Consider the following 61548-nt stretch of genomic DNA (forward strand, 5'->3'; position numbering starts at 1 on the left):
AAAATATCTAAGCGCATTTTACCTATTTCAAGCTTTAAAAGTGATCCAAAGTGACCGGAAAGTAAGTTGAAGATTGAATCCCATGATCCCCAAACAGCTGCACGGCCTGTAGCATCATTAGCAGGAAATGTTCAACTATTGATTGAGAGAGACCAAAGTTCGTCCTACATGAGTATCTTTCACTGAAACTTCACGTGCACTGACAGATAACATGTGAAAATAGTAGTTCTCGGACCTGGACCGAACCTCAGTGTAACTGAGCTCCTGGAAACGTGTGGTTTATGTTGTTTCGGTCTGCCTAATTTTGCCTATACTGTGGTCAAGTTCAGAAATAGATGCAGGGACACCCGTTTCTTACGAAAGGTACTAACTGGTTCAGTTTGTTTCACTGTAAGTCTTTTCCAGTATCCTTTAGTGGTCAGTGTCATTTTCAATGCATCTCTTCCTACAGTAGTTGATTTAAGATATTCTTGTTTCTTGCCTTGTGATACGACATTTTAAATAACCTTACCTATGTGCGACACTACCGAATTAAAGATATCAGTCACCCCACTTAGTTACGAAGGAAACCGTTGGTTGTACAACGTCGAGTCAGTAAAACATCCGACTAAAACAAACGAGACACTGATAGAATAGTATTCAGTAGTGAGAATAAACCGAATGTACGGCGAGAAAAATCAAAATATCATCAGTGCCAACGACAATCATCATCGTCATCATCATCATCATCATCATCATCATCATCGACAGCATGACATCAGTGTTCAACACTGATGCTTTACTGCCGTACAACCATGACTTATTTGAAAGCCTTATTGTAAAGAAAAGAGTAAAGGTGAACGGGGGAGGGACTTAGTGCTAGCTTAACACAATCATTCCCAGGTGCCTACACCTCCACACATTCACCCAGACAATCCGGATAGAAACTGACAACATGATCGCCACTGACATCGGTCGGCAGCCATATCTTGTAGTGTCTCCAACCAGGCACAGTGAGGATCACGCGGTCCCAACGACAAACAACATGATTTCTCCTCACCATTTACCAGTAGAATATCTGTTAAGCATTAGCCCACTAGACCTCTTCTTTGAATAGCTTTTGTTACACGTGAACCGTCCACATAAAGTCAAAACAAATGGTGTGTGGTCAAAGCAATAAGAAATTTTTTAGTAACTAGGCGACAGCATTCCAATGAGACAATTTGCACTAATATGATAGCGAAAGTGAGCAACTGTCTCATATAGGTGGGCATCGATGAACCTGAAATCAGCTTCAACTAAGGGGTTATGTAGGATCCACTGGTAAGCTTGAAGCCATCGGCGATTTCTACACACTAGGAGTCAGAAATTTCCAGATAGATATGACAGAGTTTACGGCACATTCGACTTCGAAAATTCTTCAGTGAGCGCCTTATTTATGGAATTTGGTACTCAGCTAGAGCAGTCGGGAATTCCTATTCAACTGCTTCTGGACAAAAACTCTGCTTTTGGAAGTTATCTTTCAAGACTTCTGCTTCATATGGATTTGCTCAATTCAGTTTGTTTGCACACTGCTGTGTGCTAGCTTAGCCAATGCATGATCGCGTGTATGGCTGAAAAAAGTGAAGTTATTCATAAGCCCTAATCCAAGGAACTTAAGAGACCGGAAATTTTGTTTAACCCTTCTTATATTTGAGATGGGATCTAGTTTACACAAAGTACTCTCATTTGCATACACCTTCGGTTTTGACGCATGATTCAAGTGAGTCCCACCGAATTTCTCGTACATAGTGGTCTTTTCAAATGAATAAGCCGCACAAGGCCGCCTCATTTTTCAAATGATGCGATATTCTAGATGTCGCATTAGATTTGCTAGATGTAACACACGACTAATAAGGTTGTTGAGAACCTCTTGACAACCCACGACCGGCTACTGTATTTAGATGTCTCTAATATAGCACCAAATGGAACATCAGTTGGCCAGTTGCAGCACATTTAGTTTAAAAAGACTATTATAAAGGAGAAATTCCACTGGATTTGGTTGAATTTCCCGTCAGAATGAAACTAGCGTGCCAATGAGAGTATCTGGGTTCATTTAGATCACCAAGAAGGGCGAAACCGGTAGTGAGCTGTCGAAGGGTTTTCAGAAACCTTATTAGCAGTGTGTTACTGCAAGATTTATTTCAGTTACGAAGTTTAGTTCATTGCAGCTGGAAAAAAGTGAGAACGCTGAATAGGCTATTAGGTGGGTAAAAAGTGGTCATAAAGTTTAATTAATCAGTGTAAACAACCAGTTAAATATCAATAAAGAGGAACAAACGACCTTCATTTACTTCAAGTGCTTTCGAGTGGCTCACAACACTGGATCAATACTCGTCTCCCTCCACCCATTAATGGTCGAGTTGATGCAAAAAACACGAATGGTTCTAGAGTTTTATTCGAAGACAAATGTCCTATATATAACACCAAAATTTCGGAGATTTTCACATAATTAACAAGGGAGGATCATAAATCTCCACGAGCTTTGCATAGTTCAGCCGAATAGCAAGCAGCTTTTGTCTAGAAATGTGTGCTATAATGGCACGCTAGCTGAAGGTGATTTTGCAAACCTTTGCCAATAAAGCCGTCTAATTCGATGAGCTTACCAAGAAGTAGGTCATATTTCAGCTAGAAACAAATGATGGAGCATGAGCTGCACTTGGTACTCATCCAGGGGTCGAACCGAAGACAGTCTAAGCCAAGAGTATGATTTGGTTCCACTGTTTGGGTTCAGCTTTTAATTAGACCGCCTGGTTGTGAAAACACCCCTAAAAAGCTAAATATAGTTGGCAAACCGTGTACGCAGCGGAAGATAACAAGCTCGTCTGGGTCATTCCGACCGAGCTGATTAGTCTAATGGTAAACTTAGGTGTTCCTTTGTCGTTGCTTTTCTGAAGAACTCAGCTAGCTTGTCGTGTTCAACCGTAGTAAGTTTGTCAAGAAGGTTTGACTTTACTGGTCAAGAAGTTTACACATAGAGGGACAGCTATAGGTACCTTTCCTACCGTCATTCTGGACGATGTGGTATTGTTTCCTGTAATACGTTTCAGTGATTTAATGGAATATGTGAATATCTTGTTGAAACACTCAACTAACTGCAGACTAGCTTCCAGACGGACATCACCCTGGGAGAAGTTGGCCATTCTTCAAGGGGAAGCAAACTAAAGCATGGTTGAGAGAGGGAGTTCCTTTTGAATTTTCTGATTAGCGGTCTTCAGGCACAGGGGTGTCCAGTAGGGGGGTTTGCCATACACCATTGTCTCGGGTGCTAAATCTTCGACCGCAAGCTTATATTAGATTTTATGTCCGCTGTTCACAGAATTCAACTCCATAAAAAATCAACAGAAGCCTTCCACTTACCTTCATAGTTTTCACTTTGGGTAACCATCAACTACCTAGAAAATAATGATGGTTGAGTCTGGGTGACTAGTGGACAAATCGTTATCTTGCACCAAACTGTTCACAGTTTTACATGATTTGGCAACTCAAGCCAAATAAGAGACGTGAAACGTAACAAGCACGAACTAGCTTAAAAATCTAGTGGACTATAAAGAACAAACGTTGCTCTGACGAAAACAGTTTACTTCCTTGTTTAGTACAGGAGTAATTTCAGATGACACAGTTATGACCAAGATCCTCCTATTTTGCTTGCGTTCAGTAGTCGATTTATTTTTTGCTCAGTGCTCAATCTTTTAAACATAGTGGACTTGTACAGTGTCCAGAAACTCAAGCTTACCTGGTTTGCGAACTTTTGTTTGTAATTAATCCACACCTACTCATTGGGTAACTGAAAACACTTCAACAGCCCACGACCGGTTTCGCCCTTCCTGGGACCCTTCAGTTAGGCGCAATCCCCAGTTTCCGCCAACCTTATGTTCTACTTGAACCCAAATTGCACGGAATTAGCGAATACACTTATTTGCATACCAATTTCGTTTTGATGGGAGACTCACCTGGAACCCAGCGGAACCTCTCGGTTAAGATGTCGATATCCCGAATTTCTTGCCAACTAAAACATGAGGCGACCTTGTGCAGCACATTCAGTTGCTTAAGAACATCATAAACGCTGTGTTCCGCTGTGCTCCAGGTGGCTCTCTTGTTAAAACCAAATTGGTTTGCAGATGAGTGTATTTCACTAATCCATGCCTGTTAGCTTTGCATGAGGAGTCTGATAGCAGGTTTAAGTTCCCTCAGCACCACTCCAGCACTAAAAGTGCTGTCTCATGCAGTGCTGTGGTATTGTTCTTGCACTCATCGATGATGTGATTTCACAGAGGAATTCGTGCCAGTTCATTAGACTAAAAAGCTTTCTCAACCCTCAAGGAGCACGGAATGTCATCTTAACCAAATCCATAGGGGATGTAGCGAAATTTCAGGGTAGCTTGGTTTCGTGTATTTTTCGTTCATTGGCTCACAGCTAAACGTATGAGCCTTTAAACGCTAAAAGAGTTCTTTCTATCCCCAACCGTCTTCTCCTTTTCTTGTTTTCTGGCCCCATTTGCACAAATTAACCACTTTCCGGCACAGTAGACGAAAGGTTCATGAGACCTCATCGGGTGGTAGCCGAAGTGAGTGACTCGTTGACTATTCTATCCAGATGAGGGTGAAACCACCAGATTTTTTTCTTGAATAATCAGGATAGGGGCAACTGCTTTCAAAGGATAAACGAGAAAGCGAAGGGCGCATAAAAATCATCTTTATGCAACAAATTCCATCATACATTCTCACGAGCCATGCATTTGCAGAACCACTACGTTTTTCTCAAATGGAATCCCATATGCTTACTCCTGGTCTCGCTCTCAATCAAATAAGTTTATCAGTGCGCTTTGTGAGGTGAAATATACTGTTGGAAGCAGCAAGGACGGAGAATCGGAACAATCGACTGATCAGGATTTTTGTATAACTTCAAGCACGAACTGTCACCAGCTCTGAGCAATAGAATATTTCAGTGCGTGCAGTAGGTGACACAAATGGTACTCGGTATAAATACTCACCTTTTCATTAGGCACCAATGATTCAAGGGGAACTACACCAAACTCTGTTGCATAAATTCCATAGTCCTGATATTTAGAGCCAAAAGGCACGTGCGAGTGAGCTGTGTTTATCGTCGGACCGTTTGAATAGTTAGAAAGAAGAAATTTACTGCGTTATTAAACAAACCGACTAATAGCTATTTACCTGGGGATTATCATCTGAGTTTTTTCGTCCACAAATTTGTACTTTTATGTTTGTATATTTGCAGGACCACAACGGCAATCGTGATGATGGGAGTCACGGTTTTTTCATGCACCGGGGAAGTAGCATCTCATTATCTCAATATAATTTAGAATTGAAAAATTCGTCGAGTTAAATTTTACACGTATCCGTTCCGCGGTAGTCCCCCTTTAACAGGACTGTAACTCCTTCAAGAAATTCCTCTTCCTGCATCTCAGATAGTCTATCGAACGCAATATGCACTACATGCGAATGTCCAGCTTAAGGAATGCCTGTGGCTACCAGAGGATCGTTAGTTAGATTTGAATCAGTTAAGCTGGGTCCGGTTTCACAGCTACGTCACACGTTTCACAACTACGTCCATATCACATTTTACCATCAGGAGCAATACAATAACATAGGAATCCAAGAAAAACGTGATTTTGTAACACTTTCTTGCACCACAGCAGTTCTGTGGCTATCCCAAAATATGCACTCGCTTTCCAGACCGCCATGTAGTTGAAATGCGGTAAGGACAGATGTTAATGATAGTAAGTGATTTCACTTCGATTTCGACTTCAGGGTAGTTAGCAATCTTCAGTTTTTTTGAAAACTTGGCAGTCCGAAGGAAGTGGCCTAGTTACATTTGGTTATGCTATGACAGTAAGGTTTTTGCGCGCGGAAGTTTGAGCAACTTCTACTGAATTCGTTGTACGCGCGTTACAAGCTGCTTCGTTTTAGTGAAATTTACTTTTTATGACATAAACAAAGACATGGAGTTTCCAGTACCACCTATTCCTGTTAAAGCTTGGTGTATTTTATTTAACCTTACACGGATAAAGAAACAGCGTAGGTCAAACCGCTAAACACAGCATGTGAACTCCGACAAATCAGGAGCGGGATTTGTCATTCGAACATAAGAAATCAAAGCCCCTCCGGTCTTTGGAACAACAGTGCGTTTCGATCAGGTTTTTATAGGAAATAAGGAGAGGTCTACTATGGTGCACCGGAAATTTATTGCATCGAGGTCAACACCTACAATCAGTAACGTAGCCAAACCAAACTCCGCTCTATGAGTTAGAATAGGTCAACCGAGAATTCCATCAAATAATTGATGAGTGGTAGGACTCACAAGGATCTTTCGACACTCAGGTGCATACCTATCTCTGACAGTTGGTATGAGAGCCCTAATAACGCTACTCACAATGTACTATCCCGTCGGTGAGGGAAAATGTCAATCACAGATCCGTTTGAAAGATCCATTTCGGCGTTTGACGTGAGGGTGACTGTGTGTGTGTGTGTGTGTGTGTGTGTCGCACTAGTGACTCGTAGAATCCGTTGCTGTGTGTGGTGTGTGTGTGTGTCTGTGTGTGTGTGTGTGTGTAACACACTGTCACGGATAATTATGTTGCAAGAATGCAGCTGTAGGGTGGGTCTAAGAACAGCCTGATTCTGATAAGACCAAGAGAAACATCTGCCGGCTATGGATTGATTTCTTGTCCAAAAATCATCCAAATGCAGTCTTGTTGGCACACCCGATGGTGCCGGTTAGCGGTCCTCAGACGCCTATTACAGCAATTTGTCAATTCTACATATCCCCACCATTTTTCATCCTTGAACCTTCAGACTTGAAGCAAGAGTGTCTAAGCCTAGATGGTTGGAAGACACGGGGCAATCAATTACCTATGTTTTCCATATGCGTCATGGCTACAAAGTTGTGTACAGTGCTGAACCAAACTATCTAGTATTGTGGAGGTGACCAGAGAAAACGTGGATGTGTACTAGAATTCTAGGAAAATTTGACATAATTTAGTAAGACTTGCGCAAAAGTACCAGCTTTCAGTAACGAATAATAAAGGTGGTCGAGTATTAAAGTTGGTGACCCTTGAAACTGATTCATTCCGGCACTACAGCGCAACTTATTTCAAAAGCTCCCTGCATACTAAGTAAAATACTGGCCATCCAGTTGGTGAACGTCTGCCTGGTATGACTTCATTCCCTACACTGAGAGAGGGAGGCGGAATCAAGACAAAGGGGAAAATCTTATTACCATTTCGCCTAATAGGCAAGTCCGAATCAGCAGAAGAGTCATCTTTGTTATCAGTATGCTCCAGTTGTGATTCAGCAAACAACTCAAAGAATCACGGGAATTATAAACCTTGGTGCAACATCAGTGCGCTAACTTCAACTACAAACCCCAATCGATATTGCTCCTCCGTCATTTTTACAGACCAGTAACCTTTAGCTTAAAGAATGTAGCTTCCGTAGAGCATTTCTTATTTTCAAAGGAGTCGTGGGACTGAAGAAGTCCCTATGGAGCGATGTCGTTGTCCGTCTTCGGGTGCCCTTCCCCGTTACAAATCAAACAACCTATGCTGCAGATCTTCTTAGGAAGCCCTTCAGTCGTGTGACCTAAATTCTCTTATGATTGTTTCAAGGGGTAACTCCCTACTTCTTCATACACAGAATGAAAAATTGTGCTGAATAACTACTAGTGCACCACCTAGTGACAAGCAGTGACTGCCAATTTTCAGGCATTTCGGTAGTGCGTGACTATCCTAGAGTTGATCTGTTGTTTCTATCCCTGCTACCCACGTATACCCGATGACCAGTGACGAGAAACCGATGTAGTCAACTGCTTGTCTTCGTGTGTCATTTCATGGATTTGTCTGGGCCACGAGAAGCGGTTTGTTTGTCTAAACCACCCCTGCTCACACAACCCGGGATTCTGGGACCCGGGGCCCATCTCCGGGGCCGCCGTGGAGTGGTGACCGATAGATACCTTATTGCAGGTTCCCTGTGAAAGACAAACAAAATTTCGGGTGGACGAGTTTAACAGCTTTAGTAATTGTTCGATGGAATGTACACCGCGTCAGAGTGAACTGGGATAATGATCGTTTGCACCTACTGCTTAGGCAACTAAAACTCAAATGTTTTTCGCAAGCAAACTGAACTTGAAAAAGAATGATACAGCCAAAAAAGATATCACGAAATCCGTGGTCATTACTGTGTTCAGGAAGTTCAGATTCCTGATGATTATCTCAAAATACCCGAAACATACTGAAACCGCAACTTCACTAAACGCCGATCAGATAGCCTTGGATTGCGGCCAGACACAGCCCTTCACAATGTAGTGTGAGGCCGTTGTACATTTGCACTCGATTGTTACAATAAAGCTGTTGTGTTCCATGTCGGTGAGTCTTTCTCCAGCACCAAGACAATGGAGCGGAGGCAGCAGTTAGATGTAACAGATTGGCCACGCCCGAAACCACGGAAACAGGACGATAACTACTGAAACATTGAAGAAAATGCTGCAGCAACAAAATCAGTTTGAAGCTGCGCATTTGCGTTTGATGGAGACCTTGAAACAACAACTTAGAATTCACTCACCTAATTCAGCCCCAGATGCAAATTCAGTCGACTTGATCGCCAGCGGCATCACAGAGTTCCATCATGACCCTGATGCCCGTTCATTCTTCGATTCGTGGTTCAGACGTAAAGTAGATATCTTCGCAGTCGAACTGCGTCACAGATATGGGACCTGAAGGGTCATCATCATCATCATTATCAGCTGTAATAACCGCGTACTGGTCTTACACTGGTTGTAGCTGCCACAGTTTCGTTCACCGATGATTGGGGGGTAAGTAGCGTTTGATAAAACCGTTCATTAACTCGCAATAATTTAGATGGGCGTTTGTCTTCGTCTAATATCCTCTACCAATGTATGAAACTTGCGAAAAAAGGAATCCGAAGACTATATCACTTATACCGGTAGAATCAACCTTGAATGCGAACAATTCGAGTTATCTATAATGACGGAAGACCAGTTCAAGTGTCTTATTTTCATATGTCAGTCGCATTCAGGCAGTGATATCAGAGCGAGACCATTGAACAAGATTGAAAAAACTCCCGAGATAACGCTGCAGTCCATTACCCATGAATGCTATCGCCTTTTGAATCTTAAACACGACACGGCCATGTTGGATAGACCCTTATCCAATCCTGCTTTCAACACTGCCAAGACGACATCAAGATGACCTACCGTGGTGGCAAATTCGAACGGAGCAAAGCCCGCTTCAACATGCTGGCAATGGGGCAAATAGCATGTTATGCGATTGTGTCCCTACCAAAACACAAATTTTCAGTGTGCAATCGAGGTGGGCACAATGATTGTCAGTGTCGGATACGAAAAGTCGAAGACGCAGTCAAACCCGGAGGTTCCGAAGCAGACAGAACCCGTCAGAATCCCAATTTAATGCAATACTTGCCACCTAGGATAACCAGGTCGATGCTCGTCGCAAGTATTTTACAATTATAGCAAACGGAAACACAATTTGATAAAAGCTCTATATGGTTTCCGATGTTACGACTGGTTCGACGGCGCGCCTGGAGGAGTATTGGATCCCGAATTTCAGGTCAACAATGAACACCGTCAGAAATGCATCACGAGGTGAGTTCCGATTGCATGGTGAATTTCATTGTGAGATGGAAATAGCAGGCCACCGCGATTGTGGCATAGTCTATCTTGCTGCTTATGAGCCTAATCTCCCGGGAACAGATCGTTCGTATCTTTCAGCATTGCCGATCCAGGACTTATACCCATCAACACCAACAGAAAGAAAGACAACATTCGGGTCTGGAAGCCGCGTGCCTGTAACGGATTATCGTCCCGGGCACCGGAAGTGGACTATGGGAGTCGTCCTCAAAAGAATAGGTCAGATGATCTACAGCGTCCGGGCAGGATCACTGATGTGGAAACTGCACGTCAGTCAGCTACGGCTGACTGAGTCATATCTCAAAAGCAGAAGAACAGTTACTAAACCTCAACCTGCTTCCCGAAACCTTCGATCACTCCAGACCAGCACCAATAGCCACTGCTTCACATGTAAAGCCCAAGACGGATCTATTGCTGCAACCGAGACACCGTGCCGCTAGTGCTAGAAAACTGGCAGAACCTTTCAAACTTGATCCACACCGATAACCTTACGTTAAACGGCCAAAAGGGAGAGGTATCAGGAAGGTCAGATTCCTGAAGATTGTCCCAGAATAGCCGGAACCTACTGAGACCTTCAAACTCCACCAAACACCAACCAGACAACGTTGGATCGAGGTAAGACGGTACCCTTCAAAATATAGCGCAAAACAGTTTGGATCAAGGTCAGACAGTGCCCCTAGAAGTACAGCCCGAGGCAGTTATGCTTGCACTCACCCCAGAAGTGATAATGTGAGTCTGTTTCCCGTCATCGTTTCTAGTGTGGAAACCGTCTGGCAGGAAGAAGTACTCGAGCTACAAAACGGCAGATTAGCACAGCTGATACAGCGAAGTCCTCTTCACACTTCTGTCCGCCTTTGTGCACCAAGTTACAACTGTTAGTTTTTGCAATTCTATCAGTGCATCTACCGGAGTCCGGACCGACATATCTTTCGTCTACATCCAACTCCTCCCTAACAAAAGTGTGGAAAGATAGCAGGCACATTGCTCTGTCTAACCGTCCGGTACCAGCCAACACCTAACACCTGTTGACTAAAAAGCGCTGTCCGAGCACGTTAATTCCAATTAGTTATTGAATATAAGAATATGAAGGGGATAGTAATAGAAGTAAGCAGTCATTTTATCGTTTCAGATGCCGTGTGAGAGTGCTAGATTTGAATACAGAACAGTCCTCCATGGAACGGATGAACTAGACAAATATGTGTAACGAAGATTTGAGGAATAGCGGTCGTTCAGGATGATTAGAACCCTCTGGTATCATGCAACCTAAGCATAAGTCACACGGGACTGCACAGAGCACTTGAAGCCGTTTGCCTCTTTGATACCGATGCCTAGGTTGCCTGAGCAATGGACGAACGACAAGTTCAGTTGCACTGCGTAAGAGAACCGCACGCGACAAACTGGGCGTAGCTACCCGCTACTGGTGAAGCTGTGCCTTGCGGTTTGGTGGGGTCGTCCTGTCACGACATGTGCTGTGCGTTGGCGTACAGTTATCAGCTCAATTCGTTCTTTTATTGGTTGGACGAACTCCCCGCTTCACATATTCTACCAATAAGAAACCCACAATAACTGACCTCAGGGCAGCACTGCTACCACGCTGATTGGTCTGCTTCACATTGGCGCCCTATAGCGTTCGCCTGTCTCACTTTGCGTATTGATCGCCTCCGCTCGCACATTCAACCTGGCCAGCGGATAGCAGTGTGCTTCTCCATCCACTCAGCTGCCACTTGGGTACGCCAGCTGCATTCGTCCAGCCTGCCAAAGATTTGGTAAGTATTATTTTTTTTCGACTGGTCAGTTTGCTATACGTTGTCGCCTGCTGTGGTGAAAATTTTAGCCATCAAATCAGCTGATACCACGGCGTAGTCCATTCAACCTCAGCTTTGAGGACTGGTTTTTGTCTTTCGTTCGCCCTTCCCTCAGCAGTGTGGTATTTCGTCAAACACACACTGCCCATCAGGAACTTCTGCCCCCGTGTAGTCAAATCGACTACAGTCTGTTAATCGGTGTGGATCTCCATTGTCGCACGCAGGTATGTACGGACAGACAACGTAGGTTAGACACGTATGAATCAGTGTAGCTACGGTTACTGATTGGCTCGGATCAACTGCGATATCGACGTGTTCCCTTTATTCGCGGGTAGATCGATGGGGCTTAGCAGCAAACAGCATTCCCAGCGCTTTGGTTATTTCGTTCGCAGCCGTACCATTCCCAGTGAAGTTCACAAACGTTTTGTAATCCGGTGTGGGGTGCTACCCGTGATCGTAAGATTGAAGCAACTCAAAATGCCGAAGGATATTCTGATGGATATAAGTGAAGGAGCGTGTAGAAAATTCCGAATGAGAGCAAATGGGAACACCGTTCCTTATGCTCTCGCGTCAGGGGAATGTCGGAAGAAATGTAAGAATAGCGGGTGTCGAAACAAGGCCAGCGCATTGTGTTTTAAATGTGAAAAGAGATTCTGTGGATCATGCTGTGCGGGATCCACCAAGTCTGTTCGCGTTTCTCTGTGCAAATGGTGCACCGATTGGCCATCCACGTAAGTGAATGTGTGCTTTTCCCACTCTCAGTTTTATCTCATTACCTTCCTAAGACTTTATTGTCTTCCAGTTGGCACATGTGATCGGAATCCTCATTTTTTATAATCAAGTTTTGTCAACTTCCAAACCATTCCGCTCCCGCATTTCTCCGTTCCTTCTGGACCATTCAGCTTGGCTTGGATTTCAGGATCATTTATACCCAGTGTGTGAGGAGCTCCAGGCTCAGTAACCAAATCTAGACTATAGCTGAAGGTATTAGATGTCAGTGTATTTACGATTGCTAACTGGAGTCTATGGGTAGTTACTACTTGATGACTGATCTTGGTTACCAAAACGCAGACAGTAACTTCCGTTTTGGGTGATAGACTTGTACCCATGGGTGTGGTAATGCCTGATATCGTACTACATCAGGTGGAAGGTCTGAAAATCCACATCTACCAGTTTGCGCGGTATTCGGTCCGTCAGGCGGAATGTAGGATAGTTATATCAAGAGTCGAAAGAATCATAAGCTCTTCATGCCATGAGCTATGCGCGTTCTGGAACTTTGAAATAACTAGACAAGTTTCTAGATTCTCCGGCCAAATTTTCCAGGTGCTCGTGTTCAGGTGTGACAATTTTTGCAAAATAACTGCGGTGCGCCCCGAAAAAGCACGAAGACCAAGTGACTACCAGATTGTCCGTGTCCAGGAGTGATCGTGAAGTAGAAAGTTTCGAATCCCGGACCTGCACTGCGTTTTGGAACCTTATCCGTCGTTCCCGTCCCATTACTATGGAAGCTGTAGGCCGGCTGACGCATTTTCGGATTATGATCCTACATGCTTTTAGGTTTTCATCACAAAGCCTGGTTTTGGTACCCAGCTCCCGTCGGCAATAGCCTCGCTTCGCAGTCAAATTTTGTGAATCGTGATTTGAACTTGGCAAATCAGATATCACTAAGTTCAGTCCAGTGTATCTCGAAATCCAAATGGTTTTCATCCAACTATCCGGTCTGAGGACATCTGCAAACTGTTTCGTTCTGTTCTACTCCGAAGCGCTAAAATGGCACCTATTAACGAATCGTTATTTTCAGCAGGATCTNCAGATATGCAGAAAACCTACGGAAAGTAAAATTTGTCCTGAACACTTCTAGGCTAAACGACGACCACATCACATGACCTGAGTATCTGGCCCTGGGTGATCGATCGTTGGCCAGTTGAATGATGTTGACTAATTTGGGGCATAGAGTGAGGCGCCTTTCAGCCCAACTGGATCGATTCGGCCACATTTACGATCAGCTGCCGGAATAGTTTTGATCGGTCATTCCGGACTGGTGATATCACCTTGAATGAATCAACCTGGCTAACTTATTGACCTGTTCCAAAAGTACGGTTTGCACTGCTCCCTAACATTCGATGTCATTTAAGCCAAGCTTGGAATCGTACGGCCAATTTAGTTTGTGAACCATGCGCAAACGGAGAAAATAAACGATTACTGTTCGCACAGTTCTGAAGGATTTCTCTTTTGCTTCTACAACCGTATGATGAGTATCGTGGGCTTTCGCGCGATCAAATCCCCCAAGAGAACGGCTCAATTCCTCTCCGACACCAACAACGATAACAGTTTTCGCCTGGTCCTAGTATTGTTTGTTCTTGGGAGGGGAGGGGGGGAGATCGTGCTGTCTTATATTGATTTACAGCCCTTAGGTTTTAGGAGCAAAATTTGCAATCTAAATTTCCATACGTAAATTAATTTATCAAGCTTTGCAGATAGGTTGTTCAGACCAACTACCTGATTGAAACCCTATCTGTTGCACTTCCTAATATGACCCTGACTCGAAACTGGACGTGGGAGAAATCGCCATAGTCTAACGACCAGTGCGATCAAATTGAACAGTGTACTGCTGGTCGAAAGACAGTGTTTTTTAGCACAATATTGTGCTTCCAAGGGGTTCGGATCCATGTTATTTAAATCTTCTCGACACCTCTGCTTCTCAGCTGTTATCGTGTTGTTCAAACAGGTTTGGTACAATATATGGCGTGTGTCTGCTTGACGAAGAAGCCCATAATTGCATAAAGTAGACTACTCACAAGGTTGCTGAAAACTCTTCGACAGTCCACGACCGGTTTCCCCCTTCTTGGGGACCATCGGGTAGGCGCAGTCCCCGAGTTTTCGTCAACCTTATGTGCCCATAATTAGATTCGATGACCGACATTTGTATAGGATGAGCCGGTTATGTAAGATACAACTAAAGAGATCGACAAGTGTCAGTAAATAGAGAAAGAGAGAATTCTGTGAGCATTCATCTGGTGAGCCTGGAACGTAAGTTTGTTTACCCCGCAAGCGATTTGACTGGTAACTAAGTAACATACTGATTGGGGTCCAAACTGATGCGAGCATTGTTTTATTACATTACTGCAAGTGTCGTAAAAGGGACGACAGCTCGGCTATGGTTTTCAATGTCTTTCATAATTCGTGATGCATCAACTGTTACTGTTGGCAAACTTGAGAACTTCGTTCGATATGTGTTTCCTTACTTTATATCCAACTGCTTGATTTTTGTATTTTTCGAGTGTGATCTTCGGAACAATCTACTGTTGCAATCTTCAGCAGTTAATCTCGTCTTCCACCGAAAGCCGTAAGGTTATAGTTTTAGGAAAGTGATTATCAACTATTTGACCTGATTTCAGTAGGTTATCTGGACTACCGATTGTTTTACATGCACTTGCCGCGCCACCGAGCTACTTTTGTCCCTGAAATGAAAGTCTAGCATGATCCATCAAACTTCTGAATGTATTACAGGTTTCAGTTCTTAAAAACTGGATTGATTAGTTGATCCGGTCCAAACTATCGGTTCTTCGCGTTCCCTGATTTAAGATAGCATTGTAGATAGTTGCAGCACACGACAGGTCGGGGACACGTTAGTATATGTAAATTTCATTTAAAACCCCTCAACAGGGAATTCCAGACTTTTGTGAATACTTATCAAACACTAAAACGATGACTAGGACCATGACTCCCTCTTCGAGGAGCAATTCGTGCGTGATTTTTTGTTGAATGCCTTTACTTAAGAACATTTTTCTTCCTCCAAGTGATGAACACTCTCGGAAAACAGTGCGTGCAGGTACCGGCCATCGGAAAGCAGTGTTATCAGAAGTTTGTTGAGGTCTTAAAGATGTCCCTGAGTCTCATAGGAATGTCATTGGTTTACTCACGGGTGACCGCTGAACTCTCCTTAGGCGTGAGTCATCTCTTAATGAGGAATATGGTATGGTCTCTGGTTCTCTATCAAATTTGTGGCCCCTGGAGGTCTCGTCCTGGATGATGTCCATCGACGGTCACGCTGGAGTGAGTACAGGTTACGATGGATTTTTCACTCTGAAAGAGAAACCCACATCCAGAGGTCTATTTGCTTTCAGATTCACCAATGTGAATGAGAGGTTTACAATATTGGTGTACACATCAATAACTCAGCCACGCGCACCTCCTGTTGCTCATTATATACCCTTGAAAATTCGAATTTTGTCTAATGAATTCGTCTTGATGTGAAGTATCTTTTTCCGGATGCACTTGGGAAGCGGCATTGTGCAGCGGTATGCGCATTTATATTCATGGATTTACCGAACTCATAGACAAAGTACAGAGAAATCTAGGCACCAAAAATAGAAAATTACGTCACTAAAGTGGATATTTTGAAATAGAATTTGAACTTCGAATGTTTTGATGTTCCCTTCATGGTTGTTCACTCCGTAGGCCATTTTCAAGCGTATTACGCTCGCTTCCCACGTGTGAATGGGGTTTTAAGGAAACGAATGGAGAACCATTCCGGGAAACCCGCGAGATATGTCATTCTGCAGGGTCTTGTTTCACAGTATCGACTCTGCTGTTCAGTGCCAACATTAGCTTCGTACAAGGCATTAGAGACTGTCACTAGTTGTTCGAAATGCCAAAGATACGCTTCAGCCCCCTAGAAGCGAAGTAAGGTTACTACCCAGAGTAGATATGTATACTAATTTTGCGTCATATTGGCGCGAGCACTAAGTCGTTCAGCTGTAGCACCGGTGCCAAGCTGTCGTGCTATCCGAAGCAAGCACGAAGGCTGACACTGCCAGGTTGCTGAAGCAGGGAAAGTCGAGAGGCAGAGATCGGGTTCGAACCGCGAGCACTCCCCAAGAGTGGTAGTTCCCAGTGTCATCGAGATCCAGCCTTCAGCCCAAAACAACTAGTTTTGTTAACTCTTCACCCGTAAACCTAGCTTGCACCGAAGGACCGGTGCTTTCCAACCCGGACTAAACTTCTCTTTTAATTCGGAAATCCAGTCCTCTTTGGGACAAGTTCAACGCTAGTAAACGCTAAACATAGCCACACTCACTGGACTAAAACACGCTCCCTAAATGTTTATCTTAGCCACATTGTTTCTTCTTGTGTTAGCCGACAACTGCACCGAGAATAAGTTAACATAATGCTTATAAAGTTGCTGAAAACTCTTCGGCGTCTTACTATCGGTAGTGTTTTCAGACCAAAGTAGACCGTTGCGTAAGACTTATCTGTCTTGTTAGCCCGCGTCCGAAGCTGAAGCTACCTGGGTGTTTTTTAACCGATGTACTCGTCGTAATTAAAAGCCCTGATTCGTTTGCCGACGTAATTGGTTCGATTGGTCCATCAATGAATACCTTTCTTTTTCGACCAACAGACGTTTGAATAACTCCCGATTGTATACAGAACTCCGGTCACCAGAGATAGTGTTTTATTGGTTTTGTACGTGTAAATGATAAACTCATATTGATCGGTCAACCGATTGTGCGTGCGTTTGTCACCTGTGGTCATGTCACAGACCGAATTAGTCGCTGCCATTCTTTAATTCGTCGGCGGTCATGTGTGTTCCGTTTCCGAAAGGGGTGGTTGTGAATTTTCCACAACTATCAATCCAAATCTATGTGGGAAGCATCAGTGAAGTGACAACCATCAGTTCAGGGATTACGCTTCTCGCTAATTTCCACTTTGAGTAAGATTGACCTATTTTTCGCGTTGGGAGGAATGCCTCGGTGAATTACGGTTATTCCGCGTCCAGAGAAAGCACAAGTGGCAGCGGCCACTGTCATCTCCTGCGGGGAATCCTTACAGAGATTCGACCTTGTTTACTGTTGGCTGAACGCTTCCACCGTTTTTCCTTCATTCTCTAGTAAGTACTCAGTATCAGTTGCTCGGATAACACAGCCTGTTACCAGCGCCCGACAAATGGAATAGAATTTGTAGCGGCGCTCCGGCATTCCAGAGGGCTAACGTCCTATAAGGTCATAATAGAACGAGGGTGTTTTCACCGATGTGACTCACTTTATTTGGCTTGATGCGTGCCGGTCATTCAGTAGTCATCCAGTGGTTTTTACGGGGACCAATTTGTCGCGCTCCTGAAGTTGTACTGTCTGGCCGGAAAACAATTCGGTTTCCTGAGTTCAAACCAGATTGGGGAATTCGGATAGAGGAAACATTCCATAATGTGTATCGAGTAAGCTGGCGTAAGCAGAGTTTTGGTCGTGTTCACTTTCTAGCTAAAAAGAGGAACGTTGTTTTTAATGTCTAAGCAATTGAATGAAGTAAATGTCTCCCCATACGTGTGGCCTACTTTTCCGACTTTTTACGTCTACGTACATCGGCATTCTTCTGACATTCAATATACTCTGACCTATCACACGAAGCAAGAGCAGCACTAGTTCAACCCTCAACGTTTATTGGATAGCACGTAAAGGTGTATGTATTGGCCGTCATACATGATCCGCAACATTCGTTATTACTGACGCCGCAATCGACTTAACACACCAATTAGCGTTCTACTCCATAAACAGAAATGATTGAGCGACAACTTAATTTGTAAGTTTTGCGTGTCGTGTTTTTTTCCGGGGAGGATGGCTCGTCAAATTAGACGTTTGAACATGGAATAGTGGTGGAATGTTGCTGGTCAGTAGGAAGTGTTGAAAATTGGAACCTTAATGTGGCTAACTACTGCCTATTCAACTCAAGACAACGCGATCAAAATATACAATCACTGTGATTCTACGGCCAGCATTTTGAGGGTGGCATGTGGATCTGGCATTCACATGGTTACCTGATTGCACAAATAGGTATTTCACGAGGATGAGAGAATTGTAGTAACAGCACATGCTAGCGGTATGGTTAACTCTACGTTGATGTAAAATAGGTTTTGGAAAAATCAATCCCATATAGTTTCATAAAAAAGTTTTGACTTACTCCACGTCTCGTTAATCACTTATCTTAATCCATGTGATCATTGACGGGTGGGATGTCTTTAAGTAAGGTAACCGAAATTAAAATTGTTACTACTACTGTTCTGTTATATTTACTTCTGATTGTTTACCAATTCCTTCTGAAACATCTCTCATCCACGAGTGAATACTAGAGCACATGGGACCACTCGGTAAACTCGTTTGAAACAAACAAATGGTGTTGGATCACCTCGCTCGTTGCAATGCGAAATTAGCTCCGAACCCCGAAAAAAACTCAGCGACTTTTTACTCCCAACTTTTTTGGAAGATTCCCATGGCGTGATTTGGCATGTGGTTTAGCGTGTGATTTACCATTGAGGCATCTCCACATGGGATCCACTAAAAAGAGGACGGAATCAAGTCGATAAAACGCTTCACTCGCAACTTGGAGGTAGGCATAGTTCGTCCAATCCCACACTTCGATAACGTCGACTCAGCCACACCTATGACATTGCAGTTATGTGTTCTGTCAATTATGCGCTATTCAGTGATGTGACCATTTTGGAGAGTACACGTTTTCTCTAGACAGTGAGTTACTTTTCGCGAGGCTTCCTTTCATAGCTGCGGTTTTGTCGATTGAAGGAATCGACTGTACGTCTAGCAGTGGACGTTCAGTTCCAAATCAGTCGACAGTTTCACAGAACAACGCTGGAAGCTCAACAATGACCGACACAACAGAATTTCCTGACTATTTTGCGAGATATGTTGATAATGCTTTCATGGTACGTGATAATTTCATTAAGTCTATAGCTGTGTTCTCAATGGGGTTGTTCCAGTTATATCCTTCAAATGTGAATTTGAACAGCAATGTCAGCTGCCTCTTCATGAGCCTAAGACGGGTTGACACAGACTTTTGCGTATCGTAGACTGACATGGACAGGTCTTTAGACTTACTTTCACAGCTTTGTCCCCGATAAGGGGAACTGTTTGTTGCCTGCGTGATGGAGCTGCAAAAATTTGTCTCGGGACCATGTTGACTGACGAATGGGAATGTGTTGGAATATTGGTAGCTCGGGTGCATTGGTTAGTGATTGATCAGGTGGCTGTTGATCTGTTCGCCGAGCTTGGCAATAGATTTTCAGACGTTTCGTCACCATTCGAAGAGGCATCTTTAGTGCGCACTAAAGATGCCTCTTCGAATGGTGACGAAACGTCTGAAAATCTATTGCCAAGCTCGGCGAACAGATCAACAGCCACCTGATCAATCACTAACCAATGCACCCGAGCTACCAATATTCCAACACATTCCCATTCGTCAGTCAACATGGTCCCGAGACAAATTTTTACAGCTCCATCACGCAGGCAACAAACAGTTCCCCTTATCGGGGACAAAGCTGTGAAAGTAAGTCTAAAGACCTGTCCATGTCAGTCTACGATACGCAAAAGTCTGTGTCAACCCGTCTTAGGCTCATGAAGAGGCAGCTGACATTGCTGTTCAAATTCACATTTGAAGGATATAACTGGAACAACCCCATTGAGAACACAGCTATAGACTTAATGAAATTATCACGTACCATGAAAGCATTATCAACATATCTCGCAAAATAGTCAGGAAATTCTGTTGTGTCGGTCATTGTTGAGCTTCCAGCGTTGTTCTGTGAAACTGTCGACTGATTTGGAACTGAACGTCCACTGCTAGACGTACAGTCGATTCCTTCAATCGACAAAACCGCAGCTATGAAAGGAAGCCTCGCGAAAAGTAACTCACTGTCTAGAGAAAACGTGTACTCTCCAAAATGGTCACATCAGTGAATAGCGCATAATTGACAGAACACATAACTGCAATGTCATAGGTGTGGCTGAGTCGACGTTATCGAAGTGTGGGATTGGACGAACTATGCCTACCTCCAAGTTGCGAGTGAAGCGTTTTATCGACTTGATTCCGTCCTCTTTTTAGTGGGTCCCCTGATCAATTACCAACTGACGAACGAAACTTTTCAATTATTTTGACAAAATAGCCATTCAGAAAGATTTTTGGTGAAACACGTCAAACCGTGACCACGAAGAAAAACTATACGGGAGGCAAAACATAAGCTGCTCTACCTCCGCTGTTATTTCAAAGAGAATGTAATTAGTGAAGTGCAGACAAAATAAACATGTCACAACCTGCTGTAGCCCTAAATGTAGTTTCCATCAGTCGTTTTGAAGTCATGCAAGGACTAAATAACAAGCTCAGACCGCTTCAGACCTTTTCGGTGTTTTCGAATTTGTTTGTTCCTGAGGAGACGGTTGTATTGGTGGGACGATAAAGCAATCTTCAAATCGCTATCTGAACACACACCGTCTGCGTCACAAAGGGGATGACGACACAAAGTAAACGGTTGTGTTTATTTCTCACTTTGTTGACACTAAATACACTGTTGATGGTTTAATTGCGTGTAGACCGATTTTTGAAGTACACTTCGACATGCCAATTTTATAAGAACTTGTCTTTTTTCCACCACAGTAACGATTGACACCCAGGTTTTTGAGCTTAAGTTTTGTATACAGAAAAGTCTTCTTCCAACATTTTCTCACATAACCGGACAATCACTCCCCTCCCCTCCACGTGACTCGCCAAACTTTCTTCAGTTTTATCCTTCTGAGGCGCTGTCTATCGATTTTACTCAGACTGGCGTTGACTCGCTGTTTTGGTCAATTCGGTTTGTTGCGTAGATGTTCGGGTCAGTCTAAAAGATGCCGAAAAGGTCATTTTCGCTTGAATGGTCTGGTTTCTAAAATTGAAAAGAGCGTTGTGCGCCCAAATTAAAATCATTCAGTTTTGCAGATTTGTTGAACCAGTTTTACAAACTGCATTCGTTTTCGACCTTTTCGGCGAGCTTCGAGGACCAGTCGCCAGCGACAAGAATTCCGCGACACCTCCAAAGAACACACTAACGACCATACCTGGATCTTCATTGTGAATAGTAGAGTGTACATTGTAGTGACACTGTTTTGCTTTATTAAAAGTGACGTTTGCTTCACTTTGAAATATTGGCGTTTACACTGATATCTCTGGCTGCTTCGGAAACGCAAGTTTATTCTAGGCTTCCTTTAAACTAGAGGACTTCACAGCATATGTTCGATCGTGATCGGAATGTCAGGAGCAAATAGCCCTTTGAATAGGTATAGTCTTTTCTCGATGGTGTTCACTGTTTGACGAAGTGGTAACCCAATTCCAATATGCACCTGTATTCAGAAACGTACATTGGTTGAGTGAATGACATGCTACACGGGCCCGTTGAGCCTTGTTTCCTTTCTTCTACCCTCAAGATGCTTGAACACAACTTGCACAGACGATTATGTCTGGACGTGAAATTAGTAAGTAGTAAGATTGCGGGACAAAATCTTGATATCATTGGTGATGATGACCGGCTTCTATTTTGCGTTTTGCGGTGCGAAAAGCCGGTAAAACGAGTCTTCGCGAATTTTCGGTGAGTGTGGCATGCGCATCTCATCAGACAGGGGACAAAAAGTCCTAGAAATCGAAAGCTATCCAAATTCTCACCAATTTACCTGAGGTTACAAAATTTGTTTCAGAAGAAATTCACACTTTGACACATTTTCTTGATCGTAGTGTAGGTTTCAATGAAACTGCCGTGAGGGCAAATACTTTTCGACTACATCGTTGGTTTTCCGTTAGCCTATTTAGACATTCTACGGTGGGAACCATAAGGCGGTTGATATGATTAGCAGTTGATCAATGGCCGAGCTGAACCAGAAAACTGGAGCATAATCTATATGCTAACAGTATTCAGACCGGATTTTTCAGGCATCACCTTTTCATGGTCTTCTATGTGAACAAACTGAGCGGTGTGATGTTCAGTGCGATCAGTATGCGTAGCCGATGAGTCGATGGCTTGGAAAATCCTTGAAAATACCTAAGTTCCTTGGGGATGACAGAATTTGAGATGACATTTTCGCACAATAAACTTGTTTGTTTTTGTTTTTGTTTCCTGCCAACACTAAGCCACACAAACCAATAATTGTTAGCTAGAGAACGACGCCCGGGTTGATTGGGCGGCAACAGTTGCACGAGTAAGCACGCTCAGAAAAGACTTCTCGCTTACATCCGATGTACAGTTTCTTCGAAGACAAGAAAAGTCCACGGATGATTGCTGTTGTTGGGAAAACAGTGGCAGCTCTCTTTTCAGAGTATATTGTACTGTACTTTACTACACTGAACCTGACTGGTCTCACGTGAGTTGTGTCTACTCTTCATGGCAATCAACTACCAGTTTCCATCTCTGGTGTATTGCTATCTATGATTGCGATGTTTTCGCTCCCGTAAGAGCGGAACGGGAATTCAACGTCACTTTGGTGTGGGCTAGCCGGACGGGGTACTACCCGTATGAGAGCAATGTAGATAAAAAATTTTACAAATTCATAAACCACTCATTAGCATTCGTTGATATGTTGTATAACGACCCAAGTGAATCCTGCAGCAGCCTGTGCAGCCTGCATAGGCAGTTAGATAACATCATAAGGGAGTTTGGTAGAGTCCCCCATGCGTACTGAGTGTGCAAATTAGTTAAATACGATGTTTTTTGAGCGTGGGCATTGAGTTCATGCGAGCAACCGTTTCTTAAGAGTTGCGCGTTGCTTTGAGACAAATTAGCTGAATTGGCTCTACAACTCCGGCGTTAAACTATTTTTTTTCGAACCGTAACCTCCTGGTGAAAAAAAATTACGAACTCTTCCTAGTTCACCACCCTGAGAAATCGCAGAATGCTTACTCGACGGCATTGCTCCTTTGTGAAAAGGTGGTCAGTGTGAGCAGGGTAATGAGCTATATGCATTGGTATACTGAGACTTAATTTGTATCTGTATTTTCAACAGCCTTCATGAGGATGTGATACAACTTTTTTCCGGTTGATGTGGATATCTAAGATATTGCTGCATAGTTATGGTTCAAATACCACCTGAGCATTGTTGTTAGCTCTGTTCATCCACGTCATTAGGATCTACTGCTTTCTCCACAAGCACAAACTGAATTAGGACCACTAAAGACGGGAGGATGTCACGAAGACGTATTCTCGTATAAAAAAATTATGAAGTATTGAGTTCTCATCCTGTCGTTCAGCTTTGATTTCCTTCGCCAATATTCCAGTCGTAAAGTGTCCCAACGAATGATTCCGCCTACTTACAAAAACCCAAGTTACCAACTATGTTCAGCTCAGTACCTGTGTGACAATTCCGTATATCATCTGTACATGTGACATAGACTATCTGAAAGTTGAGTCGGCTAATAATATGGGCAAATGGTCAAGCAACCTTCATACGTAACGAACTTGAAAACAGCACACATTACACAATAATTAGGATGTATTTCACAGCGGTCCTTCGCTTGCACACTCAAGTCAGCGTAATAAACGAAAAATGAAAACACGATTCACGGGAAACCCTGATTGACTTTTAGTGATTCAATCTCCAAATCGCCTGGGTAGCATCGGTGTGACGGATAATTGTCTACATCTTCACAGCTCCGGTTTCCTTTTTGCAATCGCACCTACCTCGACAAAGGCTCTTCACTCCAGCCGGGATTTGTTCGGCTGTCCCTGATCGAATTGGCTTCCTGTAGGTGGCGAAGCACCTACACGTGAAACGGAATTTGGGAGGCGAATGGAGATGGAGATCTCGTGATCGACGGGCCGGAAGTGCGATTACACATGCTGAGAAGAGGTTGTTTTGTAGCATAGTAAATGCACTTTACTACAAATGTGAGACTATGTTCCAAAAGCTCACTAAGATCGTCTCTACACGTCTGGCATCGGAACGCCATGATTTTTGGAACTGAGATCACATTGTCTAGTACAGGCGTTCGGTATTGTGTTTCCGTACAAACACCGGTGGATAACCGTTGACTGCAGTATGCGCCTGAAGAGATGCAGCGAAGTAGATCTGTATTAATATACACATCTACAGTGTTGTGTGGTCTTTCCTTCTCTTTGAGAACAAACTAGCCATCTGGGGAACCAGAAATTCCCTCCTGTTCAAGTCTAGGGATCACTAAGGAGAACTTTCATTTAGGATTTTTCCCGAGGTGGATGAGGTTCATAACACACCTTTTTGAACCTTCTTTAATTGTTCGAAAAACTATTGTTTTGGGCGTACAAGACATTCTAGGTCGGTCACAGTCTGGATTTTAGCAACCAAAATGTATTTCTTCCTTAGGTAATATGCTCAACGTTTTAACTACAAAAGTTTGCTCCGTTTGTTCAACGTGGATTTTGTTGTGTGCTTTCTCAGAAATGTTCTGGTTTATAAAATATTTAGGGTATTGAAGTTTTTTTCCCACAACAGCAACCACAATATTTCTGAGAGCCCTTTGATAGCCCCGTCTTGGGGGCGAATCAGATAAGCGCAATGCCTTAGTTCCAATCACCATCAGCATGAACGAGAGATTCAGTTCTTATCTGGTTGAGTCTCCTGTAGATACCAAGGTATTTTGCCAGTGGGCGCTAGTCTACTCCTACGTTTTTCAGGGTTGACAGGATGGAATCTTATTTTGGCTACCGTATGATGTTACCTTTGTTACTTCTGATATCAGACTCACCAGTTCAGGTAATTTTCTGAGGGGTTCACAGTCGAAAATCCCTTTGCTAATCCACTTTAACGGTTGGACAACGTAGACTGCCATGTTACAAATGAAACTCCTACTACGATGTGTTAAATGCCGTAGAGAGGTAAACCGTACACGCGAAGTAGGGAAGACCGTTTTCATTGCACTGATAACTCAGGCAAGTGATCTGAAAAAAAAACAATAACAACAGAGCATACTGCTTACAACTGGTCACTTGTAAAAGACATGAAAGTTCATTCAAACTCAGGTCATTTTTGGAAAGATTTTCAAACTTCGAGTTACAGGGATATCTGGTGTCCACTTCGCGATTCTCTCCTTAGTGCTGCGAAGGATCTAGTGGTGACGCTGTTTGTACTTCAGTCTTGTCATACGCGTGATGGTTTGCTTGAATGGTCAGTACACCATCGACTGTTAATGCAAAAAGCCGCATCGATTAGACAATTCCTAACCCGGTCGAAGTTTGTTGGGGCCCCATGGTGACAACAGTGTGATTGTGCGTGTGCAGCCGTGTGGGTGCCTGGGTGTGTTTGTGTATACTTAAGGTAGCGGTAACCAGCTATGGTGCGGTGTGCCTTGCGAGACTGATAGCACTAACCAGTGGATGCAGTGTCTGCTCGGGAACAGTCGTTTGAAGTTTGCACACATGTGCACCCATACACCCATGAGAGATTAGCAACTAGCTGTTCAACGCATCCGGTGGGGAATGCTTCATTACTGCAAGTCACATGACAGATCTTGATACAGCCACCAATGCGAATCAATAGTCTGTGTGGGACTCTTGTCGTTAGGGCTTTAGCGGTTATCAGTCCTATGTATCCTAGGGCACTCTGGTGATGGGATACATACTCCGTTTTTCCTGTCACACCGTACAAATCTTTGGTCATTTGGGAGATTCGAGAAGACTTCTTCAATGAGAGCCCAGACGATCGATGGGGCCTTACTGCTGTCTGCTTTTGAGCTGACAATTCCAATTTCATCCGTGCACTAAATCAACTAAAATCCTTAAGAAAAAGGAGGAGGAACGAATCAGGGGTTCATATTAGACAGATTCCACGACAAGCTCTGTTGTCTAACTGTAGTAGATTGTTGACTATTCGTATTTCAGTCCATGACAGCAAATATTTCGGCAAGCACGTTCATATCTCCAGATTACGACGTAATCTGAGTGTCACCTCAGCAACTGGGTTAAAGTGGTTAACATGGATTTAAAAATGTATTTCGTCAACTGCGTGTGGAATAGCTTTATAGTAACAAGACGATTGAACTTAAATCTCCATCGTGACTTCAGTAAACTAAGAATTCTGTCACCGTATCCTACTTGCCAAGCAACAGAAATTCAGATAGTGACCCTGGTACGAGCAACCGATTTCCTCATAGCTATCAAAGCCTGGTGGCTCCGTAGCTTGTCACCATTGATCTGGCACGGTATTTTCATCCAAATGTTTTTTCTAGTGGCTACTTCCAACAAAACTCTACTTCTCGACTCTCAGGTTATTATTCAAGAAATTCAAGTTTGTTTAGTGCTCCTCCAAATACCGAAGATGAGCAGCTTCTGCAAAAATAGCGTAGTAAACGACACAGACTTCATTTGACCCGAAAGACATTCCCAGTCTAAGAAATCTTTTGTGTGAACAAGGGCAGCCACAGTGTACTATGAGTGCCAGAGGAGCACAGTTTCCACACTACTGAAGCTACTGATCAAAGCTAGTCTCATTTTGGAACTAGTCAGTGTCGAAACTGGCGGCGTCAGCTAGCGGTTACACTCGAGATTTACTCATAAGTTGCCATGACTAAAAGACTGCTACTCACAACACTGCTGGGTGGTCATGGGAACTGAAAAACGTCCTTGTGAGAGGATGGTGGTTATAAAATAAATTTTTGTGGATTGGATGACTGTTTCTGGTTTACAAATCGTACTTCTCAACATGTGGAAATAGTTCAGTGGCCCCAGTTATGGGATGGCCTGTCTTCGAAGGATCACCTTATATCCTGGATATTGGTAGACACCGTTGTGGATAACCCGGGAGCGGCTTTACTTCAGTTAACATACAATAGCAGTAAGGCCTGTCACATTCTGAGCATGTTTCATTCAATTACGGCCGTATTCTGGGCTACCTTCGGTGTGGTGTCCTGGAGCTTCCCAAAAGAGTTACCATTTCGAAGAGCTCTTAGCACCATTCCTCGCTATCCACTACGCATCGTGCGATTCCCTCTAAAACAGACCGATCACAAGAGAGGCCAAATATCCCTTCCGCCACTAACATATCTCGTAGGGAAGTGCTTTGTTGGCTCTCTGAAGCGGCTTATATGTCATGCAGAGTAGATCCCCAAAGCTCTTTACTTGCCGCACCAAAGCGAGACGAACTTCAGCTTTGCAATGTAATTAGGTTAGCTTAGTATCGAGCGCATTCCCTTCGATTGGAGGGAGGTAGTTTTGTGTATATTTCTACGTGAATAATAGGATTGTGATAACTATATGGATCTGGTAGCATTACTCGAGGAAACCCAGATTGACTAGCTGAGGCCCCAGACTTCTGTGAGAAAGTCGCCTGGACGTAGATCTGAGTGGGCACTTGACTGTCGAATATCGGACTCATTCTGAGTAAAACAATGTAGATTATTTTTTCACTTATGTTCGCGAAATGCATAGCTGCCTTATGTGTTTCTCTGTGCCAAACTCATCTGACGTACTGTATATTAAATCTATCAGGGAGTAGCTAACTCCGCTGTACACAGAGTTTAGCTTTTGTGCACCTCTTGCTCATATATCTTCCTCAAGTACGGGGTACTTAAATTCCATTCGGTGTTTATTCTCGTCATTGGATTCATTGTTAGCGTTGCAAGCTGGGTAGATTGCTTATCGATTTCTCTATCGCACACAACCGCCGCGCTTGCGGACCAAACACAGCGTGTCCTGAGCAGAGAAGAGTGGGTCGACCAATCCGATTCTCAGCCCATGCGCACCATCGCTAAACGTGGTGTTAGGCTGTGAATAGTGAGGTCGTTGTGTTCAACCACGTATTGGCTGTCACACGCACACAAACGCAGATGTACTGAAGCTAATACAACCGCGCTGGTTGGCGCACGCAAATTTCCTGGGTTTGTGGTTAGAACTGGCACGCAGCGCCCAAAGTACCAAGCTTACACTATGCTCGTATCGAAATCAGTCTGACTGTTCCGATATCCACTCAGTCAGTTTACACTCGCTGGTTTTTGGCCAGCCTTCTTATGAAGGCCAGAAATAGTGCTCCAAATGGCCTTTTTAACACGGTGCTTTTTCAGTTGAACTTCTTTATCGTACTCGTGGGATCAGTCAATTGCAGGAAATCTTACTTCTGGACTTACTCTTTTCAGGTTGGAGGATATCCCGATGGCATCTTACTCAGTACCCTCCACTGAGGGCCCACCTGAGCGGAGTCTTTGTGAGTCCATTCAACAATCAATAGTATCGATTTCCAAAACAACCAATAGGGAACCAACACAAGAAGAAGAAGAACTGTCGAAGTTGCTCATTGAAAAGATACTACCTCCATTCAATAAATCCATCAAATTGCAAGCAATCGTTGTCTATCAAGCGGACCAGGAAAAGATGAACTGTCTTCTCGTGAATCGACGTATTGACAAAAGGGATGTCTTGAATCAAAACGAAGTCAAGGCTTATGGTCTAGATCAGAAATCTCGGTTGTCGGACTCGGGGTTCGTCGAAACCCCGGGACGTGCTGATTCGACACCAAGTCCACCCAAGTCACAGGACAGCACTTGCCTTACAGAACAAAGTGAGAGCGTCGAACATGGATCTCGTCGAAAACGCAAGCTGTGCAGACCATGTAAAATTCCTCAGAATGGTGTGATGGAACCTGTACCATTTCGTTCCTCGAGTCCTAATGCCAAATTATTTAAAGAGGACTCGCCAGTTCAGAGTCACTCGCCGCCCGAACAGCAACCACTGGTGAGTGTAGCTCCTACATCAGTGGAGGTGTTGCCAATCACCCAAAATGGACTATCAGACAGTGTTATTCTACCCGTCTCAGCAGTTACTTTACTCCCTAGAGTGAGTTTATTTTCCCTACCGGTCACTGTCCTTTCTACCTTACCTCGCCCAATCCTTCCGCGAGTCGGCATCGACCGACCCGCGTGCGTTACCACCGTTTTTTCCATGCCCACCACTCTGTCACAACCAGTTCCCTCTATTCACACTCGACCACCAGAACCGTCACAAGCGTCGGAACAAACCACATCCCCGGCATGCTTCACAGACAACAACTCGCTTAACCGCCGCTTTGGTAAATCGTTTATCTGCAATCAGTGTCGAAAAGACTTTGCATCACTGAATCTCCTTTGTGCACACACCTTTTCTGTTCACCGAGGCTTCCGATGTACCATTTGCAGGGCCCAATTCACTCAGCGGTCGAATCTACAGCGTCATTCCCTACGTCATGTTGGATTTAAGCCGTTTGTATGCAAGATTTGCGATAAGGCATATTATAGAAAAGATCACTTAGTCCGTCACATCGAACTCACACATCCTGGTTGTGATCCACGGGTGAGTCTCACAGTCAAACTCAGTTCAGCTGAATGTTTGGATTTTCTTGAGAAACTTCAACAGAAGAACCTTGAATCAGAGCAGGCCGAACTTTTGTACCAAACTTCAGAATGCGAAGTGATGACAGAAGGCCACAATTTGTCTACTAATAATCCTGATGCCACAAACAAAGTTTCTGAAATCGGTGGAAACGAGCTGGCTCCCGAGGTAGTGGCTCTTAAATCAACTGTCACTTTACCCTTGCCCCAACCAGCAGAGAATTCAGTGACTGGTACATGAGCAACCCAACTGAACGTGTATGACTCACCAGACATCCACACATTCCGGTCTGTATATACTCACCCGTTTTGGTTTGTCATCTGTTCATAGTGCAGGGTTATTTTTCAAAACCCTGACTCATCTTTGCCGGTCCGTCGTTGCGGGACACGGGGCTTTTTCCGACTATTTTTATGCACTTACCGGCTGTGGATCTCTTTTTAATGTACTTCTATCAGTTAAATTTTGTAAAGTGACAGTTCATGATAAAATTCGATAAAAAATGCGATTCATTCTACTTCACACGTACCGTGGGAATGGTGGCCTTTCGTTGTTTCTACATACTTAGACGTCTTTTCTTCTGCGACTATTAGTCGTCGAATTCTTAATCGACGCCCCTTTCTCGTGCAATGAAATTCGCCTAACCATCTTCATTATGCGTTTGAGGTAGTGTGCGCGCTTGATGGTTGGACTACATGTGTGTCACCTGTCTATGTTTTCCATCGCTCCACATATCCGCATCGATCGCCTAGATATCGGGAGTGTGCAGGTCAGTCCAACACACGTCTAAATTGTGGAGTTGTATGGGTCCACCCGTGCAATCTAGCTCGTTGGCTGTGTCACAGGTCGATACTCCACTAAGAATGACAGCAATCGTCGGCTTGCTTGCGTCCGGATTGGTGAGTCACTTGGTGCACGTGTGCTCTTTCCGTACTTCAACGGGCGCGTGAACGTAGAAACACACATCTGTCGTCTGGGTGCAGAAAAGCTCATTGAGTTGGATAGGGTGACATTGATCAACTTCCTCGACCACCTCTAGCTTATCTTTCGTGTGGGTATGGAGGATCCTTGCCAACTTTCTTGTTTGTTCGTTAAGGCTAAGACTAGTTCGCACGATCGTCGACTTCAGTTATGTGAATGGTGACGAACTCACTGCTCTTCGTGCTTCTCAGGTGCAGTAGTCTCTACTTTACCCTTCGGGACCAGTAGCACCCTAAATACGCAGAGCATAATTTACATCTTTCTCCTGATGGGTGAATCTCGGTATCCGGGACTTTTTAATTTTCGATGGGGCTGCAACTGTACGGCTGTTCATCATATCGCTTAGTAATTCCTATTTATTTCTACTGTCAAGTGCGTCTGTGAGTTTCAATTTCAGTGGCCACCACTGTAGACCTTGGTATTCATTGCTGGTGGACTGCCGTTTATTTACAGTCGCTAATCTTGACCAAAATTACTTCCTTGATTGTCTATTGTTGCATTCGCATTGATTTGGCCTCACAGGATAGTTGGTTATTTTCCTGATAAACAATGAGTGTTTTCGTCCTTTGGCTTATCTTCTGTCTTGACGTCACAAAGCAGGGGTTATGCTTTTGTCCATGGCCTATATTGTCACCCTTAGTGTGTGATGGAAAGGTAGGCTATTTCCCGCTTGCTTGATTTCCCTTGGCCTCGGGGGGCGAGGGTAGTTGCAAACATTTGGGTGCTTTGGACTTGACTGGTCTTTCAATATGTGGTCCATATGGTGCGACCGCAACCGAATTACCCGTCTAAATAAACAAACCAACCGCCAACAATCCTACTTGATCTTAGGGGGCGAGATAGCCCAAGTTGTTAGAGCGTGAATTTACTGACCGGAAGGTCCGTGGTTCGAACCCGACCTCTGCCACTCGACTTCCCCTGTCTAGGCTTGGGCGACCTGACAGTATCCCAGCCCTCGTGCCTCCTTCGTGTGGCATGGCAGCTAGGCACCGAAAGGGTGCTACAGTTGAACGACTTGATCTTAAGCTACCAACATTATCTGGAATACGAGGCAACTACTGGTAACATTGAAAGCAGGCAGTTCGACGGACCATTTGTTCCCTACCCTCAATGTGTTTGAAGAGACCCAGGTTCACTGCTTGATCTGCACTGAGTTTCTTAGGTCAAAACGGACGTGGAACAAACTCTGATGAGACATGAGGACGTAGACGAGTCGAAGTTACTCAGTTCCATTAGGTCAAGGTGTTTTGGGTTGGCTGCGTTCCCTATGCACTATAAATTGCTGCCGGACGGTAGATGAAAGTGCTCCTGGGAGTTAGTGAATAGTGGAACCACTCACGTGCTTCGACAAATACATTCATTTGCATATCAATTCGGTTTTCACGGGAGACTTGCCTTAACCTTTCGTTTATGATATTCTCCAACTGAATATGCTGCACAAGAGCCGCCTCATGTTTTAGTTGTTACGATATTCGAGATATTGCAGTATATTTTCATAAAAATAAAACCACTTACCAGGTTGCTGAGAGTTTCCGTCAACATTGTGAGCAGTTTTCTTTATCAAAAAATCCATATTTTGTTTTATCGATGCTAACCTCTTCTGTGTCACTTCTGAATCATTCCGGACACAATTGGCGTATCGAGAATGCCAGTAATCGTTGACCATTCTTTGCTGTGTATGTATCCACTCGTCATTCTTTTGATTGGTATTCCAAGCGGTCTTGGAGAATCACTGACATATGACGTAACTGTCCTGCCTGTGCTACCTTTGCCAATGATGCTTCAACCGACAATCTGGGAAATATGGTGTTATAATGGACGGTGCCATCTGTCCTAGGTTATTAACTATCCCAGTGACGGTATGGGGGTGGCGTTTTTTAAGTGAACGCTAGCATATTTTCTTGGTTCCTCCAAAATGAGGTTCGTTTCGACTACTCTTAGTTGATCAGTGCTGTTAGATGGGTTAAATAAACAATTGGTGTCTTACATTCTCCATTCGGCGTAGGAGAACAGTGTCTTCAAAGGGGTATCCCTTATCAATAGATTTAGCCGCAATACAAATCATTCTCAGTATGATCTTATGTACAAGATTATTGACTTGCTACCGCGCAAACAAAGTTTATTTGGAGAATAGAAGAAGAATAAAATTGGATGGGGAAGGACTTGGTGCTATTCTACAACAACCATTTCTAAGTGCCTACACTTCCAGGCACTTATTCAGGCACCCTGGATAGAAACTAACAATAGAGACGCCATTCACATCGATTAACGGCCACATCTTGCAACGTTTCCAACCAGGCCCAATAAGAATCATGTGATCCCCATACTGGAAGGTGAGTCATACCGACAGTACATAGGCTCTTCGCAATTTGTTTCATACCCCTCTGCTAGGTCGAAGGTTGACCGCCTCTCTGCTTATGCCACTCCGAATCGGTGTCTCACAATGGCAAATACGATCCGACACTTAGAGTCGTGCGCAGAACTCGTGTGTCACAATGGAATCGGAGCTTATAAAGCTTCCAATATACGTAGAACACCCGAGTGCCTCTCTTTGGATTGCCAGCGGTGACCGCATGTACATGAGCATGATCTTTGTGGGTGAAAGCGCATGCCAGGGTGTCAGGGCGCGCCCAGACAAGAAAAAGCACATGTGCAGAGAGTGACGCATCCCCAAGGTCATCATCGGTTCGACACGTCCGGAAAGTAGGTGAGTTGGCGGCTTTCACCAAGCGGCTTAGCGGCACACGACCAGCGTAGTGGACCTAAGAATGTTCACGACCGGAACACCACCGTTGGCTGTACGGAGCGAACAAGTGAACGACCATATTTGGCCAAGTAGTCATCCTATATATTTACGCAGACGCTCTGTACGTTTTGTCCTGGCAATACGGCCGTGTCCGCAGTTCTCTGTCTTCTCCCTATCGCGTAGTCTGGCAGGCTCAGTGCAGGCGTAACCCAATAGCTCGGCCACCGCACAACACAACACGGGGGTTGAAGTGAATTCGGTCAACTCTACTATGAGTGTCCGTGTCTTTTGACCTCTTCGAAGATCAGAACGATGTCGTCTGCAGATTACAGATCGATAAATTTTACGTTAGCGGCTATCTGAACGCAAGAGTTTTGAGGAATCAACGTCTTTCTCGCCGCCTTACGGATCACAAAAGTGAATAGGAACGAAGGGAGCAAGTGTCCTCTTGGACACCACTTTTTGTACCGAAATTTCTGAAGAGCTTCCTGCACATTGAATTGCCCCTGGAATTCTCAAAAGACGAGGAACTTATTGTATTTACGAACTTTCGGGGCTCGCCAACAGAGCCACATGCGTTTTAGCGTTTTGTGGTCGCTTACACCTATGGCACTGTTCTAGCACCTGATGAAGTTTTGGCCAAGGAAATCTCTACCAGGAGAAAGTCCCGTTTGCTTCCCTTGAGTCTGTACTCCCCGAACCACCATAAGGCGACGAAGGACAAGTGACCCTAAGGGTCTCGTTACGACCGAATCCAAGCTAATCTCTGCAATTACCGAATTCACCGCGAGGATCGTTTTGGAGGTATGTCTATTATCGTTTCTCCCCATTTCGGGACTCTCCATATGAAGACAATTAGATCAGACAAGTGACAACTAAAGGCTTCACTCTCATCTTCGAAAATATGAGTGCGAGATCATTCGGACCGTAAACTCGCTGGGGCTTGGCGAATTGCATGCAGTCATAAATCGAGGTCGTAGAGGCCTCCAGATTCATGCTTCAGGGTTCTGGCTTAGTTTAAGAATCTGACAGCAAGTGGCCACGCGAATGTTTCTTCAAAGTGCTTGACCCAGTGATCGCGATGTGCTGCTTTGTTGAAGATGGTCGTACCAGTTTGATTTTGTATAGTTTCGCTCAAAGGTGATTTTTTGGGACCCGCCACACAGCTCATCTAAAGGAGTCTTCGAGAATTCGCGGTATTCTGCACCTTTTCCATTTCCTTAGCTTTCCGTACCCATCAAGCTAGCCTTCCGGGTTGAATTACGATCGGGACCGGCGGTAACATTCCTCCGAGTTCCAAGCAACACCCTTATTCTGTCTGATATCCAGTTCTTGAGTGGATCTGGCAGTGTCCTATGGCGGAATCCCCGACATCGGATAGTGCAGCAGTTTGAAGATAGCCCAGAAACCATTTATGACAGGTGCATTCAAGTTCTGGATCTTTTACTCTCTCATCTTCAGACCCATAGCTCGTAGCTGAAAAGTGAGGAAAGAAGCGGTTCTGGGATCGTGCATGGTCAGAATCTACTCAAGTGCTCCAAAACGAGTAGCAATCGGTTAGAGATATACGAAATCGGTAACTGATGGCATTGTGACCCACTGGGTTCCATGGCTGGCATACTGTTAGAGAACATTGTGTGGCTAGACGACTCCGGTTATTGCGAATTTGAGCAGTGCACAAAGACAGTCTGCGCTCAGTACACAGCCAAATCCATGGTCTGCCGTTGCCTGTGCATACCGGGTCTAACCCAAGTCCAACACCCAAATGAGTCTCAGATGCGCAAAGTCGATCCATTTGTGCACCGAAACCCCCGGCAGCCAGAGCGATATATGGTCCTTCGTAACAGGGCTCTCAGGGTGTAACAGAAGTTGACTTTGGTGGTGTCAGAGCTACAGTCGTTTGGGTTATAAGTGGACAGGGTGGACACAAATTCCTGCTCGCGTGACTCCTTTTCGGACTTTGCCAGCAACGGGTATCCGGGCAAACAATGATCCTTCCGCTTGGACCATACCAACCCCTGCACTTCCCGATGCAATGGTTACTGGACCGCCAGAAGTGCGCAGCGGGAATCGCATACAGACTGGTAATACGGTTAGCCCAGTGACTGTACTTAGATCTTGAATTTGGGATTCTGATACGCAGCACACGTCACAGTCAGGTGAGTCCAGTTTGACAGGAAGGTCAGCTTGTTGCCCTGCTTTCATCAAAGTGCGAACATTAAAAACAGCCAGGTGACCCTGACTTCGAGGCTTGGAGATCGGTTTCTTGATGCTTGTTAGCGCCGACTGATCCGCAGATATCACGACAAAGACCGGTGTAAGACAAATGGGTTTATCAGCCCTAAGTGATGGACCTACAGTGAGAGTATTAGTAATCGGGTGGGAAAAGTGAAGTGCAAAACCATGATCTTATGAGAGACCTATTGCTTAGGATAGGCCAGCCGAACTGCACCGGCCTTTGAAATCCCAGTATAACGTACAGGCTTTGGAAAGTATTGGGAAGTATTTTTGGTGGGTTGGGGAGGAAGAAGAAAAAGTGTGTGAAGGAGAGAAACAGAGGTGTCAGCAGTAACCTTGTTGTGCGCAGTACGTACGGCAACGCGGCTGATGACATCGCGCAACAGTCGATGTGGCACGACACTATTTTTAATTGTTTGAATCGGGCTAGAATACTGCCAAGGTGCTCAAGTATAGAAAAAGGATAATTAAAGCCGTCAATTGAAGCCTTTGGCTCAAAAGTCTTACAGCAAATCCGCGGTAAATGCCAGTTCATCATAGTTCTTATGCATGCATGTTCTAACTCTCAGTCTTCAGGACCAGGAGGCAATGTTGACCAAAACTCTAACTACTGACCAACCGGGTGTGAGAGACTGTGGGTGTCGCAAGGAGCCCCAGTATAGCTAACTGGAATACAGGTGCACAAGCCGGAACACTACGGAAGCGCAATGCATAAGACCAGCTCATTAGCTAACAGCCATTCAGGACATCAGTCAGCATTGTAGTTTCAGGCTTTTCCCACTCTAAATAATCTGCCAGCACTGGAGTGATGCACAGTGTCTTCGTGATAAATCAAAGGCCTGTGCGATGATATGTGGCTGAGTTGGTTCAGGATTTGTGAAGACACTATTTCCTTGCGAGCACAACTATGACATCACCGCTCGACGTTCCCTGAACTCGAAAAATTTCTGGCGTTTTTTAGCAACCCACTACTGCGCTGCAGCCGTTTCTGTGAAAAACTACAGTCCGTTTGAGATCAGTTCTCCTGCAGAGTTTGATGTTTCACCTGCAGTCCGAGTGTCTTGACGTAATGCACAGCTGGCTAGCACAAAGTCACATTTCACAACACGCCGTTTCACACTAAGGTTTGAGAGTTTCTAGATGGGTAGAGGCTACAAGTTTTCTCTGGGAGTTGGAGATAGCTCAGACGATAAATTACTGAACGCGGGGACCGTGGTTTGAACATAACCCTGGAATCTCGCCTGCCCCTGTCTAGGCTTAGGCACCCTGGTATTACCCTGGCTTCCCTCGGGTGACATAGCAACTAGGCGCCGAAAGGGTGTGCCAGTTGAAACTATAGTCAAAGCTATGCTTCTGCTGTGTTTCCAAATCATCACTTGTGTTCTAGCACACAAAACTAGCTTATCATAAATACTTAAACAGACCATGTATTAGTGGTGATTCCAAGCAATCGAGGAGCCTAGGGTACGGGTGGCAATGACAACCAGTTACTTGTGGCTCTACAGTGGTAGCAAAAGGGCGACTGCGGTATGCTGTTATCCAGCGTTTTTGTTGTTTTGTTTCGTTGCGCTCTCTTAAATAAATGTGAACATTCTCAGGTAATTTCCGCAGAGCACCGATTCATCCTAGACCCTCATGTGGACCTAAACCTGAAGGATTCTTCAAAAGCAGTATCACATCCAGCGGGATATCGAATAATCCTAAGTGAAACAGACATGGAGGGGTGGCTGGTGCAACCGTTACACGGTCTTGCCCATATTTCATCGCCGAACTGCATAGGCATAGTCACAAAGCACTCAAAAGAGTTGTTCATCTTTTCCTATCCACGGGACAAGCAGCACTCAGGGATCATAAAACGTTCGGTAATGAGTCAGACAAAAAGATTTGAGCCGAGGTTCCATTCGGTTTCTCTGGATCCTGAACGTTCAATAGACGCCTCAACAGACTAGCAAACTGTCGTCTCTGAAAGGTATCACCTGGGTCAACTGTATTGTATCCTTCTTCGGTTTGGTTCTGAACAATTGGGCAAATCCTGTCGTATCAGGGAGGCGGCCGTATTACTGTGGGAGTAACGATTTATCTCTGGTGACTGATGCACATTTATGGGACATTATTAGAGAAGATCAACATGGAGGCTCGGTGAGTAGAGTGAATACTAATGATATCCAAAAAAGATCAAGGTTCCTCGCTTGACTTGTCGAACTATGATCAACTGGCTGTTGAAAATGAGGATGACGGAAACTCGAGAACTCTACCTACCTGATGAGCCCCAAGAAGGGCGAAACTGGTCGTGAGCTCTCGAAGAGTTTCCAGCAAACGTATGAGTGATGTACTGCAAGTGACTGTTGTTCTTCGTCCAAAATTGCGTTCAAGATGCGTTGCAGTCACGTGGGTGGCTGCAATCTCTCTGTACGCACGTGCTTCTCAAACTCTGGTTTCATTTGGATGTACCGGAAAATTTTCTAACAGATTTTGGCTGAGCACTTTTGATGACCATGCCAATCACACACACACACTGATCATTTATACTCGTCAAACTTGCCGTTTTCTTCTTTTCTGGGGCTCATCAGTCCTCAAATCTTTATAAATCCGCCTTCAGAACTACCAGATGCTGTTTAGGAGCTGCCGGTGTAAGCACAGGCAGAAGAAGAAGAGTTCACCCACTCAACCCGGCACTGACGATGTCACATCGATTGGTGATGAAACATCTGCAATCTAACTGCCAAGCTCGGCGAACAGGCTAACAACCAATCCTATTCTGTATTTGAACCGCGAACTGAATGAATGAAGATCTAAGCATTTGCAAACGGACTGTATTAACGCAAGGCTCAAATTAACCCCTCGTTTATAATGACATTCAAATGAATGCACTACGAAAAGGGCCGTCACATGATTAAGTTAGGACGATATTTAAGGAATGGAAGTTTTATTTTTGGTATGACAATGTTTACAGGACTGATGAACACAGTGATGTTTTCGCTATTTTCAGGTCTTATCAGTTCGGTCTAATCCCGAACGGGGAGCGTTCATATTCAGCTCCACACCAGCACTGTGGCACCTGCACGAAATTAGTATGATAGTTGCAAAGTCATCGCAGCACCGTAACTCGATATGGCATCTCTGCTACCCGACACGTAAATATTCGTTGGCATTATCTCTGTTAACGGTTTACCCATGAAGAGAACCTATTCCAAATTTTTTCGTATTGTTTTTTCAGGAATCGTGTGTGATTTAACGGCTCAACCAGTAAGAGAAAATCAAATGAGTAGGAAATAAAGTCGATGGAAAGTTGGGGAGTAGCCTACATGATGAGCTCCATGGAGGGCAAAACTGGGAATGAGCGGTCCAAGAGTTCTCACTGATGGTGGATCAAGGAAACACTTGGAGATCTTAACTAGATATTGTTTTGGCTGAAACACCAATCTGCGTTTGTGCAGAACACGCAGTTGTAATCATCTTAAATGAGGTAATCATCTGATGAACAGCTGAGTCTCTCCCGTTAACGCCAAGTTTATTTTCAGTTGAGCGCATGAATCCACTTGCATACAACTGGGCGATTAGGTAGGAAAATTCGGAAACTATGCCTACCTGATGAACCATGGGAAGAGTAGAAGTAATTTTGCATCACGACAAATTAAATCACGCTCACCTCCACGACCTTGGCTGGTTACCACACCTTTTTTTTGTAATGCATATTCACAGGTTCCCAACATGGCTTGGTATCTCAAAGTATGTGCGCATCAGTCTGTCGGCGGCCAATGGCAGTCCTTTATCTGGGTAACGCAAATGGCCTGTTCTACTAAACCGTCTGGCGATTAGTTGTAGATGACTGACCCAACGATAATGGTGTGATGGCGAAAGTTCACTCACAGTAGCAGCCTGACCGATTGCACACCACTGCCAAGTACAACCAGGCTAAAAACAACTGAATCAGCTTCAAATGCAACCATAATCCCATTCCCAGTCTGTGGATCGTGAACTGATTTAACCATTCATTAGTTGTGAATATTCACACGGTTATGGTAATTTATGGTCTCGATCAATGAATCAGGCAACACTCCCAAGGCAAACCTTATTTCACTTGCGTAGAAAGAATACAAGGCATTCAGAACAATCTCACTTGATAATTCAATTAGTGTGGGAGGACATTCTGTATTAGCTAAGATTCATAAAAAAATTATTGATCTGCATTCCGATCAAATATCGTCCCATTAATCAGAGTTTCCCAGCCAGCCTCATGTAGCCCGTACTAATGCTCCGCAGACGTACAACAAGCTATCATCTCTTCAAAATAAAACGTTCGTTTTCTCAGAGATAGCAATAGATCGCACAAAAAAATAGTGACCGCAAGACGTCGAATCCAATAGGATAGAAAACTGCGTTTGAAGTCGCAGAAACGAACAACCAAGAACCAAACGTTCGTTTTCTCAGAGATAGCAATAGAATCCCACAAAAAATAGTGACCGCAAGACGTCGAATCCAATAGGATAGAAAACTGCGTTTGAAGTCGCAGAAACGAACAACCAAGAACCACTCCCACCTGGGTTTTTGGGTATCAGCGAACGGTGCACGAAAAAAAAAACAGGATAAAATCTTTTCAAACGGCTTAACTGTTCAGTACTGTAGGGCATCGAAAGAGAATGTCGAAAAATTGTCTTGGATGACAGCGGACTAACGGCGTGGTCAGTCATTCAGTTCCTTCATTGATTTGAAAGTTATCGTTTACTGAATTATTTCAGCTTCTTTCATGCTTCTTTGTTCCTTCATCCAAATCTATATTTCGCAATGAAGACCTCCACCAGTACAAGTAGGTCGACACGCGCTTACGGGAACTTCCGAGATATTCCTGATATCAAGTGAAACATACAATTTCCGTTTGTTCTATGGTATCATCTGCATCGTTCTAATGGAAGATTTGTCACTTTTCTGGCTCTTTTTATAAGTTGTCTCTGACTTTTCAAATTCCCCTTGATGGAAAAATAACGTGCTTTTGACTTATGAATGAGGAAATATCATCATCGGCTGAGCGGTTTAAACAGTTTGAAGGTGAAAGTTCTCATTCATAGGTTCAGAACCTATGTTTCGGCAATCTGCTGAGACTATATCGCGGTATCAGTATTATTTAGCTGTGAATAAACTCCTCATTTTGCAACGAAACCCAACCGTTCCGAAATTTGTTGCACTGGCCGTTTCTGCCAAGATATTTCGAAAATTAATTTGTTGCCGTATTTTCCATTTTAAAGGTAAAAATTCTGTACATCCTCCGGTTTTATATGTGCGTGGACGTGGCACTTTTCGGACAAAAGTGCAAATCTCTTGTTTGTGTGCTATACTTTTCTGCATTTGGCTTTTGGAGCCCGTTCCCTATTATTCCACAGCAGTGGTCAAAACCAGGCTATGTGTACTTAACTGGCGAGCACAGTTGGACAAATCATCAGTCGGCGGCCCTGATCAAACCATCGGTCAAACAGCGGCCTATTTGTCAGTAGTTGATGACTACAGTGCACGATTTAAACAAACCATGGGTTACGCTTCCACATTTGGAATCTCATGTCCACATTTCGCTTGCTAGTGTTGACCTTCTGGCATTTGCCCGACACCTTAGCAAGTCCTGTCGATGCTGAACCTTCACGCCTCAAAGACATTTCTTCACACTACGAGTCCTTTCTTCCAATGCCGAACTCAGCTAACCCATCGCGTGCTGTCCAACTGAAAGCAGATCCACCGAGCTAAATACGCTACCGTCCAGACCCTACACTTCCAAAGACAGAATGATTCAGCGTCTGCTGTGCTCGATGTGTCGTGGAATTATCTCTACTAAGGTATGTGGGGCCTACCTCTGGACGCCGAAAAGTGTTGGAAATAGGTGCTCTGTTCTCCAAAACTCGGAGATAGCCGGCTTAGTCGCGCAGTGCTACCGTTCGACTGGAGTTTTCTCTAGCCAATTATAGGTGAAAAAGCCGGCCATACGATCCATTAATGGGCAATTCCTCCCCAGGTCTGGACAGGCTTACATCAAGGATGCTTCGCCGAGGCCCTTGCTGTGCATTTCTACTTACTCTAATTATATGAGGGTTGTCCGCCACATCTGTGTCGTGTTCGTATTACGACAGTTCCGAAGGTCCCAAATCCGACTCTACTGGATTAACTGAGACCGATCTCCTTGTAATCCAATCTTGTTCGATGCCTTTATAAGGTGCATGCTGATCACTGGAGCAGCGTACTGCTATTGCTCTCACTCCAGTTTCATTTCTACATCAAGACTGTTGTTTGGAAGCTATTTCGCTGTTACTTACCCTCTCGTCACTTTTCAGTAGCTGCTTCCAATCTAGGTTTGGCGTTTGTTGATATATCGAAAGCATTTGATTCGGTTTCGCATAACACAATCGTCAGAACTTCAGAGGCGTTTGGAGCACCGTCACCTCCACAGTTCCGCACATTCCTATGAAAACGCTACAATTTTCCCCAATTCCGAGATTCACTGCCACAAAGGTGGGAGACAAGGAGATCCACTCTTAACATCATTATTCATCATGACAACTGATGAGGTTCTTGAGTAGAGTATCACCTCCATGACACCTTAGTGGATGACTTTGCTTTCGCTGACGACTGGGTGTGTGTGCAGGAACTCAGTCTAGCCTTAAATAGAAGTTTGAAGCTGTTGCGGTCGAGTTGGGAGGAGCCGGTATGAATATCAGTGCCCGAATGTTGAAAGCAGTGATGATTTGTGGGGACAGGAAAGATCGGGCGACAGCGGTTTCAGTTAAACCTTTTTGCTTCTCCAAGGAACTCATTATTAATTTTGGTCTGACGGACACCGCGACATATTTGGACGACCCCTTTACTTCCGGGAGGAAAGGAGTCTGAACTCACTAACACCAGCCGCACAAAATGCTCGATGAGGTGACGCGTACCCCAATGAAGCCGCATCAAAGAACGGAGATCACAAGGAACTACCTGATACCGAGGCTGACATATTCATCCGTGCTCGGCCAAGTCCAGCGCAACACACTCAAAAGGTTAGACAATTTTATCAGGACTGGGACTTCCTGAGATCACACTCAGTGAATTGTATTTGCTCACCATTTTGGGCTCTACGCGCTTTTGACGCTTTTATGCACGGTACATGCGTTGGATGTCCATTTTTGTCGTTGGCTTTAACACCTGACCCAGTGTGAGGGACAATCCGTGCCTGAGGTGCGAGTCATGACTGTGCCAGCCCTCAACGCGCCTTGAAGAGCATTTGGCATTGTTTGTCTTTTGTTCGGTTGCTTGTCTTTACCCGTGTGTTTCCATGCCAAGCCTTCTTACATACTTTGGTATTCAACTTGTCTGACTGAAATCGTTGGTGGTGCGCTTTCGAATGGGACCATTCCCTCGTTTTATCTAATATTCACCTGTTCACCCTTCCACAGCTATTGCTTGGATTTACCTTTTTGTTTGTGGGCAGGCTGCTAAAAATTAATCGATAAATGAAGGCTCCTAAAAGAAGGTGTGTTCATTTGCACTGAGAAGTATTCCAACCTTCGGTGGGAGTGCAGCGGCAATACACACGTTGGTGGTCGCTTTCGAATGGGACCATTCCCTCGTTTTATCTAATATTCACCTGTTCACCCTTCCACAGCTATTGCTTGGATTTACCTTTTTGTTTGTGGGCAGGCTGCTAAAAATTAATCGATAAATGAAGGCTCCTAAAAGAAGGTGTGTTCATTTGCACTGAGAAGTATTCCAACCTTCGGTGGGAGTGCAGCGGCAATACACAATTAATGAGGATGTCAAGTGTGATTACCGCACAAATAAAAAACATAAGGTGAACTGAATTATCAGTAAATGTTTTACAATCCGATTGCGCAAACTTAGAACCTTCATTTTCTCACTGAAGCCCTGGAGTACTCACCCGGTTGGGGTGATTTGAGCCCGCATGAATTACTTGACATATTTCAGTTTTCCTCAAAATAACACATATTTTGTACTCTTCCGTTATTCGTTGTGATGAGCGTATTCTCCGCTGTATCACAATATCGTAGAAATCTACCCTGCCTCTGCGATAGCTCTCGTCTTTCAGTTCACCTCCGTTTTTTTCAAGTTGCACGAGGGATAAACGTGTTTCATTGCAGCAGCTTACAACCCGCTAAACAGCCTTCATTGACCGTCTGTTGCCGGTTCAGAGCCTATTTCGTTTGATACCCATGCAAGTGACGTAATGCCCTGTGATGAGGTGACATTTTTGTCTCCTAGATTACTAAACACCCATCGACTGTTTGACACTTCCGTCCGAACCGACACCAGTATCCTGTTTCGGTAGATTGCATTTAGCCAATGGACAACTTCAAAGTGCGATTTGTGCGCTTCAGTTGAACAGTTTTGCGATGAAATCTATTCCACGTGAGTGTCTATTAAATTGCCACCTTCGGTTGGGAGCACCAATTTGCTGCTTGTTCCGGGGAGAATCCACCTCACGAGAAGCCAGCTGGCATCGATTAGTCGTGTCATCAATTATGGGAGAATTTATTTAATAATTGTTATTCCACTGTCCCCAAATGTGGGGATGAACGGCAATTTGGAGCTAGGGACTAATACATACTAATTGTGCGAAGAATGCATTTCTCTACGCCTATTGAATTTAATGACTGTTGGTCATACTTTTATCGGACGCTCTCATACTTCAACATTGTGTGCTGCCAACCAATTTCAGTGAGCCTTCATACTTCACAGACGAAGTTTCTTCATCACAGCCACGGTAGCTTGTTGTGCCAAGAATCACACCTACAAACTATACCGCACTATCCTCCTAATGCTGGTCGGCGAATGCACTGTGGTGGGGCGAACCGCGATCATGTGGCGGATACTGTTTTCTTCCACGCGATGAAATTTACTAACGATAAAGAGCCACAAGTGGCCGAACTCCTCCGGATCCAGTGATATCTTTATTATACATATATATGCATATATATATATATATAATGATCACAGATATCTAGAGATATTTTTGCTCACGCTCCTTTGCCTTCTAACCATCATGTTAGTCTTTGCGGTAGTCTGTGTTGCAGAATACTGTTGTGTTATTCCTATAAGATCGAGCTCTTCTTCTGGGAGACACCTCTTGGTGGCCATGGTAGATGTAGATACGATACACTCAGCGCACCATTGAAAATCAACCCATTCACAGGTTACAAGATGCTATGTCTTTGATGGGCCACAGTAGCCCGGCGGAGATTCTTCCGATCAGGTTTGCGAGTGACCTGTTGCGGAAAGGCGTGAAAAAGGGCTTGGGCATTCAGATCTCCTATGAAGCACACACATGGATGCTTTCGACAATTTCCAAACGTCCAAGTCTGCATAGGACACATGAACAAGCTAACCAGAAATGTGAATCATAGACTGGCTGGCCGTTTCAAAAACCACCTAGACCCACAGTCACATTTGTACTATTTAGACTATTTAGTACTGACATATGAAATAAAAATTTAGTTCAAACCTCTTCATTGGTCCTTCACAGCCACAATAGGTAACCCAGACGAGCTGTCGCGGTTCAATACTGGATAGCCGAGTCCCTTCCATTGCATATTGGCCTGGGTGATAAATCTGAAGCGTCTTAATGACGTGATGGAACAGGTTCAATGATGGGCTGTGCATAGGCAGTTGTAAAAAACGAGGACATTGGGTAGGGAATCGCAAGGCTAGGGCATGCAACATGTGATGGGTGCACTCACACATCTGCCACCACCCAACGGGAACCTTGCGGGCTGTGCACTCGACCAAGAGTGCACCTTACCACTTACAACTGTCCTATAGTGTTCCCGTGAAAACTGGTTTGGTTGTGGCATTGTTCAGGCTTCAAGTGCAGCGTGGCTGAAACGTGTCTGCGATAAACCGAAAGCACGATTGTACTTGTCTCATCTTCGTCACCATTGAGGCGTGCAAAGCGCGTTGGCAGAGAGTGACTACAGAAGGGATATGCGCAGGCTCTCAAAACCCCTGATTAAACTCACTGATAAGCACTCGCATCCTACACTAATCTCTTCTGCAGTGACGCGCAGACAACTGTCCGAATAAGTTATTTTGCTGATTGTAAAGTGAACAGCCACGCTCAATACATATACGGAGGCCTCACGTGACCAAAGCGCCGCTTATTTTACTTTACGGTGTCACTGTGGGGCCTCAGTTACTATTCCAGATGGGGGCTCCATCCAAGACATAGTGGAGAGGCCAGGGCAAAGTTTGCTTTCGTTTTTTGTTGTTGGGGCAAGTGGTCGAATCAGTGAAGCCTTCGCTGCTACATCAGTTTCTTGAGCTGCGCGATGGTGAAACAAGCCCCGCAACCACTGATTTGGATACTATGCCAAGAGAGGCACGCTGACAACAATCACCACGATTTGACAGGTGAATATTCGTCAAGCGAGTGTACTTTAGTAAGGCTGGCAGGAGGGACCGGTGTAGCAGCACTTGTTATAACCCTGTGCACAAACCGAAAACGAAACACGTGAAAAAGTTTCGGTACGTTAACATAACGTTGGCATTTTAGTCCTCAACATAAGTGTTCATTTTGCTAGGAAGGCAGCACTCCCGAAGTCCGACGCCCCACTATAAGGTGTTGTTTATTGAGTAGGCTGGCACAAAGTTTGTCAAACTAAATTCATAATTGGAAATTAGACAATGGTATTGAGCGACTACAAAAACTGCCTGTTTTCAATGTATGCATCGACTAGTTTTCAAGGTTTAAACATGGAGCTGCGCATAAGAAAAGCTGCGACGAGACAGTCATGAGAAATTCCGTGTTAACCTGGTTAGAACCTCTGTAGGAGGTAGTTCGTATGATTTGAGTGCAAAAAACGTCTGCATTTCTTTTCATGCAACGTTATCTCGAGGAGTCCATTTTTCTAGCCATACATGATTTATTGTTCTTCCAATGCATTCCCGGACTGACTAAAAAAACGTCTTTCTCACTTTGGTTTTTGAGGCATGCTAGCAGGAACTGTTGAATGAAACTGTAAACTCTGGACAAAGTGACGCTTGTTTCACTCGTCCTCAAGGGTCCCGTCACATTCCCCAAGCCCACACAGGTTTTATGTGAAGCCTCTCTAATTTGCAACAGTTGATTGAAGCTCACTCTCCTGCTCGTATGCAACGCCAATATACCGCCCTACTCCTCATTAGGGTCCACTTCCTGTGGATGAAATTTCGATTAAACATGGCCCAGCGACTAAGTTTCCGAAAACGCCATAGGGAATCTGCCATAACCAGTAATTTGTACGCCGAAATTCCACCACTGGTGCAAAACTTCATCTCCTGGAATTGGAATACGAGTCGAAAATACGAAAGGAATTCCAAGTGATCAATAGCTCTGTGGGCTGCAAAAAACCCTGACGATTTGGGAACAGCATACACCCCATCAGAGTAGAAATAAAACAAATATGAACATTAGCGAAATACACCCATTTGCATACCAATTTTGTTTTAACTGGAACCCAGCGGAATCTTCCGTTTACGATGTTCTTAAGCAACTGAATGTGCTGCACCAGGCTGCCTCATATTTCAGCTGGCAAGATATTCGAGATATCGCGGTACATTGCATAAAACACCAGCTGGGTTCGAGATGAGTCCCCCTTCAAAACCAAATTGGTATGCAGATAAGTATATTTCGCTAATTTCGTGCAATTTTATTTCAAGTGGAACAATAGGTTGGCGGAAACTGGGGACCGCGCCTATCTGATGAGTCCCAAGAAGGGCGAAACCGGTCGTGGGCTGTCGAGGAGTTTTCAGTAACCTTATGAGTAGCGCATTACTTCTAAAACATGAACATCCCAAATCCTAATAGACCACATGGCTAAGATTCTGCAACGAGGTGATCACCAGCACCATAATTCTGCTTGTTTTCGTTCCATACAGTCATGCTATTTCCACAAGAGTTGCTTCATATTTGCTTTTGTTTTCTTCAGAAATTTACCTAAATGTGCCTATCATGCCTGCAAACGTCACTTTTCTTTACCCCTACCAATATGACGATGAGAGTTCGAAATCTTAATGTATCTTGTATTCCAGATATTTTTTAAAACGTACAATGGATGTGCGGTGTACGCAACTGAATCGACTGAATCGACCAGTTGACCTTATCCACTCGCCATCCACCTGATAACCAATCTAGACTATCATGATGGCTCAGCAACTTTCAGATGATTGTCTCGCCAATGCGATATTGTCTACAAGTGCTACAATCGCCCGTGGGCTCCTAAATTCTAGTAAACTCTTGGTGCGTCAGGACGGACACTCTCACAAACCTTTCAGTTATGAACCATCCCACCCATGCGATGCAGAGGTTGGGCGGTGTATATTTGTTTTTCAACATCAAAAGTTTTTGAGCGATCCAGCAAGACAGCACAGCTACCCGTATCATTTAATCTCATTACAACTTCACTGATTATAACAACACTTTTCTCTTTCTTTATTAGTGAGCTGTATGAAACCTTTTCTAATGCATTTTTGTTATGCCGTCTCTTCTTCGACATCAGTCATCGGTTACCCAAGAATGGTTCCTTCATCCCCAATATCCAGCCAAGTTCTATTGTTGCTGGACTCAAGCCACGCCGCTGAAATCAAAACGTTCACCCTGTGCAACTTCGCTTCGATGAAAGCCATCACTACGGCGGTTTCCCTTTTAGACGAATCTTTCTGTTACTGGTCACCACAAGAAAAACGTCTTTCCACCGAACAATGAGATTGTGCGTTACATTCAAACGTCAGCAAACCACCAGCACCAAGGGACAAGGAGAATAATCCGTAATTCAATTTGTCTATCTGTTATGCATCCGAGGCCCTCTTATGAAATCCATGAAAAGTGTACATTATGAAGTATCCGTTATCACAGTGACTACGCCCCGAATGACTGGTACTCACATACATGCCACAAATTAATGCATTTAATTTGATTGGCTATTGCTTAGAACCGTCCGATTACACGATCATCTTTCATGGGACAACCATTGGAAGTGGTCGATATTAGTCTATTGCAGCCTTTCATAAGCTGAAGCACAAACATACTGAGGTGTTCCGGTGAACTGAAAACAAAATGCAGATACTAACAGCGGTATTTCATCGACAGTTTCTAGCATCATTCAACTCTATATGATGTTTTATACAAGCAGTTGGTGGTGGTGAACCTTGCAAAGATTCATATGTGATTGTGATGCACACCCAAAGTCTATATGTAAGCAATTTCCTCACTGATATCGAATTAATTAGGAAGTATTTAAGTACTGCACAAAAATAACTCCCACCTGTGCCAATCACCGTGTCGATTTTCAGTGATTTGGCACAGAGGTACCAGCCCCTCGTTCCGCACTGGCTACGTCCGGTCGGTTTTGTGAATATTGTAAATTTTTCAAGCGAACACAGTGGCCAGATTTCGTTTAGTTATTAGAACAATTTCAACTATATTAACTGAACGGACTGCGCCGAAGCATCGTCATTAGACTCATGACAATGAATTTCGCATTCTGGTAGCAAGTAAATCAGTTCGCCAGATAACTTACCTAATTGAACCTATGCTATTTTGTCATCAGTCCAGAAAATAGCCCGCCTCTTCGGGCAGCTGCCGCTCAGCTAATCACAGTTGATTGATAAGGTCAAAGCAAATTTATCCAACAAATTTATCCATTAAGGCAGCTTTAGTGACAGGTTATACGGTTCTCACTGAACTTATGCACGTGGCGATTGGACAGAATTGCTTACCCTGTGACGTCTACCGAAATATCTTTTAGGACTTCAGGTTGATGAACAAAGTGTATTGGATACAATCTACTTCCACCATTTATTTCATCCCGCAACTGAAGTCAACCTGTGCTGGGAGACCGGGTAGTATGCTACTGCCTTTCTAAATCGTGGGGATTCATTATCAGTGTGGACTTCACAAATCTTCGGAAATGTTCCGATAAGTAGTTTGACGCAGGTTAGTGCTCAGTTTTCTACTCTACAATCCAAATTGGAACTAGCGGGCTTTCAAAACACGTCAGTCGACGCAACTGTCTAGCAGATTTGTGGTCAGTTCTGATCCCACAAAAGCGCATTCTGTAATGAGGAAGCGAAAAACGTTAATAGGACAAATTCATTGATCCTTTTTGGTAATTGCTTCTGACCTTCACGGGCAGTGTGTGACGCTTGCGGATTCAAGGTTACGCATGCGGATTTCCTGAACGTATGTAGTATTTCGTTTGAGCAACGCACATTTGAGCCAAATGAGTAAGAAAGTGTGAACCCTCAGTATACCTGACGGTGGGAATCAGCAACGCATGGTGTGGGACGAAATTTTCCTCCCTGAAACTTTTGATAACCGTATATGCTGAAGTTCCCCTCCTGAAGTCGTATCAATAAAACCAGGAGTTCGCCGCAAACTCTTCGATAAAAAAGTGGCATTTTTCTGGGGCCACAATCAGTTGGGCACCAAGTATTTTGGATATCAGACGGACGCAATAGTTTACACTTGAGGTTTGGGTGTATTCATATATCTTCATCTTTTGAAACGAAGCTGGGACCACAATCAGTTGGGCATCAAGTATTTTGGATATCGGACGGACGCAATAGTTTACACTTGAGGGTCGGGTAGATTCATATATCTTCATCTTTTGAAACGAAGTGGGAAAGCAACTTTGGCTAACTGCCCTCATCATCTTCGGATCACCTTTATCCTCTCGGTCATTATCATTTTCACCAATATGAATTTGTACTGACGTGCAGTTTATTTAGATAAACCTCTACCTTTAGAATAAGGACGAAAGGAAGGGAAAAAGAGTATATTACTAAAGGGCTACAACCGAGGTGCCTAGGTACATACACTAAAGGCTCTGGATAACTGTTGATAGTGGGGAGCAAGTGATTTCTGTTAGCGGGGGTAACTTACACATGAAGCACAGTGTTGATTTAGCAGATAGTTATATCTAATGGAGCCAGATACAGCAGAACGGTATAGTCGTTGTTTTTCTTCGCTGAGCTGGGAAATTTGACTGCAAACGTTTCATCACCAATCGGGGTGACACGATCATTGCGTTGTTAGGTAGCGTAGTGGTGCGTAGCGAGGGATTGGTGGTTGTGCACGACCGAATTGCCTAGCTCGGCGAACAAACCAGTGACCATCTACGCTACCAACATTTTCCTCTATGGAGAACGGTATGTTTATTCATGATAAGTAGTATGATGTGAACGGTTCAGACGTCTTTTTTGTGTTAGCATATCATGGGAGTACCATATGGTTTGATATTCTCATTTCGACGGCCGGCAAAATTCAGTTGCATCACGGCCCTGAACAATCATCGTCGTTCCTTCTTTTGTGTACAGCAGAGAGAAGCGATATTTCAAGCAAGCTGCCCCATAAACACATTTGGACAGAACCTCACTAAAACGCCGAGCAATATGAAAGAGACAGCTGACAGGTTACCAGTTGCGTGGGCGACTGTGAATAGATATAGTGGAATTTCGAGGCAGAATCGCTGCGTTATTTAATTAAAATCATCCAAGAAAGGCAAGTCCGACTGATGAACCGTAAGGACACAGCAGATCCTGATACGTTTCCATTGTTACTTTGGGATGAAACTGAAATTAGAAGCGTTTCCTACTTAGTCGGCAAGCGACGTGATATTTTGAGTCTTCTAATTAGCCAATCACAAGTGATCAAGAAGTCAATGGACAACCACCCGAAAGATTGTTGAATACGATAACTGTAACTAAAGTAATGAAACCCAACCAGAAAAACGATAGCTTTAATAGTATTTCTCACAGTATATCAGACAGCACCAAAATTCAGTAAATTATTAATATCTTAACTGAACCAGTCTTTGCCTGGGCGAAAACTACTCTCGTGAGAGGACGAAATCCCACCACAAAATCGCAGTAGTTCCAGATATCAGTCAGTAATCACGAAGTGCTCTCTAGGTTACATTTGTGAAAAATGATCAGTTAACCTAAACATCCATAGCTCGTAATTTTTGGATGATATGCAGGTAGTATGCATTCATGGGCAAGATTAAAACTGATGCCAGGAATTAGAGGGGATTCATGCACAAAACGAATGCCCGATATCGAGTATTTTCGCATACGCATCCGATGCATTGAAGAGGTCTGACATTGCATTCTCGAGGTGACAAGGGGGATGTCGTTTCTCGGATATGGTTGTCAGGGTGATGGACAATTAGGGCTAATACCTATGCGCATCCCTATCTGTCTCTCCTCGAATGGCTCTGGTTCATTACTTATGCAAAAATAGGATGGTTTGATGGGCGAACTTGTCTATTTTTCTCGCGTGTGTTTAGGAAAACTCCCGGAGAACATAAGCGTGCTCCGAGGTCTTAGATGTCTTGGATAATTCAAACGTTCTGATACCCGGTGTAGTTGATGTTCCACTTCGGCTGCCCGCTGTTCTTTGCATACATGATTTACTTTTTCCAAACGCAGTGTGAGTAATTGTCGTTAAGCAGGCGGGCGAAGCACTCAGGAGATCCTGAATGCGTGGTGCTGCTTATAAGCTGGACACTTGTATCCCAATGTATAACATTAAAGACAAGGGTCTCTACGATCCAGGCTTGAGCTTCCTCATGAATGCTTTGAGGTTGAATGTCGTCTGTAGCACTTGTAAACTGCCATTTTTCATGCTCAGTATCATTGTCCTTTTCCCTATCAATATCAGTCACATCGCTGTACAAAAATTTGTTTTACTGAAATACAACCGCAACCGCCCGCTTCATGGGTTCAATGTGAGTTTGAAACTTTTGCTGAATGACTGTTGTTGTGACTTCCGGTTGGCTATAATTGGCTGCTACTAACTCTCTAAACTAACTCTGAACGTGAACAAAAATTTTAGCTACAAGAGCTGGACTAATCTATTCACATCTGTGGATTAATATTGCGACCACCGGAGATTTGGAATACCTGGAAGGTGGAACTTCTCTTGATGTGGTGGTTCAATGGAATACGGAACTACGGAATCTCCTACTGTGAACTGTGAGTCAAGATTTACCTCGATTTTTCTCCTTTTGACTTTGTTACATTTGTTGTTGTTAATTTGTTCTGTTCAATAGAGACTCCTTAGGGCCGTTAACCACTACACGTCTTCCATTTTGAGATAAACAACTAATGCCTTATCAGTAACATAGCAGACTGTGCCTTTTAGCCTGAAATGAATTGGAGTTTTCGACATATGTTCCAGTATCTTCTTTAGACCCGGTCACAAGACTAAAGATGTCCTTGCACGGCCAACCTGGCAGATGATGTCCTTATTTAAGCGAACATTCAGTTCTAGTGGGATTTTCGCATCTCATTCCACATCTCATTAACAGTGCTTGGTGGCGACGGTTCCCATGCATTTCACTGCTGGAAGCACTCCAATAAAATTCAGATTCAGCCATTATACAAAGCCAAAACAACAGTTAGCAGAACACTGAGGCTCAAACACCAACTATTCTGGTGACACCAACGTATTGTTATAATGACCAGAAGAAACGTTTTAGACGAAGTTACCGGTTCGATTGAAACTGCTGTTTTCTTTCAGAAGCGGTTCTCCACTGAAGTAAAATTGCAGATGGACTGTCCGTTGAACAAACCAGAATAGCTATAATGCAAATTGCGAAGCAGCAAAATCGCCCAAACGGAATTGTTCAGCGAAGAATTTGGTGAAAATATGTATATGTAAGCTGTGAAAAATGGACAGAACATCAGTCAAACTGCAGAATAATTCATCTGTCTGATCCTGTAGCGATTAAAGGTCCTGAGCAGTCTCCAATGAGCACGGCAAACTATCAACGTAAGTCAGATATTGTGTCACAAGGTGAACCATCCAAAGCAATCTTGGCTCACAATTCACAAGAGGAAATTTCGCAGGTTCATATTTCGTTAAACGACCAAAACAAGAAAAGGTTCTACTACCCTGGTATCCCAAACTCCCTGTAATCGCAATATTAAATCACTGATGTGAATGTTCCCGTGTTTGCAGCTAAAATTTTTGTTACCATTGGGAATTGGTGTCAGCAAATGTTACTAAACATTCAGTCACAACAAGAGTCACTCAACAAAAGGCTCAAAATCTCGTCAAGCCCAAAAAGTGGGGGCTTGTTGTTGTTTTCATTACAACCAAATTTGTACAATAGAGTGACCAATATTGACAGGGAGAAAGATGATCTTGAAATGTGAAAATAGCAGTTTACTACTGCCACAATCGTGTGACCGTATTGCGTTACTTAGGTCACATTCTACTTGCCAAAGCAAATTTCTTGACTATAATATATGCTATGGAGAGTTTCTTAGCTAACGTAGGTGATTTTTGTGTGGGATACAGCAATTCCACAAGTCGTAGTTATTACTCACAAGGTTACTGAAAGCTTTTCGGCGGCCCACGACTGGTTTCGTCCTTCTTTGAGCTTATCAGGTAGGTGCAGTCCCCGAGTTTCCGTCAAAGATAGGTTCTACTTGAACCCAAAGTGGATAGATTTTGACATAATACTCATCTCCATATCAAATTATACTGCGACATCCCATCGTACCAACTGAAACATGAGGTGGCCTTTGTGCAACACATTCGGTTGGAGAACATCATAAACGGAAGATTCAAATAAAAATCAAATTGATATGAGAATGAGTGTACTTGTCAAAAGTTGCGGTTGTGTTTTGACTATGTGATCGATTTCATTACCAAAGTTTGCGCATTTTAGAAGTCGCCCGAAACATAGAAAACTGGTAGTGAAAATATAGCTTCCCGAAGCCTTGAATCGTACCAATGAAACATGAGGTGGCCTTTGTGCAACACATTCGGTTGGAGAACATCATAAACGGAAGATTCAAATAAAAATCAAATTGATATGAGAATGAGTGTACTTGTCAAAAGTTGCGGTTGTGTTTTGACTATGTGATCGATTTCATTACCAAAGTTTGCGCATTTTAGAAGTCGCCCGAAACATAGAAAACTGGTAGTGAAAATATAGCTTCCCGAAGCCTTGAAATTGATGGTGAAAGCAGCGGAGACATAAGTCGGTGGATTTCGGAGACAGAAGATGCGACAGGCGAGAAACACATGGTGGCCGTCCTGGAACTACCAGCGACAACATTTGTAGCTACCAGTGTCAAGGACAGTCCACCCAAAAGTCGGAAATAACTTGCGAAAAGCAGAATCGTTCAGAGTTGAGTTAAAATAGCATTCACCACAGTTGCGGGTCCCTGGCTACCTGTGTACTGATTCGGGTATCGTGTGTGTTGATTAAATCATGGCAAACTATAAACAGTCCCTCATTTCGGCGAATTAACCTCATAATACCGATTTGTCTAAATCGCCGGAAATGATTCTCCACGATACGTTCACGTGCTTCCAAGGGAACTGGTGGAAACCAAAAAGACAGCATGCATTTATCCTATATCCCAACCTATTTTCCGAATTTTTATTTTCTTACCAAGGCTACATATGAAAGATGCAGCTATTCAAGTTGGGGAAGCAAACCACAGTTTAGTTGCACACTGTCTGGTAAACTCGTCACTATCACTGACCTTGGCAGTTCGTGTCACATTTTCTCTTCGCTGAGACTGGATTGAGTATAATGTATTAGCTGTCTTGAAAACAAAAGATCTTTCTCCACCCCGTGTGTCCGAACATGTTTGTTGCTTGGTTTTCGTAGGGTATCTTCTCGAGTGATGTGTGTAGTGGACACTGTACCTCGACAGCTGCATCCACGGTGGGCTGATTTTTGTCTAAAGATTGCATTCAATAGAGTAGGAGTACACGCCCGTCTCCCGTACCGCGATCTTTTTACCCCCTTCTGGTCTTGCAAGACTTCATGTTGTTAAGTGAATCCTGAATCAAACGCGTTGTTCTCCTAGAAAGGCTTAACCAGCTGGTTACTTAATAAAAATACCTTAATAGATGATTGTAGTTAATTAGGTGAAAATGGATGTATCGTGCTGTTAATTATGCATGGTTTAACCCCTTGTGACCATAAAACACCTTTATTACCAGAGGATTTCGTTCACTTTTCCCATCGTTTATTCCGTACTTTCGTTTATTCCGAACTTTTGTGCGAATGTGCACACTTACCCCAGTGCGTTTGGTTGGCCTAAAGACGCACACGAAAAATCTCACGAAAACCACGGAGCATCACAAACAGCCTCTGATTAGATTAGCATCATTAGGAATCCCAAAAATGTCTTACATTATCGTTTATATGGGGTTTTCCTAAATAGCCAGCTTCAGTGCGCATTTCATTTTCACCCATTCTTCGCTTAGCCGACCGCTGAGAAGACTGATTGTGTTCATTTGTGCAGTTTCGTCATTTTCTCAATACCCAGAATGACATTCTTGAATGGAACCCATCTTAACTGAAGAATTTGTTTTTTTCTACTCAGGGGTTGTGGATTTGCTTTTCTGTAAAATTTAAGAATTCCCGTAAGTGAAGTGATATTTTACATGAGATTTTCGGTGCTTGCTTCATGGTCGGGAACGGCAATTAGCCGGGCTTTACGACTAGATTAGCCGTTGCGTTTTGCGATATCCCTAGATGTAAATGTGGTTCTGATACATTGTGGTGATTCCGAAATCAACCAGGCACTTTGTCGTTTTCGTGTAATGCGTAGCTAACTGTGTCGAGAAAAGGAGAGTCCTCACGTTCTGAGGCAGTTCTGAAATGGGAGTGTCAAATGAGCTAGTTATAAACTACTGACAGTATTCTAGTAGCTGAGCGAGTGAATCAAGTTGAGTATGGATTGTGGTATGTTATACTGTTATCTTCACATTCATGCCAAATTTATCTCAACAGTGTGACTTTTCAGATACCTTGTTTTCATATATTCGTGTGACTGTGTAGAATCAAGTTATGGATTGTGGTATGTTATACTGTTATCTTCACATTCATGCCAAATTTATCTCAACAGTGTGACTTTTCAGATACCTTGTTTGTTTATATTCGTGTGACTGTGTAGATGCTGAGACTGTCGTCCTGAAACAAATCTGCCTTCACATACTAAGATCCAGTGACCACATATTGCAGGACAGCTGTAGGCCATTTTACCGTTACGGTGATTGACTACTCTCCGGGATGATGACTGGGTGAGGAGCAGCTTACTACCAACCCAGTGTGGCTATGATGGTTTAGTTGAACCCGACGACTCCAGCACACGTTCCATGCAGGCTAACTTACGCGACACTACAGAAAAGCACACTAAGAAGGCAAAGCAACTCATCCTATCTTGATAAGGGTAACTCCAAATAATATGGAACCTGAATTCGACGAGCAAATGCATATTCTATGGGGCAGCTGTGGTGAAAATCACAGCTGGCTTTAGTCTGAATGAGTTTACATTAACCAACTAATGAAACAAAGTGTACTACGGGACCGAAAACTTACGAGTAATGTATGGCAAACGCTAGCGTGAAGTGGGTCAGGGTAGTTAGAAGATCACTGAAAGATGATAAATAACTTGGCCCGACTATCAGATGGATTATGTGGGGACAACTCTCACATCTTCTCTTGCATCAAACGTTGACGACGGTGGAAGGGCTAATTGCCCGTATTGAATGGCAGGATAGGGAGAACGTTTCTCTAATGCCGGTGGAAGAACGGTCTTCTTGGCACATCTATGAACAGATGTTTAGTATGACCGGCTAGGCGCCTGTGGGGGATACAAGGATTGGAGGTGGGCGCACGGGAATTTCAGCCCTTTTTACTTATTTGAGAATGCATCCCAAATGTCGATACGATGTCAATGCAATCAGGGATAAAATTTCGATGCTTTTTTACCGTCGCGTGCGTGCGCTGGCTGTCCCAACTGTCTAATCTTTCGATCCGTCACTCAGGAGTCACAGTTTATCTGAGGCTTCGGAGGAAATAATAGTCGAACTGTCCTTTGAAACTTTCATGTGATCATCAGCCTATTAACTGGATTTATGGTGAGAAAGTTCACGAACAACTGATCTGACTGAGTGCACCAGGTATAACTAGAATGTTTCGGCTTCAAGCCTCCATAACTGAGCTGGTTCACGAGAGGACTAATTGCCCACTACTGAATAAAATTCTTGGGTTTAGAAACCGGTTGGCCGAATACCTCAACAGAACCTTGTACCGTAATCATCATACTAACCTACTCAAACAACCGGTTAGCCACTCTCCCAAAAATGCATGTGAAACAGGTTATAGTCTTCACGGACATCTTGGGGATTCGGCAAATTATCTAATCTTAACATGTTTTGGGCAGTTGGCAAGAGGATTTGTACTAGTTGACGGAAAGGTCTGACACACTTTTAATCCAAACAGGTGCTCACACTTCAGGACAAACATCGTTACTATTTGTTGGCCAGCAGCTAAAACTATCTCGAAGGACCTGGATTCCAGATTTCCGAAATTCATGGAGTGACTCCAGGAACAAAAATGGTACGATGCAAGCAATAAGTGAAGCTCCCGATACTTCCGGTGGGGCATTTTCTGCTGGATAGGGGATTCTGCATCTAAAGTTCACGGAACCAAGAATGCGGACTTTTATATTGTGCTACAAGTAAACGCGAGGACATGAAACAAGGGTAAAGGCTAGACACCGGACGGGCTTTGTTGTCAATAAAAGTCCACTTCGCTAAAGGCATGAGTCAGGATTCGTCAAATCATCACGCCTTAGATAATAGGCTCACTGAAGTTGTCGTCAGGTTGCGCTCTCTCCGTCAAGATCAATAAATAAAGGTATACTTTTAGGTTACAAGCACAGAATTGGGGAAGATGCTAGCTACCAGTGCGTGCACATCCCTGAGAAACCGAAACATCCTATGAGACGACGGTTAGAAATGCTCATCAACTTTATGGGTTATACTGAAGAAAGTAATTGGTGAATTTGCAATTTTTTCAACCAGATCGGTTTAATCAGAACAAGCATCCTGCTTGCCCTTCAGACTGGTGACCAAGCATCTTTATGCGTGTACTTCCTGGGGGAAGTTTTATTTCTTCAGCAGTATTACGTTGCTACATCTCAGAAAGCTTCCGGATTAAGATATTTGGTATTTCTCCCATATTCAGCTCTGAAGTCCTGGCAGCATCACGGCTTGAACACAGTCATGCAATACACAGAAGAGTAATTTTCAGGTCACACGGTAGCGGTGCGGTAACACCATCACGGTCGTCTGATTCTTTGCGTACGGCATAACGGGCAATGGAAAACATGAGACTGCTTGTACTCCCTCTTGTCTCCCCCCAAACCAACTATAACTCAGCTGTAAGTACATCAGTCAGCCTTAAAAAACGAATTATCACATTCCACCAACCTCATCTGACGGCCTACGCCCAGGGTCCGGAAATCACTCAGTCTCTATCGCGGCCTCTGGCGTTGAAATTCCCAAGCAATTTGGCTGACGACCAGCTCTTTCACATGCGTTATAGGGGCCGTCACTAAATACGGAATTCAAGTGGGACACATGTGCTCCTTGGGCATCCTAGTTCTTTACGCAGCGCTGGCAACATAATTACAATAGTTTTGCAACCACCACAGCCGTTTGAACCCAATTTTTCACGGCCTTCAGTCTGCCAACGGAGGCTACCTTGCTCCGTGGAGCGCCTCCAGATGGCGGAATCTGCGTTATCTCGCTGCCGAATTTCGAACGAGTTTATAATATCGGATATACGGATTACGCCTCATTGTGCCAACTTATGTGCCAACCGATTTTAGCTCCGGCTCCGGAGGACAATTCCTATTGCCACCAACTGCCCCTTGTTGGTGCAGAATTTGGTCCTATATAAGCCTTTAATGCTCTACGCTTCTGTATGCTGTTTACAACGGCGCTCATATTGACACAATGCCCCAGCAATCAGCTGGCACCCGAAAAACTATCCTTTTTAGGTTTTGACTCTATTCAGAAGCATAAATGCTATGCGGGTTCTCGATCCGTTTAAATTTGCTTGCTGTTTTCCTGTGGGTACTAATTTTTTTTAGCCGATCGGTGACGCAAAGGCATAAGCCCTTACTAACTATCAGCTCATCGGTGCCTTCTCTGTCTCTTTGCGAATAGCGAGAAAAGTTCGCAAGAAAACTCCCCAGAATATTACAATATCGCATAAATTGCTCCATTGGGTCAAGTCCGGTTTGACCGAACTCGTCCACACGTGTGCGAGCATATCCTTCTCCGACCTCAACACCTCACCAAACTTCAACTCTAGATGGCCCGCATTTCCTTGTTTTTTTGGGGTTTGGACAACACACCACACGACCTTATTGCAAGCTATCAAAGAATCCTGGACACCACTGCCCATCTTTTATACCGGCTGACTGCTTCAATCAATATCCTCAGGAGTAAGAATGGGTGGTTCTCTCTTCAATCTCAGCCCTCTGAGATGAATCAGTGACGCCGCTCGACGCATTACTCGCATTACCACCCCTCAAAATATTCTTCCGCAAGGATTCAATCCCTTCTATTTGCTGCTGACTCAGAATATCACATATTGGCCAGCGAACTCCAAACAAGACAATTAATAACTGTTTCTAATGCTCTCAAGGTAATGGCTTCCTTGAATCACTAATTAACCGTGCACACGACTTTTCACAAATCTGTCGACTTCAGTCCAATTTATCAACGTCATCTTGACTCTACGTAATCCATAACTTGAAACGAATAAGTGATCTTCTCCTAATAGATCTCAATATCTATCCATCAGCCCGACAAAGCTACCCATCCGGCTCATCTTTCGGGTGAATTTGTCGTTGCCCGGTCACCCTTTATCCGCTCTATTTTTGCAGCATTCTGACATTTTTTGACCCGCTCTCCTGAAGATTATCAAAAATGTACCAAAGCAATTCGAAAATGTCATTTGAAAATTCCATTTTTTGTGAATGGCACTCTCGTCCGCATTTCGCCCAGGACGCCCCGCGTGCACCAACAAATTCGCCGAAAAAGCTCAGCTCTCAGTTTTTCTTCCCCGTCATTTCGCTCATCTTTGGGGGCAGCCTCGTCAAGTTATCCTTTCGACTCGCTCTGGGAAAACCTGTTTTCTCTGTAGTATTACTTTCGTAAAACAAACATCCAGGATCAACCGCATCGATCCCCAAATACTGTAGCATCAAATAGCTACTTAATAAGGCTTTCCAGTTAACGTTGCTCCTTCCACCATGAACTAGCCCTCCCTCGCTTCTGCCTATCCTCTCACCTTCACCAGACTGGTTACATTTCATGCACAGGTTGCACGCTTTTTTTCGCGCATTAACCTAGCCTTCAGGCCAAGTAGCGGAGGTGGAGAGGATAATCCGTTTTGACAACTTGAGGTACGATCATAGCTATACACTCATACGAAGTAGATTAACATGGTCATTTGTGCTCAACCCAACTAGTAGTCAAATTGAATGGATATACAGAAATAGATGGAATCCGTTTCGTTTTAGGTGTGCCCAATGTGGCGGTCGGATCTATGCAATTTTGAGGGAGTGTACTGGGAAAAAGACTAGGGCGATAATCAAACGATAAGGCAAGGACATGGCGAAGGATTGAGGCTTATGAACGTCTAACGACGGAAAATTCAAGATCGCGCTTTGGGACGATGGAAGGCTTTGAGCTGAGAAAGATAACGCCTGTGAAGATCGGGTAATTTGAAAAGTTGGGAAACCAAATGACGTCATCGCCAGTCAGAGCTATAAACTTGAGAGCTTCTAAACCTGATATGAGGGGCGTACCAAAATCCAGTTAAATTGAGGGGCCCGAAGAAAGCAAAAGCCCTTTTAATGAAGCTGTCGCAAAACGTGAAACGCCCGTATATCGTGGAACAAGATGGTACCCATGGGTAGAATAGGGTGATTATTGTCCGAAGCCCTCTGAAAGCGTATCAGGACGGCCACATGTTTGAAAATGTGACAGATTCAGCAAACTGACGATGTACCTGTATCGAGGGCGGTCAGTAATATGGACATATATACAAATCAAGATAAATCAAGGTTATATTGGTCTAAAAAGCATTTTGCT

At 43.9% G+C, this 61548-nt stretch overlaps 3 protein-coding genes across 3 annotated transcripts in view; all 3 read left to right on the forward strand.

The window, feature by feature from the left end:
- Window positions 1-1096, forward strand: part of T265_05099 (hypothetical protein) — a gene marked incomplete at both ends in the record, with an annotated part of 3984 nt that extends 2888 nt beyond the window's left edge. Inside the window, one exon of the mRNA XM_009170016.1 lies at window positions 911-1096. Coding sequence (XP_009168280.1) covers window positions 911-1096 — 186 coding nt within the window. The remainder of the gene's footprint in view (window positions 1-910) is intronic.
- Window positions 1097-28415: 27319 nt separating this feature from the next.
- T265_13685 (hypothetical protein) lies at window positions 28416-29884 on the forward strand (the record flags this gene model as incomplete). Its single annotated transcript, XM_009170034.1, has 1 exon — window positions 28416-29884. One exon carries the CDS (start codon window positions 28433-28435, stop codon window positions 29882-29884), a length of 1452 nt encoding a protein of 483 aa, XP_009168298.1.
- A 560-nt stretch (window positions 29885-30444) lies between these two features.
- Window positions 30445-59341, forward strand: T265_05100 (hypothetical protein; the record flags this gene model as incomplete). The annotated part of the gene is made up of 3 exons (XM_009170017.1): window positions 30445-30540; window positions 34593-34789; window positions 59125-59341. 3 exons carry the CDS (start codon window positions 30445-30447, stop codon window positions 59339-59341), a joined length of 510 nt encoding a protein of 169 aa, XP_009168281.1.
- Between the last annotated feature and the right edge of the window lie 2207 nt (window positions 59342-61548).

The sequence above is a fragment of the Opisthorchis viverrini genome (assembly GCF_000715545.1).
Source record: "Opisthorchis viverrini unplaced genomic scaffold opera_v5_92, whole genome shotgun sequence".
NCBI lineage: Eukaryota > Metazoa > Platyhelminthes > Trematoda > Opisthorchiida > Opisthorchiidae > Opisthorchis > Opisthorchis viverrini.